Raw genomic sequence first — 72,089 nt, 5'->3', positions numbered from 1 at the left:
CCCTAATTAGATGAGTGACTATGGAGTCACAACCTTGGGCAAGTGACTAATAAGTCAACCTCTAAGGATCCGTTCCCCGTATAGATGGCTAATAAGTCCATCTCTAGGGTTCTGCTCCTTAAATAGATGGCTAATAAGTCCATCTCTGGGGATCCGCTCCCTAAGCCATATGAAATGTCGGTCACCTTAGCCTTTTGGCTTTGGCTCTAAGTAACTAGCCTTTGGACTAGACAAGCGCTTTTGTTTTCATCGAACTTAAGGTCGGTCAAGGATTTCATGCTTATGATGATAATGCTTATGTCAATTAGATCTAATCTTTTCGGCTTGCGGTAAACACGCGAATATCGTTCTTGACTCATAAGCCAATACTAGATGACCAGTGCTCAGTACTACTGCCGAACTTGAATAATGAGTCACAACTTCACAGTCAGTACTGACACCATTGCTGATTCTGACTAATAAGTCAGTATCATTCACAGATAAGCAAGATTGATAAGCATCTAATATGAAATCAATGTCCACATATAGAGCACTCAACATGCCTCATCAATAGCCATGCATGTCACATACTGGGTGCAGTTTTCTTACCTCTGGTTCGAGTGTGAAATATTAACAAAACGACCCTTGAGAACGATCGATCCTTTGATCCCTTAGCGGTCACCTAGTCATAATCAAATATGGAAATCCATCAATAAAATCAACAATAAAAGGTTCATGATCTAAACCTCACTCCCGGGACCTCAAATCGTACTCAAATGGTTAGTAGATTCGATTCCAAGCCTTAGGAATTGAAACCCCGAGCCAAAAACCCTCAAAAGTGCCCAAAATAGGACCCTGGAAAAATAGGGTAGCGCTACAGCGCTGCCCCCCTGGCGCCTAGGCACTACAAGCAGGGCTGACTTGCCCTGGATAGCGCCTTCCCTTAGGTGCTGTAGCGCTAGAACCAGGGTGATTCAGCCCTGGTTTTTCCCCTTCGAGTTCTCCAAATTCCAATCTTCAAAAATTGATTCCAAACCACAACCAAACTCACAAATGAACCCAAATACCTATTCTACAAGTCCTAGGCATCAAAACCCAATCAAACTTTGCTAAAAGCTCCCTTGAATTCTCAACTATCAACTTCAAAATTCTAGCTGAAAATCAAATGAAAAACAGAGTAAAAACCGGAGTTTCTATGGCTAGAATCTTACCTCAAGCTCAGAATCAAACCATCTTCAATGGTAGAACACAATCCTAGACCCTCAAGGCTTGATTCCCTAGCTTGAATCTTCAATTGGAGCTTCAAAATTCTGAAGGAAGAAGAAGGAGAAATTATGTGTAACGCCCTGGTTACCTGTAATGACCCAACTACTTTAGACCTTGGACCATTACTAACTTCTATACTAATCTTACGAAAACATACATTTGAAATAACATATCTTTATTTCATAACTGTAAGGTAAAGATTTAAAACTATGTAAAATTCATAAGTAGGACATTGGGATCCCATTGTTTGAAACAAAACATAACTTTGACATAATGAAAACTTAATTAAAACTTATTACAACCATTTGCGGAAAAATACATAGAAAACCATAATTAAAGAGACTTCATCCTTGAATCGAACTCTCGATCCATCGATTCCATCCCGCCTCAATACACATCCCCAAGCTTCCAAGAACCTTTCCCGCCACCAAAGCTATTTTCCTGCACATATAAACATAAAGGAGTGAGCCTAATGCCCAGCAAGGAAAAATCTAACACATAAATCATATACATAAAAATTCATAACATATATAATAAAACATATCCTAAACATATGTCACACATACTATAATGGCCATTATTACTTGGGGCTCGTAAACTAAACAAGTCATATGCCCATTAGATTTGCGGGGCTTGCTAGCTAAGCAAGTCATATGCCCATAAATTTATTGGGGCTTGTTAGTTATACAAGTCATATGCCCAAGTCTACAATCATACATATTATAGTATATAACATAACACATAATCATAAGATAACATTTATCATAACATAACATATAAAATCCTATCCTATTTTCCTTACCAAAAATACCGGGATATGTGAACAGGTTTGGGACCTTGGGACACTCCTAAAAACCATCAATGAAAGGGTGAGTATACTAAAGAAAAAGGGATGAAAATAATGAAAGAACTATTCCATTGAAAGATACTTACCAAGAACCTTATGTTCAAGATCTTAGATTTCCTAACCAAGAATAAAGAATAAAGTTAGGATGTTGAGTAGAAAACTATAAGAACTTAAGGAAAACAATACCAAAATGAACTAGAGTTTAGAATACCTTAAATGCTTCTATGACCGATCTATACCTTGAACCGAAATGTGCTATAAACCTTACTTCCCAAGTGTTTGGTAAGCTTATAATCCCCAACCCAAGTGATTAAGCACTCAAAAATAACCTAGCAGCTTGCAGCCTCTGAACTTAGCTTAATGAATGATTAAATGGCTGGGTACTAGGTCCTATTTATATTCAAGAATGAAAAGATCTTCATTTAACTTGAATAAAATAATGGCTTTTTAAGTGAAAAATATTTGAATTATCATTCAGCAGAGGCTGAAGACTCGGTCAGAAAGATGCTGGATTTATCAAGAGGTTAAAGATTAAAATGAGAACGTTTTCAAAAACATTCAAAAATATAACAAAGGAGCCGTATATCGCCCCTAGTAGGCGATATATCGCCTGGGCCAGCATGCCCGAGGCTTGTCGAGGTGATCGTGCGAAGTTTCGTGTTTTTCGTATCCCTGTACTGCGATATATCGCCCCCTATAGCTGCGATATATTGGCATACGCTGAATATTTAAACACGAAATTATACATTCTCAACCTAATTTGAATTGAGTAAACAGCTTTGACTAAGTCCTCTAACGATTTCAAAGCTACTGACAGACCCTAGGATATTCAAATATTGATCTTAATAAACTTATTCTTCAAAAATACTTAATTATCATTAAACATACACATGACAAGTGCTACTATCTTATTGGGTCTATCTAAACCTTATTATATAATAAATATCACCATCAATATCAGTCATATTAATCAAACCTTAGGTTAAAATTAATATTCTTAAACTATAGGTTAAACTTAGAAAATCTATAAGTGTTACTACGAGTGTCCAATCAAATCCCGGTCTGAACCAAAATCCACAGTCATAAAAATACTACAATTACTACTATTACTACTACTATCTAACTAGCTAAGTAAAGTTCTTGGACTCTACATTACCCCAAGACCGTTACGGTGAACGTTGAACCGTGAATTTAACACGCTAATCGAGTTCTTTGGTTAAAAACATGCTTCTAGGTGTTATTAATAGGTTAAGGTGGAAAACCAATCAAAAGGAAATGATATGTTTTATTTAAAACATAAAACTGTTCATGGGCCCATAAAAACGTTTACAAGTTATTTACAATGCAAAATTTTCATTAAAGTTTGAAATTTACAACCTGCCGATCTAAGCGGCAAAAATAGGGTAAACCCCCTAGTTCCCCTGAGAACTCTTTGGCCGTGGTGGTCAAGCGGCCGCATATGTACACATCACCACCAAAGCTCTCCAATCAAGGCTGGGCGAGCTTTTCTTTCCCTTTACCTGCACCACATAGCACCCATGAGCCAAAGCCTAGCAGGAAAACACAATAATGCAAGTATATAATATCAAATGATGATCATGATAATCATACAGAGCTTATAGCCCTGAACAGATGAGTGAATGTCACTTTGTGGTTACATTAACCATGAAGGAGCTTATAGCTCTAATCAGGTGAGTGATTTAACACTTGAGGTTCTGGGAAACCATAATGAGTGACTGACAAGCAAGTCACTAGCTTAAACAGATGAGTGGCTGATGGTTAAGTCACTACGGGGCTCGACACCCATAGCCATGTCACTAAACAGTCACCGGGGCTCGCTGGCCCTGACTCTAAATGACTAGCCTTTGGCTAGACAAGCACTTATAGTATTCATCGAACTTGAGGTCGGTCCGGCATTAATGCTCATTCGAGTCATTCAATGCAGATGTCGATTAGATCTAATATTTATTGGCTTGCATTAACACGCTAAAGCAGTTCTTGACTTATGAGTCAATCCCACGTGACCAGTGCTCAGTGCCACTGCCGAACTTGACTAATGAGTCACAGCTTCACAGTTGATACTGGCACAATTTCCAATTCTAACTATTCAGTCAGTGCCATACACAAGTGAGCAAGATTTGCTAAGCATTCAATATTCAACCCATGTCCACATTTAAACATTCAACATGCCTCATGAATAACCATGCATGTCACATATGGGTGCAGTTTTCTTACCTCTGGTTCGAGCGAGAATTAGTATAAGAACGACCTTTGAGAACGATCTGTCTTTTAGTGTAGAGTCCAAAGAACTTTACTTAGCTAAGTTAGATAGTAGTATAATAATAATAATAATAGTATTATCTTTATGACTGTGGATTTTTGGTTCAGACCGGGATTTATTTGGGCACTCATAGTAGTACTTGTAGATTTTCTAAGTTTAACCTATAGTTTAGGAATATTAATTTTAACCTAAGGTTTGATTAATATGACTGATATTGAGGATGATATTTATTATACTATAAGGTTTAGATGAGAACCAATTAGATAATAGCACATGTTATGTATAAGTTTATTAATGATTAAGTATTTTGAGGATTTAATTTATTAAGGTTAAAATTTGAATACTCTAAGGTCAGTCAGCAACTTTGAAAAAGTTAGAGGGCTTAGTCAAGGCTGTTTACTCAATTCAAATTAAGCTAAAAATGTGTAATTTCTTGTTTAAATATTCAGCGTATGTCGATATATCGCAGCTATAGGGGGCGATATATCGCAGTACGAAGATACGGAAAACACGAAACGTTGCACGATTGCCTCGGGCATAATGGCCCAGGCGATATATCGCCTATAGGGGGCGATATATCGCCCCTCTCAGCATATTTTGAAAGTTTTTAAAAACATTCTCCATTCAAACCTTCAACCTCTTGATAAGTCCAGCACCTTTCTAAACGAGTCTTCAGCCTCTGCTGAACGATAATTCAAATTATTTTCACTTAAAAGCCATTATTTTTATTCAAGTTAAATGAAGATCTTTTCATTCCTAAACTCTATAAATAGGACCTAGTACCCAGCCATTTATTCATCTATTACTCTAAGTTCAGAGGCTGCAAGTTGCTAGGTGAGTGTGAGAGTGTAAACACTTGGGTTGGGAATTATAAGCTTGATCATTATAAGCTTATCAAACACTTGGGGAAGTAAGGTTTATTCACATTTCGATTCAAGGTTTAGATTGGTCATATAATTCTTCAAGGTATTTCCAAACTTTAGTCCATTTCTGTATTATGTTCTTTAAAAAATTCTCATAGTCTTCTACTCATTCTAACCTTATTCTTATTCTTGGTTAGGAAATCCAAGTTCTTAAGCACAAGGTTTTTGGTAAGTATATTATGATAGTATAGTTCCTTCTTCACTTTCATCCCTTTTCTTCAATATACTTACCATATTATAAATGGTTTTTAGGAGTGTTCCAAGGTCCCAAATCAGTCCTCATATCCCGGTTATTTTGGTAAGGAAAATAGGATAGGATTTATGTGCTATATGATTTTATATGTTATCTTATGAATATGTGTTATGAAAAATGCTATGTTAAGTATGTTTGTAGACTTGGGCATATGACCTATACAACTAACAAGCCCCAAATAGATTATGGGCATATGACTTGCTTAGCTAGCAAGACCCCACTAATCTAATGGACATATGACTTGTTTAGTTTATGGGACCCCAAGTAATAATGGCCATTATAGTATGTATGTGACATAAGTGTTATAGTATGTTTTTATGTTGCATTATGAATTTTTATGTATATGGCTATATGTTAGATTTTCCTTGCTGGGCATTAGGCTCATTCCTTTTATGTTTATATGTGCAGGAAAATAGCTATAGTGGCAGGAAAGGTTCATGGATGCTTGGGGAATGTGTATTGAGGCGGAATGGATTCAAGGAGTCGAGAGTTTCGGTTTCGAGGATATAGTCTTTATTTATGGTTTATGTGTATTTTTCCGCACCTATTTATGTAATCTCATTTCATTACAATTAAGTTATGTTTTTTTTTTAAAACAATGGGATCCCATATCCTGCTTTGAGTTTATGTAAGTTTAACATTGGTAATACAAGTTTTTTTAATAAAGCATGATTATTTCACTTGTAAGTATTATTAGGGATTAGTGTCTATGTTTAAGTTTTCATTAATGGTCCATAAGTCTAGAGTAGTTGGGTCATTACATTTAGTTCCTTAGTGGTTACTTGGTCATAACCAATTATGGGATTCCATCAATAAAATGAATAATAAAATGTTCCCGGACCAAGACCCAGCCTCCGGGACATCGAATCCCACTAAACCGGGTAGTAGGATCGATCCCGAGGCCTAAGGTATGAATCCCTAAGTCAAAAACACACTTTTGGCCAAAATGGCCCTCAAGCGCCGCGACCTTTCCCTAAGCGCCCCGACCCTTAGCCAAAAAACAGAGGCAACCTGCCTCAAGCGCCACGACCCTTAGGCCCTTTCAACACCACCTTCTTCTTCAACAAGCTTGGGTCGCGACGCTCTAGAACAGAGTTGCGACCCCACCCAAATCTCAGCCAAAAACCTCTATTTTTCCCCTTCGAACATATTTCAAAACCTTATAAAAACTCTCCCAATATCACCAAGCAATCCCACAAACTGCTTCCACAACTTATCCACTATACAAGTATCAAAACCTAAGCCTTACACCAATCAAAACCTCATAAAATTCCCCATTTTAATGATCAAATTCCAAACCTTAAAACCAGCACAAAAACAGGGCAAGGTACTAGAAAATGGAACTAAAACCTTACCTCAAGCTTAGGTTGAATCCTCTTCAATGGGTGAACACTAGTTTAAGAGCTCAAGCTTCAATCTCCTGGCTTCAATCCCCAAATTTGTTTCAAAATTCAAAGGAAGAAGAAGAGGAAGATGAAGATCGTGAGGGTGGTAACCAAACTCTATTTTGGTTTTATTTTCTACAGCCTTCAGCCCATATACCAATCCTAGGGGTAAAAATACTAAGACTCCCATGGGCAAAATTGTCCTTTTCCACCTATCTCGTTAATCATAATTAACGCTCTCCAATTCCTGATATCCTCAAATACCAATAATTCACAACCTGTTACCCTTTAATTCTCGGTAACGATCTAATCACCAAAATACCCCGAGCCCCGAGCTTAAGCTTGTTATGACCAAACTGATAGCTTATATTCAAAGATCGTCTCATGCCGAATAGCTCGAACAAATCCCCATTATAATGTGGCCCCAACAATTAATCACCAGCATACTCCAAAATATACAAATATGCCCTCAACTGGCCAAATTACCAAAATGCCCTTACAATCAAATGTGGACCCACATGCACGCATTTAACATCATATTATAATATAATTCGCATAGATATGCATATAATCATTTAATGGCACAATAAAACAATTATGGCCATCCCGACCTACTAATCCAGCCATTAAACCACGTTAGGGATTTTGAGGTGTTACATGATGATCAGGAGAAGAAGAAGTAGCGTGCTCTGTTTTTCTTAAGCTTTCTACAAATTTCTTAATTCACATATATCCTTGGTCAAAAGACCAAAATACCCCTAGGTCATTTAATTTCCTCTTAAGGCTACCAAGGGTGAAACCGTCATTTCCCGCCTATCTCGTTAATTATAATTAACGTCCTCCAATTCCCGTTATTCCCAATATTCTCAAATGCTAATAAATCATATCCCATTACCCTTTAATTCCCGGTAATGCACTAATCATCAAACTACCCCGAGACTTACCCGAGCCCTAAAATTAACCCCGTTATGACCAAACCGCTAACTAGTATTCAAGGATCCTCTCATGCCGAATAGCTCGAACAAATCCACATAATAATGTAGCCTCATCAATAATCACCAACATGCATTCAAATATACAAATATGCCCTCAATGGGCCAAATTACCAAAATGCCCTTATAATGAAAAGTGGACTCACATGCATGCATTTATCATCATATAATAATATAATTCACATAATCATGCATATAATTATTTAATGACATAATAAATCAATTATGGCCCTCCCGACCTTCTAATCCAACCATTAAACCTCATTAGGGATTTGGGGGCATTACATGCAAGCTACGCTGCAGAGACAGGAAGAAGAGATTTTTCAGTTGGAATAGCAGCAGGTTCCGGCAGGGAACTCTGTATCAGTGGCACCACCTGTTGCTACAGTGCCGGCTGTATAGCAGCAGTCTGAGATAGAGAACCATTGAGAGTTGTTATATGAACAATTCAAGAAGCAGCACCTTCTGGTTTTAAGGGTAGCACAAACCCACTCAAGGAAGAGTAGTGGTGTAACGCCCCACGTCACTATGGCTGCTTCCTGGAATGACGACTGGCCCTACAAACCAACACGAGTCTTTCCAGCGTGCTTTGTCCTCACTCGCACGCTTCCTGGGAAAACTTACCAGGAGGTCACCTATCTCAAGATTACTCTAGGTCAAGCACGCTTAACTTTGGAGTTCTCAAGTCATGGGCTACCGAAAAGAAGATGCATCTTGTTGATATAGGTAGTACCCATCATTCTATTTAAGCCCCCTTCAACTGTATAGTCCCATACCTACACATTCGTAGAATCATCACACTTGACCTTCCCCAGGCGGTGTGGGATTGCACAGTTTACCCGGTCTTTCCCTTTACGGATCACGGGATTCTGGCTGTCACAAGTGGATGAGTATAATTACATCCATCCTAGACTTTATGAGGATGGTGGGCAACAAGATAGTGGCTTGGGCCACGTATATGTTTTGGGAGGATGCTCGAACTTGGTGGGAGGTAGTATCCCCGACTAGGAACATTAATACCTTGGATTGGGAAGAGTTTAGAACTCAGTTCAATGAAAAGTATTATAATGAGGCAGTTAGAGCTGCAAAAGCAAAAGAGTTTAGTAAATGGTTGCAAGGCAATATGGCAGTAACAAAGTACGTACTGAGGTTTGATAGATTAGCCAAGTTTAATGCAGACTTAGTGCCCACCGATGGGACAAGGAAGGAAAAATTCCTTCAGGGGCTATGGTCTATGATAGCTCGAGATGTCAAAATTACAACAATACCTGGAGTGTCGATATATGCTCAGGTAGTAAAAAGAGCCCTAACCGCAAAGGGCACTGAGAACAAGATCTGACGCGAAAGTGTGGCCAGAAGGGATACCGGGAGAATGAGATCCCCTTTTACAGGATCTGGTAGGGACGGAGGCCTTAGTGACCAGGAAAGGAAGACCCCGAATACTGTTTTAGCTTCCGGCCCTGAGAGGAGGCCACGGGGTGTACGGATTGGCCGCCAGAGTGGAAACAGGAACTGGAGGAGGACATATCCAGAGTGCGCCAGATGTAGAAGACGTTGTCTTGGGGAAATTGGTAGTATCCATGAGACAGATTAGATCACTGTCAGTGGTAGTAAATGACAGAGAATTGTCAGCTGACCTAGTAGATTTGGTTATGACCGACTTTGATATGATTTCTGGGTATGGATTGGTTAAGAGAAGTATGGGGCAACCATAGATTGAAAGAAAAGTGTTGACCCTGATTTTGGCCAACTGACACGGAGTCAAATACGCTTGACGTGGACAAATGTATTGAAATGAATGTGATGACGAAAACAATAAGAACACAAGAATTTATAGTGGTTCGACCCCAGAATCTGGTAATGACCTACGTCCACTTGAATTGTTATTGATATGAGATTCAAAGGGGTGATCAAAGAACTAGAGTTCAATGAGTTTCACTAACCTTTCAAGAAGAAAATACAAATATTCTAGTGTAATCTCTCTAATCTCGAATAATTTTCTAGCCAAAAGGAAAAAGCCCCCCTCCCTTGAGCTTTCTTCTTCTATTTATAAGCTCAGGGAAGATTTACATTAATTTGTTACAGATATTCTTTCCTAAATAATCGAATACTCAGGAAATCATGGGAGATAATTTCGGATTCAATCATAACTACCTAAGATTTCCTCTGTGTATAGCGTTCGTACGACCAGGCTGGTCGTATGAAGAAGTCGATCGCGTGACAATAGATGTCTTCCTGGTCGATAGTCGAGCACGGATTCTGCCAGATGTCAGCCACGTGTATTTAATGTCTGCCATGTCATCCATGTCTGATTGTTGGGATAACAAAAAGGATGGTAACCTTTGAGCCTGAAGGTGAGGACCCCTTTGTAATTGTTGGCATTGTGCATAGATCCCAAGTACCTATGCTTTCAACATTGACGGCTAGAGACATATTGCGAGGGGGTTGCATAAGACTCCTGGCCAGTGTGGTGGATACCACTCAAGTCGTGCCATTGGGACCAAAAGAGACTAGGTTAGTCTGTGAATTCCTAGAGGTGTTTCTAGAGGAATTACCAAGGTTGCCACCACACAGAGAGACAAAATTTGTTATTGAACTGGCACCTGGAATAGAGCCAATGTTTAGGGCACCTTATAGTATGGCCTTAATAGAGTTGAAAGAACTGAAGATACAATTACAGGAGTTGCTAGACTTGGGTTTTATTAGACCCAATTTCTCGCCATAGGGTGCGCCAAATTCTATTTGTGATGATAGAGGATGGGTCTCCGAGGATGTACATAGACTACTGATTAGTGCTAAAAAATGTCAATTTATTAGTTTTAAAGTGTAAAGTAGATTAAGTTTTAATTAATATTTTTATGAATTTATTGTAATATATTTTATAATTGAAAATAATAATTTTAATTTAATTTGTGTTTTATTTTGTAGGAATTAATTGATATTTTTGGCACTTGGAAACAAAGAAAAAAAGAAGGAATCAAAACTAAAAAAAAAGAGTTGAAATTGTGGCATTTTTTAAGAGAATTGGGCCAAGAATTCGGCCCAAAGCCCAGGCCGCCTAGTTTCTCCCTTCCCCCCTGCCTACTAAGTGGCGCACCCTGGTTGCGCCACGGGTCCGCAAGCCCAGCAGCCTGGAACTCTCCTCGACCCGCACGTGGAACCCATCGGCCTGCCCAGCGACCCGCGCCTGGCCTCCTTTTCCCCTGTTGACAGCCACAACACATGGCACTTTTCTATAGGCCACGACTTGGTCAAAGTTCCAGCTGCCCACAATCATCCATCAACTCATTTTCTTGTGCATATTGGACCTTGAACCTTTCATTTTGAGCTTTAAAGATCACATTTTGTGGTGTTTTTGAAAAATGGCAAAATGACCATTCACTAAAATAGCTAGATTAATATTAATAATAAGATTTGATTTTTCAAAATCATATTTTATTATTAATATTTTAGATTTATTTTGTAAACCCCATTTGGAATTTATTTTCTTTTAGTCATTTTCTTCTTCTATGAATAATGATTTTTCTTTCACATTTGGTATGTAATTTTTAGAGTAAAGAAACTATAGCAAAATTTCTACTCACTTTCTTTTCATACTTTCTTCTTAGAATTTTGAGAATCATGAGCATAATAACCTAATCTTCCTAGGAAGGTTAGGGATGATTCCATATGCTAATAGTGTTATTTTGCTACTTTGATTTACTATGTTCTTAATATAATGCATTTGAGTTATTTATGTTCTTTCATCCTCATCTTTATTTTTTTATCTTTATTTACTTGTGCTAATAGTATATAGGAATAGTCATGCTCTTTCTATGTACTTCTAATTAGTAAAAGTAATATTGATTCATAATTTTATGTCCAATTTTCTATTGCATTATTGCCCTTGGGTATTTTGTCATTTTTAGATTTTTCATAAGATTAACATTGTGCTCCTAAAGTAAAGAATTTAATAATTCAAATGGACTTTTGTTAGAAAAGAATATAAACCTTAATGTTAGATTTTCCAAGTAAATGTTGGAATGTGAACTATTTACTTGTGTGTTTTTGTAAATCAAGTAACTAAGTAACCAAACAAGCATATGGATGATTCTTGAAACCATTCTACTTCTCAACTCTTGATTACACCTTATTTTTATTTCGTTTGTCTCATTTTATCATTTTATCAAAAAGACAACATCAAAAATCTCAAATATATTTTCATTTCCATTTGTACTTATTTCATGTTATTAACTTTTTGTGTTATTGTTCTACTGATCTTTTGGTTTTAGGTTACCTCTTTGTGGATCAACTACCCGATTTTACTACAACTACCGCTTAGTGGTTGTCACATTTTGGATGTTAAACAAATTTTGGTGCCGTTGCTAAGGAGGTAGTTTTCAAAAAATTTAGTGAAATCTTTACCAAAATGTTAGTAACTTTATTTGTATTTTTGTTTATATGAATATTGTGTTAGTATAGTGTTCTTTCATTTGTGTGTTGTATTCTTTTTATTTACTACTTTTTAGTTAATTTGAATATTATTAAAAAAAATTAGTTATATATATACTTAGTTAATTCCATGAGTAGCTGGCTGTTAGAAGCCTGGTCGTATGTTAATCTGCGATGAGAGGGCGGATCCAACTCAACAGGCAACATGGCTTCATACCCGTATGCCAAGGAAAACGGGGAATGACCTGTTGCTGTTCTATGGGAAGTTCTGTAGGACCAAAGGACTTCAGGCAACTGTTCTGGCCATGCTCTCTTAGCTTCTTCAAGCCTTTTCTTCAGTGTATCCTTCAGCGTTTTGTTGACCGCCTCGACTTGTCCATTTTCTTGGGGATGAGCGACTAAAGAAAAGCTTTTAATAATGTTGTGACATTTGCAGAAATCTGTGAATAGATCACTGTCGAATTGGGTGCCGTTATCTGAGACTATCTTTTTTGGCAATCCATAGCGACAGATGATGTTTTTGACCACGAAGTCAAGCACTTTCTTCGTCGTTATGGTCGCGAGTGGCTCAGCTTCGGCCCATTTGGTGAAGTAGTTGACAGCAACCACTGCGTACTTTACACTACCTTTCCCCATACGCAAAGATCCGATTAGATCTATTCACCAAAACGCAAATGGCCATGGACTCTGCATCTGTTTAAACTCATTGGGAGCTGCTCGTGGGATCTTAGAAAACCTTTGACACTTGTCACATTTTCGCACGAACTCCATGGAGTCTTCACTCATTGTTGGCCAGAAATATCCTTGCCTTAGGATCTTTTTCAACAGGCTTTGACCCCCAGCCTGGTCCCCGCAAAAACCTTTGTGCACCTCCTTCATCAACTATTTGGCTTTCTCCTTTGTAATACACTTGAGAAGTGGCAGTGAGTATCCCTTTCGGTACAGAATTCCGTTGACCAGGATATACCTAGCAGCCATAAACAAGTAAGCAATGCCACCAAACATATATCACATATCCAATATTCAAATACAAGGCATTCAACATGCTTACTTAACAATTTCTAGTACCATTAGGATCATGCATAAACACAGAGGCTCAAGCTCTGAACATTCTCATATTCAATAATCATAGCATGCCTTAACCACATGTTTCTCGTGCATCATATGCATCATATTTAACCACTTGACATGCCTCAACAATAATCATGCATGCCACATTTAATAATCCAACATGCATCAAGAACAACCATGCATGTCATACATATACATAGGGTGCAGTTTTCTTACCTCCGGTTCGAGCGAGAATTAGAACAAGAACGACCCTTGAGAACGATTGATCCTTTATCCTTTAGCGGTCACCTAATAAATTATATTCTCAATATTCTCAATATTCTCAAACACCAATAAATTATATCCCATTACCCTTTAATTCGTGGTAATGCTCTAATCATTAAACTCACCCCGAGCCCCGAACTTAATCCCGTTATGACTAGACCGAACACTTGCATTTCATGATCGTCTCATGCCGAAAGACTCGAACAAATCCACCTTATAATGTGGCTATATTAATTAATCACAAACATGCACCAAAATACACAATTATGCCCACAACGAGCCAAATTAACAAAATGCCCTTATAATTATAAATACTCCCATATGCATGCATTCATCATCATATTATAATATAAGTCACATAAACATGCATATGATCATTAAGTGACATAATAAATCAATTATGGTCCTCCCGGCCTCCTAATCAAGGTCATAAACCTTATTAGGAAATTCGAGGCATTACAATTATCCCCTCCTTACAGAAATTTCGTCCTCGAAATTTATCTATACAGCCCGGAATAAGAATTTCACCAAATTGACTCCAATTCTCCAGGTCGCTTCCTCAACCTCACTGTTTCTATAACATTACCTTAACTCGAGGTACACTCTGTTCCTCAAAACCTTATTACCTCTATTACAATCTGAACTGGTTATTCCTTACCGGAATACTTAGCCTTAACCCTTAGATTCTTATTACTCAACTCATGAGTTCCTTTAACCCATGTCCCTTGCATGGCAACACATAACACACTGCATTCAATTTACAGTGCCAAAAATAATGCTGATCCAAAGTCAACCTAACCAGTCTTATCTAGGGCTCAACTGCCAAGATAATCTAGGGCTTAGCTTGCCCTTAACTCCTCACCCCTTTCCATGGTGATACTTTTAAGAAGATACATTCTTCTACCTGGAATTCCACATTCCTATTTTTTAATTCAGTAAAACTTTGCCATTTATTCTGAGAAGCGAGCATCCAAGCTTCAATTTCTGGTCATCTCAATAGTCCCCTGAACCACCTCAAGATTCAGATATATACTAACTCATTCATCTTATAAGATGTTCTTCCAATAATAATTGGATAACCCTCTCTCTCTGATTTACCATCAGTCTGAGAGTAATAAACTGTACTGAATTCCATCTATACACTCATTGCCTTCTTAATCCTTCCAGAACTTGGAAGTCGCAATAGAATCTTCATCTGATACGATAGACCTTGAGTTCTCAAGAAGGCGCTCTATCCCTCTCACAAAGAGATTTGAATATTGATCAGCTGTACTATTTATCCTTGCTGACAAAAATAAACTCACTTGGACTACTGGTCCACAATGACTCAATGTCAACTCATACTGGCCCACTAACCTGGGCAATCCCACCGCGAAACCCATCGCGTTGCCATCTTATTTCCATTATAAAATACTCAGAGGCTACCATGGCCTCACCGATTTCTGATACTCTGATCTGACCTGCTATCAGGCTAAAAAAAACTTACCACGCATTCCATTACATCCCTCTCCATCCCAGGCCGCCACAACGAAGCTTTCATATCCTGTTACATTGACAGGATGCCTGAATGAAGAGAATAGGAGAATAACACAAGATTCATCCAGAATCTCCCAATTAATTCCAATGTCCATCGGATCCCAAATCCGATCCTTATACCTGAATAAATTTATACCTGACACTGTACAACTCTTAGCTAAACCAGCTAAGAATTTCCATTCAATCTCTCTTATCTGTAGTTCACTTAGTCATCTTTCCATGTTATCCTTTCCGAATTTATAATCTCAAACATAACACTGGCCACCTGGCCCACCAGAAACTCTACTCTAGTTCTGGTCAGAGATCTTTAACCAACATATTGCTTAGGCAATTACTTTTCTCTGTCACTGAGATGTCATATTGACCCACAAACTGATTCAGATCTGTAAGAAGACTCAAAACTCTTTCCCAAGGCACCTGTAATATTCTTACCACCCTAAGGACACTTCTGCCCCTAAGGCATTCTTCAATCTTGGCAAATCTCTGAAGAGAAAATACCACAATACCATCGTCCAAGATGATCACAAATTCCATTCAAATAAACCTTTGAATGCTCTGTTCATCTGACTTATAAACACTTGGCATTAAACCAATTCTCAAGACATATTCATCACACTCAGTGCTCTTATCTGATACAAACACAATCTTTTATATAATTTCCTCTCTGATCTCTAACTGGTCCTAACCAGATCCAAGATCGACCTTAGAGAATTCCATCTTACATAATAACTGAACCTTTAATTCTTACAACTCAGCTGAGCCATTCAAAATAGTGCTTACATCTGATTCCATCCCTGGCACTAATCCAATCACCATTCTAGTCCCCCTTTCATATAAAAGAAAACCATGGCAAACCACCTGGAAACACATTCAGAACTTACAGAATAATCCAGTCTGTCATGATCTCACTGGCACGATCTAAGTGGTATCCACCACACTAGCTGAGAGTTCCATGCACCTCCCTGCAACAAAACTCTAGCTCTTACTACAGATGTCATAAGCATACAGAACCATGCACCATGCCAACTATCACAAGGCTTTCCACTCTCAAGCCCAAGAGTTACTATACTTTCCTTGCCATTTAAGATTGCTCTATAATTACTTAACCAATCCATACCCTGGATCAAACCAAAGCCAGTCATAACTAGCTTTATCAAAATCACTGATGATTCATTTCCATAACCCAACTCGTCTCTTAAGTTGCCAATACCATATTGCGTTCCCATCACAACATAACCATGTGATCATCATATCATCCTTATGCTTTTATATATGTAACAAACAAAAGGACAACATGGCACCAAAACCAATCAGCATAACATAGAAATCAGAACTAGAAAACTGACCTGCCACCCCCGAGGAACTAGTCTCGGTCTCAAACCCTGACTGCCCTAGAATAAACACTCGAGTTGGAATCGAGCTGTCTATCCTCTTTTTCTCAAGTTCTCTTAGCCTTGGGCAATCCTTTTTTAAATGCCCAACTATGCCACAAGCAAAACATGACCTTGCTCAGCATTCTCCCAAATGACGCCTCTTGCACCGCGTGCATATTGGACGGGTCTTCCAGCTTTCATTCTTACTTGCTCCAATAAGTGGAGATACCACTATCTGAGCTCCGTGCTCCCTGGCAATCTTCTTCTCATCTTTTATGCTCTCAACAGCAAGAGCCTTCTCTACCACCTGAGCATAGGTAGATACCTCATGCACTGGGGCAACTCTAATGCCCTGAGCTATTTCAGGATTCAATCCCTGAACAAACTTTTCCTTCCGAGCTATATCTGTGGGTACCATATCAAAGGCAAACTTGGCCAACCCATCAAATTTATTAACATACTCGGCTACCGTTGCCTTACCCTGAACAAGATTCAGAAACTCATTCATCTTAGCGGTCTTAGCTGCATCACAGTAATACTTCTCATTAAACAGCTGCCTAAACTATTTCCAATCCATCACAGCTGTATCTCGTGTTTGGGATACTACCTCCCACCATGTCCGGGCATCACCCTGCAATACATATGTCGCACAGATCACCCTATCGTGACCTACCAGCCCCATACTGTCAAGAATGGAACTGATCATGCCCATCCATTGCTCAGCTCCGAATGGATCTAGGCCTCCCTCGAAGACTGGAGGGTAATATTCCTGGAATCTTCCGTAGAGAAATTCCCACCTACTCTCAACCCTAGGCTGAGCCAAAACTGGTGCCACTCCTGGCACAACAAAGGAAGAGGTGCTCCCCAACAGATTCTGTTGTTGCTTCAAACACCTAATCTCTTCCTCATGCCTCTGCAATCTTAATTGCAAATCTGCAAGCATCTGCTGAAAATTCATAGGTGCAGATGAAGAACTAATACCCTGGATGTAACTCCCAACCTCATTATAACCCCCACCAGGCCTCATTATCTACCTTGAATATAAACTTGCTGATTGAATCTGCAGTCAATAACTTAACCCATTAATCATGATGAGCATATCAAAAGCTTTCCCCCACGGAATAAATCTTACCACCCCACAATCACAAACCAATTGCAATGCTAAGAACATGCCCATAACATTCATACATCGATCATAATCCCTGCTCCTCAAATATTCATACCATGCCTCCAACTCCAACATGCAAATATCACAATTATATACTCACAGAGCAGGTAATCACATAATCACATCCACATATATATTCACGGAGCATATAATCATATAGTCAAGAGCCCAGCTCTATCAGAATATCATGCTCCCTAATGCAATGTGCAGGTAAAGCATTTACATTCTATTTAAGCAGCTAAGCACATAACTACAGAAATAGTTACCATTCCATGAGTGGAGCTATCTTCAGTAACGAGTGTACATGCCCAGCTTGTCTTCAGGAACCATAAACCTTGGCTCACTCTGATACCAAGTTGTAACGCCCTAAACTCCAAGGACCGTTACGGTGTGCCTTGTAAATAGTGGTAAACTCGCTAATCGAGTCATTTGGCCAAAATCATGAAACTAAGTATGATTAGTGGTTTAGGGATTAAAATTTTTGGTTAAGATGTAACGTTTCATTAGAACATTTAATATATACATTGGAATCCCAAAAAATATATAATTTAAAAGGTCTATTACAAGAAAATATTTACAACCAGCCGATCTAGGCGGCAAAACAGGGTTTAACCCTAGTTCCTCTTCAAACCTCGGCCGTGGTGGTCGAGCAGCTGCATATGTACACCTCATCACCTAAGCTCTCCAACTCAAAGATGGTCCAGCTTTCTTTTTCCTTTACCTGCACCACATAGCACCCGTGAGCCGAAGCCCAGCAAGAAAACTTAATATGCTCATGAACAGTAATAACATGTCATCAAGTCATAAGGCACACGCCTAGCAGATATAACCCTATTCCAGCAGGCAATTGAGTTCACGTAATGTTGAGTATAACACAACAACCAATGATCATAATAATCATCCAGGAACTTCAGTCCACACAAATAGGTGACAGTCGCAAAAGTCACTAAGTTGGGTCTAGCTCCCTTTAGCCTTGTGACGATAGGGTCTCCGGGGCTTAATAGATAAGTGAACTTTTATTAGTTCGAGCAGGATAGGTGCATGGTGACTAGTCACCAGCATAACCTTCCTCATGACCATAGAGTCATAACCCTGGAACATCGCTCCCTAGCCATGTGACGAGCAGTCACCGGGGCCTTAAGCCCTGGCTCTAGTAACTAGTCTTAGACCAGACAAGCGCTTATAAGTTCATCGACCTTAGGGTCGGTCCAGCATTAATGCCTTAGAGCCATTCAATGCTGATATCGATTAGATCTAATCTTCATTTGGCTCGGCGTTCATGACGCTATGCCATTTCTGACTCTTAGGTCAGTATCCCTGACTAGTCAGTGCCATATACAAGTAAGCAATGCCACCAAACATATATCACATATCCAGTATTCGAATACAAGGCATTCCACATGCTTACTTAACAATTACTAGTACCATTAGGATCATGCATAAACACAGAGGCTCAAGCTTTGAACATCTCATATTCAATAATCATAGCATGCCCTAACCACATGTTTCTCGTGCATCATATGCATCATATTTAACCACTTGACATGCCTCAACAATAATCATGCATGCCACATTTAATAATCCAACATGCATCAAGAACAACCATGCATGTCATACATATACACAAGGTGCAGTTTTCTTACCTCCGGTTCGAGCGAGAATTAGAACAAGAACGACCCTTGAGAACGATCGATCCTTTATCCTTTAGTGGCCACCTAGTCATAACCAAATACAATCTCCGATTAATGAAAATCAACCAAGATAGGGTCTTGACCTAAACCCCACTCTCGGGACCTCGAAACATGCCCACACGGTGAGTAGATTCGATCCCGGGCTTTTAGGATTGAAACCCCGAGCCAAAAACCTTTAAAAACACTCAAAACAGGGTTCTGAAGAAACAGGGTCGCGCTACAGCGCCACCCTCCTAGCACCCCAGCGCTATACTCAGAACCAAACCGCCCTAGCCTCCTCTACAGGTAGCGCTATAGCGCCCTACACTGGGCGTTGTAGCACTACCTTCAGCCAGCAAAATCCCAAAAATCTCCTCCTTCGATTCTCCCATTTCCAATCCAAATCAAAAGCTTCCAAACATCAAATTCAGTCCCAAATGAACCCAAATACCATCCTCACATGTCCCAAACATCACAACCCCAAGAACCCTAGCTAAAACTCCAACCAATTCCCAACTTTCCAACCCAAAAACCAACTGGAACTTAACTTGGAAAACAGAGCAAAAGCAAGAGTTCTAATGGCTAAAAACTCACCTCAATCTCAGCAACATACCCTCTTCAATGGTGGAGCATAACCCTAGCTTATCCCAGCTTGGTTCCTTGGCTTGATTCCTATAAAAAAAGCTTGAAAATTCAGAGAGAAATGATGTACGGGAGAAGGTAATTTTGGTGCTCTGTTTTGAGAAGGTTTCTACAGCTTTCTAAGCTTAAATGGCTAAAACAAATCCTTTAGGGTGAAAAGACCTAAATTCCCTTAGGTCTAAAATTAACCTTAACAGCCACCAAGGGTAAAACCGGTATTTCCCATCTATCTCGTTAGTCATAATTAACGCTCTCCAATTCCCGCTATTCTCACAAACACCAATAAATTATATCCCATTACCCTTTAATTCGTGGTAATGCTCTAATCATTAAACTCACCCCGAGACTCACCCCGAGCCCCGAACTTAATCCCGTTATGACTAGACCGAACACTTGCATTTCATGATCGTCTCATGCCGAAAGACTCGAACAAATCCACCTTATAATGTGGCTATATTAATTAATCACAAACATGCACCAAAATACACAATTATGCCCACAACGAGCCAAATTAACAAAATGCCCTTATAATTATAAATACTCCCATATGCATGCATTCATCATCATATTATAATATAATTCACATAAACATGCATATGATCATTAAGTGACATAATAAATCAATTATGGCCCTCCCGGCCTCCTAATCAAGGTCCTAAACCTTATTAGGAAATTCGGGGAATTACAGCTGTGACGCCATTATCTCAGCGACACTCTCTTGATTGGCCCTCAGAGCGGCCAATCCATCTTACAAGACCCCCAGTGTTGTCTTCAGGACCTCAAAGTCTTCTTCCTCCTCATCAAACTCCAAATGAGGTTCGTCTTCAGCCATGTTTGGTGGAGGAGGCTGGGATGGAGCGGCAGCAGCCTGTCCAATTTTCTTGGTAGTCTTTGCCATTAGTTTTTCTCGGATTCAAGCCTCTCAATGAAAGCACCAGAATGTTGACCCTACTTTTGTTCAACGACACGGAGTCTAGGAAACGACAAGAAAATGATATAGAGCTTGAAAATAATCTAATGGAAAGATAAATAACACAGGGATTTATAGTGGTTCGGCCCCAATGATTGGTAATAACCTACATCCACTTGATACTATTATTGATATTGAATTCCCAAGGTGTGATCAAAGAACAAGGGTTCCTGAGTTTCACAGACCTTAGAGGAAGAAAACAATACAGTGATGGATAATAGTAATATAATTTTCTAAGCATAAAAGATCGTTCGATCCCCTTCCTTGAGCTATCTCTTGTATATTTATAGGCTCAGGAAGAGTTACATGAATTAGGAAATAATATATATCATTAATGATCGGATCTGCAGGTCATAATGAAGAGATATTCTCAGATATCATGACAACTGTACAGATTTTTTCATAAATGAACGAACATATGACCAGGCTGGTCGTACACAAAATTTGATCTCGTCGTGCAGAAATAATGCTAGTAGATAGGCGAGCCGTATCTCTGCTACGTGTCCGCCACGTGTCAAATATTCTTGCCACGTCATCAACAACTGCTTTATGGATAAACAGTCTTCATTAGAATTTAGTTATTCCTTGAAAAAAAACATAAAATTGCCTATAATTGTTCTTAAAATTTCAATCATAAAACGCTTAGTATTGAGGATAATTGTGTAATATTAAAAATATGGTAAAAACTGATATTGTTCTGTCTAGAAAGATTGATTGTTAAATAAGATTTGTAATAGCGTTACCCCCCACACTTACCTGAGAACATCGGGGAGTTCTGTCTAGGCAATCGTCATTTTTCCTTGAACGGTACGAAGAGCTTGTTGAACAATCCCATCGACCCTAAAAAATTTATAGTAGGCACCCATGAGCAGACACCCATGACCTGTCGAGAATAGACTATTAGTGTTTAGATTTCACACTCGTTCTTTGTTAACTTTTTCTTGGTCATTTTTTAATCAATTACTTTTTAATATATATATCTTCTATATAATAAGTGTGTAGCTAACGGAAATTCTTGGTTTTAACAGTTTTTTATTTTTTTCGTTAACTTTAACAGAATAATCTTATATTAACGGTAGATTGTAAACATGACTCAAACTTAGATAAAAATAAATAAATAAACAAATTAAAATAAAATATTTTTTTAGATATTTTACAATAATAATTATTTAAAAATAATAAAACGTTGCATTTTATAACTTAAATAAAATTTAATTAAACTTAAACTTCACGTATTAGAATAATATCATATCAAAAAATAGAGAAATTGGTGAAAATAGCCTCTTTTTTTAAGTGGTTTTGCACTCTGGCCTACTTTTGATAATTTTTTGCAAAATGGCCTCTGTCTAAAATTCGACCAGTTGTCTAAATTTTTTGACCAGCTGTCTAAATTTTTCGACCACCTATCTAAATTTTCAACTAGCTGTCTAAATTATGAGAGATCATTTTGCAAATAATTATTAAAACTAGGCTAGAATGCAAAATGACTTTAAAAAATATGTCATTTTGCCAAGAATTAAATATATAATATAATCTACTATCAACTAGCAACAAACCTAAATTTAAAATCCACATATAATATTAATATGATATTAAATATATAATATATAATCTCTTGTTATCATTGCCAAATTCAAAAACTAGAACAAACATAAACTTAAACATAAAATAATTAATTAATTAAAATATGATATTTTTAATATATTTTATGATAATTTAAATAATTAAATCATATTTATTTAAAAATAATAATGACATATACGTATTATTTTTTTATCTTATAAATTTATGTGATAGTTTATTTTTTTATCAAGTGATTCTAACTCTTTTTCTTCATCAAATTCATCAAAAGACATTGCGAGATACATTAGAAGCTAAAAATAGTTTATGTATGTATATTATTGTCTACACTATCTTTTTCTATTCTTATTTTATTTCTGTTATTAATTTCTTTTTAAATATTATTGTATTTTGTATATATATATCATGTAGTCATGTAAATATATATATGTCAACGTTGTGTTTAGATATTATATATGTAGAGATTATTAATATAAATATTTATATATGCTGTAGAACTCTAATTCATTTTATTATATATATTTAAAAAATAAATAAAGTAATTTTTATTAAAATTATAAATAATATTTATAATTTTAAAATTAAACAAATTGCACACGTTAGTTATAACTAGTATTTATATATATATTATATTATTACGTAGTGCAGTGATTTTATTACCATTCAACCAAGAATATGGAAATAATAGTACTGTTCATTTGTTTTTCACTTCTTATTATATATATATTTTTTTATTTTTTTTGGGGATTTAGCTGATATTATTTAGAGCATGTGGTTAATAATAGGTCTGGTCTTGTCAATCTCTTTCGTTCCATCAACTTCGGCCAAGTACAGACATGATGATGAATCATGAATGCAATGCAATTCCAACTCATTATTTTTTAAATATATATATATTTAAAAATTTCCAATCAAATTTTATTTTATCCAACTTGTTTTTTAATATAAATATTTCACCTCTAACTTATAACACTTTCCAAAAAAAATTTATTTATTTACTAAATATTTTCTTATTGTATTTTATTTTTATTAATATTTTTTAGTTGTATTTATTTTCTATTTAAAATATTAATGTAATGCTAATATCATCATCAACATAAAAAAATTATAATAATATCACAATTAAATAATTAAAATTTAAATATTATAAACAAGTTTTCAAGAAATTTAAGATTTTCCTTTCTCCTTCACTAGGGTGTAGCCCGGGGACTTTTTCCTTGCTCATTTCTCTTCCGACCAATTCGTGACGGGGCTTTAGGTGGCTCTAACCAAGATGGTTGCAATTCTTTGTTGGTGCAGGTCAATGCTTTTGTCCCTTCACTGTGATTTCAAAGTTTTGATTCTCTCAGCCTTCCCTTGTAGTGGTTCACAAGTTTGGGATGGTGAGGGTAGGGTAGTGGTGGCAGGAGGTCGATAGATCGGTGTTGGTGCTCCTGTTTTGGATCCTTCTTGTTGGGATCTTAGGTTTGAGAACCAATGGTGGGTGCACGGTGTGGACCTGTCTTTGGCGGTCGGGAAGGGTTGGGTTTCGACTGCTTGTCTTAGACAAGGTGGGGCTTTGGGGTGGGTCGGATACTGAGAGGCTGAGATTGGGAAGTGGGGCTTTTGCTAGCTGTTTTTTTATGGCTATCGGGTTTATTTTTATGTTTTGCATATTTATTTTATGTGTGTTTGGTTTGTTTAATTCTACAGTCAAGAACCTTACTGATGAGGTTCGTGACTTTCATGACTGTATATCTATGTTGGAACTTCAATTATATCTGAATCTCGATGAACGAGAGAATATGCACTTAGTTTATGATTGTTCATTATCTACATCAATCTTCATTGGAACTAATAGATCATTGCTAATTTTTAATAATTAATATTAGAATTGATATGGCATTTCTTCATTCGAAACGAGGTCTTATTTAATTCACATTCGTTGGATGCTATATTATTAACGCTTATTAGCTAAATTTAGTTAAATTTTCATTATGAATTTTCATTCTTTTAAAAATTGTAACAATTTATTATTGATATTACTCATTTTAAGATGTTATATCAATTTGACTTTATTAATGAAAACTATCTATTTTCCACTAAAAAAAATTTAACACAAAAATATGATATAAATGTAACCAAAAGTTAAAAAAAATTCCAAATAGCTAGCTATTCATGGCTCTCCAATCCTAGCACTCTAATGGAAATGATCTTATAGTCTTTCGAATATGCCATAACTAAAAATCCTTCATGCTATACCTTCAATCTATTACATCAAAATAAAACAACTTTAATACTAATTTAGTGGAACTTTCACATCACATCACATCATTTCTATTTTTATTTTTAATGTATCACATCAAATTCTAAACAAAAAAGAATATTTTTTTTTCTTTTAATGATTCTCTGCACTTAATCTATTTAATGAGTAGAATACATATATATTAATTACTATATTATTTTTATAATTCATATAATTAGTTAATTAAAAATAATTCATAAAGAATATTATGCTTGATAATTTTTTATCAAGAATAAATAAATATTATATTTGATGTATAAAATAAAAGTACAAAAAATGTTCATGTAATTAACATAATAATAATAAAGTAATGATAACAAAATTAAATAATTACATTTTTTATGAAATCACTAAATGAATAGTATTGCTTCAAATATTAGTAGTAGATTTTGGAAAAAAGAAAAAGTTTTAAACTTCATTAGACATGACCTAATAATATAGAAAAATATTTAGGGTATATTTTAAGTGACTTAATAATAAATATCATATTATTAAGTAATTAGTTTTTTTTACTTACCGATCAATAAAAAAATACTAAGTAATCCGTGTTGTTACTCCTCCTCGACGAGCAACACTGTTCAATAATATGACTTTTATAAAATGCCAAATTGAAACCAAATCAAAGCACAGTAATTTTGTGGGGTAAGTTTGTTTAGACTTATCATTATTCTTGAGTATAGTATGGAATTTATCACGCATTAATGATAAACAAAGTAGCGGTAGGTATAACAAGTAATAATAATAATAATGATAAAGAGAAAAAAAAAAGTTTAAAAAGTTTGGCCTCATAATATATATTTTTTAAGCATAAAATGACAAAATATTTAATCCGAATGAGACTTCAGGTTTCTCTAAAACCATAACTTTTTCCATTACAGTTATGATTGTAAATTTAATTTAAATAATGAATAAACTTTAATCGTTCAACAACAAAGGAATCTTCTCCTCCATATTATAAAAACCATTATAGATATAAATATATATAAATTAAGGGGCTCGATCCCCACCTAAAGAAACGTGATGAAAATGAGTATAATAATAAGATAAAAGTATTGGCATGGCATTATTTTAGATCATATTTGAACTGTACATAGGAGTAGACCTATATAAGTTTTATATAATATATATATATATCATGCGTATGATTAAATAATTATGATTTTGGCTGTGAATGATTAAATCTAGTAAAAAATTTAACTTAATTAATTAGATAAAGAGACGTTAAGAATCCACGAGTAATTGAAAAACATTTTCATGCAGACCAAGAAGAAAAAGCTATGGAGATTTGATCAAAGAGTCTAACCTTTTTTTTGTTCTTCCATTTTTTTAATCCTTAAGTTTTAGTGGAACATATTCATTTTCTTTTACACTTAATGCTTATATAAGTTTGTATTATTATATGTTATCATTCTTCATATCCCAATGTCATTTATTGGTTATTTCAAAACATGTGCGATGCTAGTTGATGCCCATTCTTACAATATATAATTTTGGATCTGTCTTGTATAATTTTAATTTGGTTTTATGTAATTTTATTTTTATTTTTAAGACTTGAACCAGGCTTTTCTTCTAGCAATTTTTATGCAAGTACTGTAGAAAAAGACTTGGATGTTGAGAGAGCAAATTGCATGTATAAACATTTAAGGTATTATTGTTTCGTACTTTAAGCTTAATTTTATATAAGCTTCTAATAATTAACAATCATGTAATAAGTTCAATTATTTTTTATCGTGAGCGAAATCTAAATGAGTATATTATATAGAGTAACTAAATGATTTATAACTTTTTAAACTTTGTATTTTGTTCTATTATTTGTTTAGACCGCCCTGTGTTTTGACAAATTATTTTGTAAAACTTGTGTTTTGTAAAATAGGTTAAATAAAATATTAAACTCGATTTTGGTTAAAAAAAAATTGAACAAAAATTATAAATAATTCACCAACCTAACAATTTAGAATAAAAACAAATTCGTTCTGCTTAATAATTGTGGTGTTTTATTTATTTATTTTTTCATCAAAATTAGATTGAACGGTCTATTTAAATTATTTTACAAAACATAAAATCTAAAAATAAATTTATCACAACTAATGAGACAAAAAAACCCAAAAAAAGATATAAATCCATAAATATAAAATAGGAAGGAAAAATCAGACTCAACCAAAATTGGATGGTCAAATCAAAGTGCTTAGGGTAATGATAGGAATGGAGAGAAAAATATGGAAAAATCACTTGGGGCATGTTGATAGAGAAGGAAAGTGATAGTAACTGAATTATTTTTTTAATCCAAAGTAGAAAAAAGTAGCAATTATCTTCTTTTAAAAGGAAAAAAAAATTGACTCCAAGTCTATACAAGTCAAGTCTGAAACTGATCAGAGAGAGAGAGAGAGAATGAATGGTAGCCTTTCACAATGTCTTGACATAGAGATTTGCATTATTGGAGGGTCCCCACAATGGATATGGTTTCATCCAGAATGGGGGAGATGGATAGATAGAAAGATAGATATGTCATCAAACTCTGGATTGAAGCAATAAGCCATTCAATCCCAGAGAGCTAAACCCTACCCTGACCATACTGCCAGGTGCCAGATGTACAAAAAGTGTCAGAAACTCAACTCAGAACAATGATTCAACATGTGAAAAACGTTAACTCAACTCAACAGTTCCTCCTATATCCAAAGTTAGATTAAAGAGTAGAATACTAGAATCATCCTCACTTTTATTACAAACAACTCTCTGTTACTTTATTTATTAAGTTTTCAGGTCCATAAAAAAACTACATATTTGACTGGCCAACTCGAACTTGGACTCTATGCCATGAAGTGTTGAGTATGCCCCTTAAGTTCCAAATGTCCTCGACATTTTCTGGTTGGACATTTGCTGCTGAGTCCACCTGCTCATTTACCACAAAAGACAAGGGAGTTGTAATAACACAAATGATAATCCAAAAACAACAGCAATACTACAAAGTGTAGCAGTTGATAGAAAATGACTTCTTTTGTAATTGTTCTTTTAATGGATTTTAGTGTGTGTGCGTGTCAATCAATGCACGTGAGGTGACCAACAACAAGAGTACACCTCAATTGTCAAACACGTGGATAGTGTAGGAATCAGACAGCTCTATCTTAAATTCATTTTATCTAACATTTCTACAATGAGATGTTAATTTATTATCAGTTGTCAACAACTTTTTCATGTACTTTCTTCAACTTAATGAGAGAGAGAGAGAGAGTTGTCCGCCGAAAATTTCATTAAATATATATACTACATACACAAGTGAAGAAGCCAGAAAACGTAACATCAGGCTCCTAAAGATGATGCTTTTGTTAGTGTCAAGCACTAGCTTACAAATGTTAAGCATTAGGATGATGTGAAGAAAGAAACTAAGGGTAGGTAAAAGGCTTGGTTGATGCATGCACCTTATCCAGATGAGGATAAAACTGATGGGGGTTTCATTGTGTCACTGATCTTGACATCTTAAGATCTATAATATAATCTAAATAGCAGTTCATAAACATTGACACATACACAATATATAAAAAAAGATTGCATTAAGTTAGAGTTTCTCGAGTGATCACGTGTGGACACCTGTTTGAATTGTGGTTAAAAGTTTTCATTTTGCTAAAAGAAAAATAGAGAAAATGGTTGTGGCTGTGTGAGTGTAAGGTTGTAATAAAGACACTTTTGTGAAAGTGAAATGATATAAGCAATAATGGCCATGTCGGCCAAAAGCCCACCATCCCAGTTGATGGATTCAGACCAACTGTTTTTCACTATTTGTCATGATTTGAGTCGTGCACTTTAAATGACATTCCATATACTAAACCGTCATTCATGACGTACACTAAGATTTTTTTAATATTGATATGGGGTGTGTGCGTGTGTAGTCATAATAAGAGAAATATTTTTAGGATAACATATCAAATGATTATGCAATGCAATCTACCATACTTTAACTATGCCATTGAAAATGCATGTTCTAGAGAATTCAATTAGAAAAATAATATGTCACATACCGCTTTGGCAACAATCTCTGTATTGCTTTGGACATCAGCCGTGGCCTCAAAAAGCACCCAAGCCCATTTGTCACAGCTCTCATCATCTGAAACATAAGGGATCCCAGGCTTCTGGTATCTAGAGGCCTCTACCCAAGTTTTCCCACCATCAAAAGACACATCTACCCTTTCAATGCCACGACCACCTCCTGAGGCAGCATATCCACTCACTGTTACCTGAACCAACCAGAATATAGATAAACTATTAAGATGTCCACTTCCACCACCTGGTGCATAGTCAGCATCTTAAACTCTTTAAATTGGAGTTTGGTGTATAGATAAGAAGGAACATCTCTAACTTATCTCATACAAATATTTTACAACATTAAATATTCCAATGCAAGTGGTTGCTATACCATAAGTGGCTCATAATCCTCCAACAAGGACCTTCTTAATATAATAATGATAATGATACTGTCATGCTGAAATGAATATTTTTATATGTATAAAAGAATGAGTTAGAACCTGTAAAATTGGCTTAATACTAACCTTTCCAGGCTTTACTGCAGTAGCATCCTCTAAAGAACAAATTACACACTGTCAATCAGCAAAGTTATAAATCAGAAAAAGTATACATTTTAAAAAATAAATTTAACAGTACTTGAAAGATCCTAATCTAGTCTATGGATAAAATTGCATGATGACTAATTTGCTTTTCCTTTTTCTCCCACAATATGTTTCTACTAAAGCTCCTTAGATGCAAGTAAAGTCAAACCTGCACTTTCCTTTCACTCAATCAATATTTCGACTATAATTTTTGCCAGAACTTGAACAAAAACAAGATGTATTTGGATATTAGCACACATGTTATTTGTAAAAAAATCAAATGATCAAGAAGTACCACATGTCAATACCTGCACAGGGAAATCCATTTGTGGTCTCCTAGTATTCCAGTTAATGTTGTCCCAATTCACTGATGGCGGAAACATTTTGTAGTCTTTTTGCGTAAAGAAACCCTGTAGTGTTGAATGCAAATTGAATAACATAAGAATGTATGCCAACAAATAAAATAATAAAAAAAAATGAACCTTTAAGAAAGAGTATTGCTAAGGGGCTACAATGATGCCTAACACCTCTTAACATGGCATACCAATACAATTTAGTATCGGGTCCTACATATTTTAATTTAAAATAAAAATATATGAAACTCGATACTTAATTGCACCAATCAATACTAAGGTGGTGTTGGGCACCATAGTGCCCTATAGCAATGCTCTTTAAGATAAGAAAACATTTCCAAACCTGGCATTCTTCTGCAGTCACAGTTATAGAATCAAGCCATTTGACAGAGCGTGCACCAATAACACCAGGGACAACAACACGCAATGGATATCCATGATCCCTATTCAGAGGCTTTGGGATGATAAAAACTAATCAGATAACAACATGCTGAAAAATTGTGTTCCAAAAGAAAAACATGGATAAAATAATGCAGCCGATATATTTTCAAGTTGCACAGAAAACTTTAGCAGCTTAAAGAGGAGTGCAAATGTTTAATTACCAACGTTCTCAAAACTCACAGTTCCACCTATTCTAAACCTACGTTTAGTTACCAATATTCTCACAACACAAATTTCTTACGGTGGGAAAATGTTGGTTCTTATGATCTTTAGAACTAGTCTTTGTAATGTAAAAAAACAAAGTAGATAGGTTTCCCTTCTAAAGAAACAGCTGTGCATCCATGGTATGGGAGAGGGCATTTTGATCTATCTTTACAAGGCTCCACGTTTCTTAGAAAGTGAGCATGTCTGTGCTATGTTAACTAGCCTTGTCAATTTTTTCAAAGTGACAAAAAGGACGTGTGAGCTTTGAATATATTTAGTAGAAAAAAAATTCAGCATGTAATCGAGGATGCAAAAAGTAAAGTTTAGTGGTTCAAATTGATCAAACAATTTTACAATAGACAAGCATGCAATTTACTTCCAGCTGAGCACATTATAGTTACCTCTCCATTCATCTCATAAGCGAGTAAAACATCTGCCTCAGGATTTGTAGCCTGAATTAGTGGAATAGATGCTGTATAAGGGCCTCCATTTTCCTCCTATATTGATTGACAATTACAGAAAACGTCGTAAGAGGAAATCACATTCATAAAACATTAAGGGACATAGAGAAAAAGAATCAAACTGATTCTTAGAAGACCAAGGTTGTACCTTACACCTATCAACACTAACAAACTCAACATGTTTGCCCCCTGATTTACTAGAGCTTGACAACTTGGGTATTCCAACAAGTTCCAGAACATCAGCCAATCTGGCACCTCCCCAAACAGCTGACAGGGATTAAAAAATGAAAAGGAAAAAAAATTATCAGCTGAATGATCTTCTTGCTTCAGCAATTTTCATTAAAATATGATCGAGAATTCTTCAAGCAAGAGAGATCATTTGAAACTATAGAGAGATGTTATACATTTAACATTCTAGAATAATTATGTTTAAGGTACACCATAAAGTCATAGCAGGCACAATTACATCTCATCTTTGCTAAAGTTATTACCTAAGAACCAATTTTGTTATTTCTTTTTTAAATATACATTTATGAGGATTTAAACCTTGGACCACTAACTCACCCACCTACTTTGAGCAAACCTCAAAAGGCATGAAACTTATTTATTCACTTTTGATGTGTTGGCATCCCCAAAATATCTGATATAAAATCCATATTTTGACAAGCTTCCCATAACATGGGAAACATATAAAGAAACTTTAGAAGAATAAAGTGAAACACATAATACTATTGAGACAGGCAATTACATTTTGGAAAATCGATATGTATCCCTTAGTGATATTTGTTCACTCTAATATCACTCCTTTTGCAATATCGACAGGTATTAAACCATTCCAAAGCTTTAGCCTAGCTTTCCTTCACACCCAGAATTAATAACAACAACACATTGTAGAAAGTTAAAAAAGGATTCATAGTCAAGTAACTGACCGTTTCCTATAGCAGAGACACCCCAGCCAACTCCCTTCACCGCTCTAGTCTTGCTCATAGCTGTTCTTCTATTACCTGCACACTGGATAATCCATAACAGAGTTAACGGTCTAACTGCAGTTTAAAAACAATCTAAACTCAGCTAAGTGGCAAAACAAAAATAACATAACCAAAAACTAAATGTAAAGTAGAACAAAACCTGCAATGTAGCAGTGACATCATACTTGGGAAGCATTCTGGTACAAAGAATAGAGTGTAAAATATCATTGTGCTTTGCAAATTAGTAATTTCCATCAAGCCTAAACAAAGTACATAATAACAACAGAATTGCCAATTCAAACCTGATATCCTTCATAGACAAGTTTTTGGGGTTTTCTACCAAACCAGATACTGAAACAGAATATCTGCTTCTCCAAACATGATACCAAAATCAGGTAATATGAATTGGCATCAATCAATTTGAAAAATATTAAATAAAGAAGATTAAACCTTTCAATGTCATCAACAACAGGAATTGGGCCATGATTTCTCTTGTAGAACAAATCAACGGGAGTGACATAGGAGCGAAACAAAGCCGAACGAGGTGGCTCTGCATTGAAAGGCTCCTGTACCCAACAAAAAAAAAGTAAGCTTTTTGATAAGTTCCGTATCAAAATAACTTCCCTCTTTTTGGGTCTAAATCTAATTCACAGTTCATCTCACACCAAACATACCAATTTCACTTTCATCCAATTACCCAGAATCGCAGATAGTCATACACACACATACACATATTTATATACAAAGAGCAAAGCTTTTTCTAGTAGAAAAGGGAAAAGATTAACCTTGGAATTGATTTGGAGGCATGGATGTCGTGGTGGCTCTTTCGAATAATCGGAGGGACCTGTAACGCCGGGCATTTTTCGACCGCCCAAGCACTGGTCTGCGCAGAGAAAGAGAGAGAGTTGAGAGAGATGGTGGTGACGAAGGTGAAATGTAAGGAAGCGAATAAGAATAATAAAAAGACAAAACCAAATATCAAAATCTTTGATTACTACGTCCGACCGCAGTATTGTGACGAAAATAGTGGTTTTCAGTGGCGAGTGACTCTCTCACTTCGAGGTACAGAATCGGTCTCTGCGTCTATCTTTTTCTTTTACCTTAAAAAAAAATGTTGCACAAAAAGACAAACTTTTTTTTTTGGTTGGTTGTCAATTTATTGACATGAGAAGTGGTATTATAAAAAGAATACAACTTTCTTTGAAATATCGATTTAGAACAAGGAAAACTATGAAAAGTGGCTTTTTTATTTCAGTCTTTCTAAGTTTTGGTAGAAAGTTGTTTGTTATTTTCTATAAATTTGTACAAAATTGATCTTTTTTCTTCTTGGTGTGCTGCAGAGAAAAGACAAAAGGACGGCTTGTTTGATGGTGCTCTAACTCTTTCTTAATCAATTCTTAACAAACCAAAATCAACCTTGCAAAAATAGTAAAGATAAACACTTGAAAAAAAATTAAAATTCAGTGGCTTAAAACTTGCAAACGAGTGCGTACCCAGGTCGTGAAGCTTGGGTTGAATGTGGTTTTTGCATGTTTGTTACTATGTTTCAGTTAGTTTGGGCGATGCCCACTAATTGTTTGATGATTTGTTCCCAGTAGCATTTTGAAGATTTCTGGGAATAACCATAATTTGGGTTGATCGATCGAGCTCTTTCTTTCTTCTGTGTTGTCACCTGACAGTGGGACCGGTTTCGATGGCTTGAAGTTTGTTTGACTCTTGGGAGAAAGGAACACTGCTGTAGTTGGTATGAGTTATTTTTCCTTCTAAATACTCAAGTTATACCATGCTAATATGTTGCATTTAATTGCAATTAAAGTGTTGTGGGGTTCTTCTATTAAAAAAACTGTTATTGGGTTATGAAATAGCTTTATTGTGAAGTGCTTCTTTTGGTAGCAAATGATACATAATTTTATATGGGAAATTTGAGTTATAATGCAATAAGTGACACTACATTTAAAAAATACTCTATCCCTATAATGACTCTCGTTTTGGTGCTACTAATGACATTACTACCCAAAATACCCCTGGCATAATTTTCTCAAACTCTCTGTATTCTCTCCCAAATTCCCAAACCAAGCAAATTTTGAAATCGATAGGCCTCGATTGAATCCGTAGAACCCAACCTTCATCGTCTTCCACGACCACGAACAAGGGCTACAAAGGGTCGGAGTTGACGATCGGAGAAGGGAAAGGAGAAAACGTCGAGCAAGCCGACCAAACTTTTAGGAAACAACCCCAAAGAAAGCGAAGGTGAGGGATTTCGTTTTTAATCTGTAATATGTGTATGTGCCTGGTTTTTTTTGTTGATTTTGTTCATAGGATAGATCGGGGCTAGGGAATAAAGAAATCTGGGTTTTTTTCGATATTTTTCATGCAACTCGATAGAAATCGATAAGACTCGATAGTGCATGATAGGGACTGGATTTGACTGTGCCTCGATAGGCCTCAATGGAAGTTGATAGGAATCGATGAAATTTTAAGCTTATAGAAATTTTAGCATATATCTCGATAGGAATCGACAGGACTCGATGATACGGGGCTTTGGGATTTTTACGACCTACCTCGATAGGACTCGATGATACGGGGCTTTTGGGATGTTTAGGGTATATCTCGATAGGACTCGATACTACGAGACTTTGGGATATTTTAGGCCTTACCTCGATAGGCCTCGATAAGACTCGATAGTAACTCAATGATATTATTCTTTGTGATTTTTAGAACCTACCTCGATAGGCATCGATAGGACTCGATAGTAACTGCCTCGATAGTAACTGCCTCGATAGTGACCAAATTGTTTTACATTTTTAACTTTTTTTTTCCAAATGTCTGACCTTATTGTGCCGTTGGAGAAGCACTTTCCTGGTCGTGTCACTTATAGGGATAGTGCTTACTTGGATACCCTTATAGAGCAGTTTCAAAGGCATGGTCTTATTGAAAGGGCACAGGCATGCCTATTGGGACAGTTCTTTAAGGCGAAGCCGTTTAGTTTTTCTGGGGTTCTGCTACATCTGCTAATGTTGTGTAAGGTAGAAAGCAAGAAGCCTGAAGAGGGTCAGTTCTACTTGGGCAACACTCTATGTAGATTTGGTATTGCAGAGTTTGCCCTAGTTACCGGGCTAAATTTTGAGAAATCACCGTCCCCAGATGAGTTGAAAGAGCATCTTTCAAGTGATCGGATCATCCAGGAATATTTGAATGGTGATTCGAAGGTTAGTTTTGGTCAGTTGGAAGATGCATTGAAGGCCTCCACAAACCCAGAAGATGCATTTAAGCTGGGTTTGTGCTATTTGATAGAGGGGGTACTGAATGCCCTAGAGAAGACAACGATGATATGGGGAGATTCCCTGAGGATGGTTGAGGATATTGATTACTTTTTCAAGTATCCATGGGGGAAGTTGTCATTTAAGAAGGTTAGCAAAGGAGTTCAGAAGGACATGAAGAAGCAATTGAAACATTACGAGGAGAAGAAGAAATAGGGGTCAAGCAAAAAACAGAAGGAGGCGAAGTATAGTTTCAATTGCTATGCACCCGCGCTTCTTTACTGGGCTTTTGAGGCCATGCCTTCTCTCGGGAGTAAGTTCGGTGAGAACAGTGGGAATCAGATTCCGAGGATGCTTAGCTGGGGTACGAAGAGTAATATCACTATTTCGACAGCTCAGTTGGTTCCTATATTCGCCAACCGTCGAGTAAGTTCCATTTTATTTTGTTAAATGTCACAGATTAATTGATTAACGATTTATTTTATTAAAGTTTTCCTGACACATGTTATTCAACCATGCAGTTAGTTGTATTTCCCATGCTGAAGCCACGTCCCGGTGAGGTAGTCTACTACAATAGCCTCCCAGAAGTTGATTCCAGGTTATTCCCTGAGTTGGAATCAACTGTGGGGGAGACTAGGACTGCAGTGGAGGAAGTAATGGTACATGAGAAGGAGGCAGAGAAGCTGGCAAAAGTTGCAAAGGAAGCCTCCATTTTTTATGAGGATGTCCCGAGGGTTGAGGAGGGCACTTCACAGGCCTGTGCAGCTTCATCTAGTCAGGTTGCTGTAACGCCCCAACTCCAGGGACCGCTACAGTGCACATTGCAAACAGTGCTAAACTCGCTAATCGAGTCATTTGGCCATAAACGTGTAACTAAGTGTGATTAGCGGTTTAGGGGTTAAAAACTTTGGTTAAGATATAACGTTTCACTAGAACGTTTACTGTATACATTGGGATCCCAAAAATATAATTTCAGAGTTTATTACAAGAAAGTGTTTACAACAGGCCGTTCTAAGCGGCAAGACAGGGTTCAGCCCTAGTTCCACTTTCAAACCTCGCCCAAGTATTGGTCGAGCAGCTGCATATGTACACGTCATCACCTAAGCTCTCCAACTCAAGGATGGCCCAGCTTTCTTTTGCCTTTACCTGCACCACAAAGCACCCGTGAGCCGAAGCCCAGCAAGAAAACTCATATGCTCATAAGCAGCCATATCATGACTTCAAATCATATCTGGCATGCCTAGCATTCATAGCTCTATTCAGCATGTAAATGTATTCAAACAGATGCTGGGGTATCCAGGATAAGAAATCCTGGCCTTCTGATCGGAGGACTATCCAGTCAATCCTAATCAGATGAGTGACTACCAAACAAGTCACTAACCAAATGGAAGAGTGGCTGTTAGGTAAGCCACTAGCCTTCAAGCGCTTATAATATTCATCAAATGAGGGTCGCAACACTTGAGGTTCCGATAAACCACGCTGAGTGACCGACAAGCGAGTCACTAATTCAAATGGAAGGGTGACTGTTGGGTAAGCCTCTAGCCTTCAATAGGTTCTGGTAACCATACTGAGTGACTGCCATGCAAGTCACTAATTCAAATGGAAGGGTGGCTGTTGGGTAAGCCTCTAACCTTCAATAGGTTCTGGTAAACCATACTGAGTGACTGACAAGCACGTCACTAATTCAAATGGAAAGGTGGCTGTTGGGTAAGCCTCTAACCTTCAATAGGTTCTGGTAAACCATACTGAGTGATTGACAAGCACGTCACTAATTCAAGTGGGAGAGTGGCTGCTGAGTAAGCCACTAGCCTCCAAGCGCTTATTTCATTCATCGACCCTCGGGGTCGGTCTGGCATTAATGCTCTTTGAGTCATTCAATGCTGATAGTCAAATAGACCTCATCATTGATGGCTTGCGTGATACACGCTAAGACCATTCTGACTAATTAGTCAGTACCATGCACAGGTAAGCAATGCTATCAATGTGGATCATATGCCAACTATCCCAGAATAGGGCATTCAGCATGCTTGCTAAACAGTTCTAGCATAATTATGATTATGCACAAATGCAGAGACTCAAGCTCTGATTAATCTCATCCTCATCATTCATGGCATGCCCTAATCACATGTTTCTCGTGCATCACATGCATCACATTTAATCATCCAGCATGCCTCAACAATAATCATATGAAAATGGGCAAGATTGCCAAGCATTCATTATGCTATTAATGTTTACATTTAAACATTCAACATGCATCAATCATAACCATGCATGTCACATATGGGGTGCAGTTTTCTTACCTCTGGTTCGAGCAAGAACGAACAAAAGAACAACCCTGAGAACGATCGACTTTTTGGTCCTTTAGCGGTTACCTAATCACAACCAATTATAACCTCCATTAATGAGAATCCACAATAATAGGGTCTTAACCTAGGCACCACCCTCGGGACCTCGAAACATGCCCACACGGTGAGTAGAATCGATCCCGGGCCTTAAGGATTGAAACCCCAAGTCAAAAACCCTTAAAAACACTCAAAACGGGGTTTGGAAGGAACAGGGTAGCGCTACAGCGCTCAACCCCTAGCGCCACAGCGCTAAACTCAGAACCGCCCAAGTGCCAGAAACCCTCCTGAGGAGCGCTATAGCGCCCTAGGGTGGGCGCTGTAGCGCTACCTCCAGCCCAGAACACCCCTGAACCGTCCTTCTTCATCTCCTTCGATTCTAACTCGATTCACAAGCTTCCAAAGCCTATTCTTGATGCCAAATGAACCCAAAAACCATCCCAACACATCCCAAACATCACAAGCATGGGAACCCTAGCCAAAACTCCCAACAAAACCATGAATTCACCCTAAACATTTCAGCTGCAAAACAAAACCAAAACAGAGCAAACCAGAGAAACTATGGTTAGAAACTTACCCAAAGCTCGGCTTATGATGGCCTTCACTAGTGGAACACACTCCCAAACTCCCAAGGCTTGCTTCCCAAGCTAGAATCCTCAAAGTTGGCTCAAAAACCACAAAGAACAGTGAGAGAAAGGAGGTACGGGAGAACTCTAAAACATACTCTGTTTTTCCATCACCTTTTTCAGCTAAATAAGGTTATATCTATCCTAGGGGTGAAATGACCATTTTACCCCTAGGTCAATTAATGGTTTCTAAAGACTCCCAAGGGTATTTTTGGTACTTTCCTCCTAACTCGTTAATCATAATTAACGCTCTCCAATTCCCGTTATTCTCAATAATCTCAAACACCAATAATTCACATCCCGTTACCCTTTATCTCTCGGTAACGCTCTTACCATCAAAAACACCCCGAGACTCAAACCAAGTCCCGACACTTAAACTTGTTTTGACTAAGCCGCTAATTAATAATCTACGATCGTCTCATGTCGAGCAGCTCGAACAAACCCACATCATAATGTGGTCTCAACATATATCATCGGCATGCATACAATTAACATTATATTATAATATAATTCTCATAAACATACATAAACACGTTTAATGGCATAATTAAACAATTATGGCCCTCCCGGCCTACTAATCCAGCCGTTAACCATAATAGGGAATCCGGGGCATTACAGTTGCCCAGCCTGATTATGAGCAATTGATGCAGAGGCTCAAGAGGGTTGAGGAGGGCCAGGCAACCTTACTACAGAATCAGACCACGATCATGGCTTAGTTGGTGCAGCTGCTTTCACTGGTCTCAGGTCGATCCACCGACGTAAAATCAAATACAGAGTCTGATATCTTGCCTGCAGACTACGAGCGCGGTGATCAACCCTCCACTCCACAGGCCCAGACATCTGTAGTTTCCAGTGATGCTGACAGTCCCAGTGTACGAGTATTGCAGCCCAAGGAGGCAGCTGGCCTTGAAGTTGTCAGGAAGAAACGCAGGCCCAAGCGTTTTGATGACTTCACTGACCCAACAAAGAAGATTAGACTAGATAAACAGGGGCTAGTTGCTGAACCACTGAGGAAGTGTGACCCACAGCAGGAGAAGAGCTTCCATAAGTGGATCATCGAGAAGATCGACAATAAGAGAGACCGAAACGTCTATACTGGGACGCACGGTGTGGCATGGTTCTTACAGTTGCACACAGTCCAAACTTGGCTTTGGGATTCGGTATGTAAATTACATTCATGTTTTCAATTCAATCTTAAAATATATTGATGGTACTAACGAATTTTCATGTTTTTTCAGCATATTGATGCCGCTTTGTACATGCTACGCCGTCGACGCCACTTTTACCATGCTGCATTTCGGCAGGATGCTGCGATCATGAACACCACCTTCCCCCAGGTATGCCTAGGTCGTTGGAATCATTCAGAGAGACCGGCACTAAGTATACATGGGACGACGATGTGTTGAGAATGTTGAAGGGCGATGATAATCAATTCCTTGTATCATGGAAAAATGTGAGTGAAGTTTATTTGCCTTGCACGTCGAGAAAGCTGCACATTGGATCGCTATTGAAGTCTCCATTCCAACGTGGTGCATCAACATTTATGATTCCAACCATAGCGTGCTCAGTCCCACTCTGATGGAGGAAGCGATCAAGCCTTGGTGCTTATTGTTGCCTTCGTTGTTATGGTGTTCTGACATGTTTGACGACCATGAGGACCTCCAGGTATATCCTGAGCAGAATGCAAAGCCTTTTTCATATTGTCGTATTCCTCCGGAGGAGTGTCCTCAGACTAAGACAATGTATTCCCCTATTTAATTAGTGTATTTTGAAATATGAAAATGAAAGTTATTTTTATTTTCTATTGACACAAAATCGATTATATGCAGTGGGGATTGTGGTATGTTTGCCATCAAACATATCGAGCATCTGGTTGCCAGGCTACCACTCGATACCGTTATTGATGAGAACATCCAGCATTTCAGGACCAAGTGGTGTGTGGACCTATTTTATCAGAATTTGTCCCCGTGATGCTCTTTACATTTTTGTCTTACACATCTTGTATAGTATAACATATAGTTAGTTTTGTATATTATTTTTTATCAAACAATAATTTTTGAAAAAGTTATTAAATAAAAAAGTACTAAATTCACATAATATGTCTGCATCAACAAAACACAATGGGTCAAACCAAATCTACCTCGATAGCTAAATAATAATAAATGCATATATTCATATCAAAACTAACAAAGTATCAAAATCAATTGAATAATTACATAACACAAATTTTTAAATCCTAGCCTTACATGACTTCCTATTGTGCCCACTACCACCACATATGCTACACTTACGTGGCTTGACGATCTTTTCCCCACGTGAAGCATAGCGGTTTGTCTTTCGCCTACCCACTTTCTGCTTCCTGGGTCTTCCTACAGGGGTTTTCTCAACGGGGACGCCGAAAATTGTATCTCTCATGTGATCAGGGATTACCCATTCATCCTCATTCCCAACAGGGTAAATAGGATCTTTATAAGTTTCCCTCAATGCCTCCATTCTATAGTAAGGGGAACACAATGAGTAAATGTTTATGCTTCTTTTTCTGGCTGCAGCAAAAGCATGTACACAGGGTATCCCAATGGTTTGGAACATGCCACAAGAGCATGATTTTTTTGCCAAGTTCACCTCACCATCACCATTACCATCGACCACTTCGAAATTCGTGATGACCAAGGACTTGGACATCCAGGAAAATTGTTTTATCACCTATTTGCTTCAAATCATTTTCCATCTCAGGTGATAACACAATTGTTGCTTTTGCAGCTCTTTCATGTCTATCTGCAAACCAAGACTGAATAGTAAATCTTATGAATTCAAGAAAAGTGGCGACTGGAAAGCTCCTTGCCTCCTTGGTTTTATTGTTAAAGCTTTCTGCATAGCTACTCGTCATAATATTGTATCGGTTACCAGGAAAATAAGCGCTACTCCACCTTTCAAAGCCAATTCCCTCTAGATATTGAGCAATGGGCGGATCAATTACCTTAATCTTTTCATACAAATGTGATGGTAACATGCACCATGATAGGCATCTAGGAACACAAGCTCCAAAGCATGATTAATGCTTTTATGCTTGTCCGATACAAAAGCAAGGTTCTCAACGTCCCCTATGGCTTCCTTCAATTTTCTCATAAAATAAGTCCAAGAGTTATGGTTCTCACTGTCCACCAATGCAAACGCAATTGGAAACAACTGGTTGTTTGCATCCAACGCAACAGCACAGAGCATGTGGCCACCATACTTATTCTTCAAGAATGTGCCATCCACACAAATTACAGGACGACAGTACTGGAAACCACACCTAGAAACACCGAGGGAAAAGAAGCAATACAAGAAACGACCATCTTCTGCTACAAAATCAGTAATTGTACCTGAGTTCTTATGCTCCAACTGACACAGGTATCCAGGTAACTTGGAGTATGATTCCTTAGGTGTCCCTCTGATATACATAAAAGCATTTTCTCTGCATCTCCACGCCTTCTCATAGCTCATTTCGACCCCAAAATGGTGTTTCATGTCCTCCCTTATGTCGTTTGCCATGTAGCGAGTACCATTGGTAGCAAATTTCCTCTTGATTAGGTGCCCAACAACCCACGGTGATGCTTGACGGTGGTCCTTATCTCGAATTTCTTGTGAGCAAGTGTGTACTTCGTTGTATACAGTAATCTCGAACATTTCAGATCGCATTTTTTTCTTACCCTTCAATCTCCAACCACAATCAAGATCCTTGCAGGTAATGTACCACACACCTGTCCCAGATTTCTTCACCATAAACTCAAAATTATTCTCCATCGCAAATATGGATGCTTTGGTTTTCAATTCAAGCTTGTTCTGAAAGAACTTCCCAAGGTGCAATTCTCCTGAAGCTTTGCTGGTTGAGGAATGATGTTGATGTGAGGCATCTATATCCTCTTTGGTGAACATGGGAGCACTCCATGTTCTACGATCTTCACCTAAGTCCAATGGAGAACTCCATTTAAAACTATCATCGGTTCTACTTGGACATGGACGACTACTGCTGGTCCCAGATGTTTGCCAATCTTCTATTATGCGCTCCTCATCTACCATAACATCTGAACTCTGTGTTGGAAAATCTGCCCTAACATCTGGCCCACCAAGATCTGTTGCATCAGCAACAGGATCGTCATTGACATAAGGATCGTAGCCATAGGGATTGTACTCCGCCGTGTCATGCACATGTGGCAGATCTCTAACCGGGATATCATCATGGACTATGACGTCTGGATTTTTCTCCGGAATACATGTTCCAACGTCACCTTGAGTTCCTTTGAGACCATGACATAAAGGAGAAATGTTCTCTTCAAATCGAACTTCTTTATTAACGCTGGCAAAAGCCGATGCATTTCTTACACCTCCATTCTTAATCAATGTCACACATAGAAGAATGCGCTTCTCTATAGATTTCGATGCTAACCCAATGAATGCACGCACATGCTTATCATTTTTTATAACGGCAGGTTTGATGGATTGTGATAGGCATGTGTATGGAACCTCAATTTTTAAGTCATGCACACATTTATCCATTTCAAGCTCATCGTACAAAATGTCAAGCAGTTGCTCATACGTCACACCCTTCTCCACGGGCAGAACTTGATTTTCAGCATCTCTGAAAATCCAATCCCTATTTTCGAGTTCCCAAACACCATTGAATGCAATAAATACGGAAACAGTCAAATCTGCAACAAAACAACAAAAAAAAGGTCAAAAAGTTAAACTACAACATAAAACATAAAATATCGATTTCTATCGATATATGTCGAGTCTTATCAAGGTCACACATATCGAGTTTTATCGAGTACAATCGAGGACTATCGAGGCAAACAATCCAATAAAATTCTTATACACCTATCGAGTTTTATCGAATACAATCGAGTTATTAAATCCAATTAAACTCTTATAAACCTATCGAGTTTTATCGAGTACAATCGAGGACCATCGAGGTATTAACATCCTAACACTATTGAGGCACGTCGAGGTCCATCGAACCAGCATGCAAGCAACACATCGAGACTTATCGAGTTTCATCGAAACTCATCGAGGCAGGAAAAAAATCCTGAAAAAAACGCACGAAGTATCCAAAATTCATTCCAACAGTGAAAAATTGCAATAAAACATGAAGGCATTCACAGATCTGTTCGAAATAAGATAAGTAATGTAACCAGACAAGTTTCCTCACTACTTATAACAAATATATACTTACCCATACGATTTTTTTTCCTAGATCCGAAATCCAAAATGAAGTTTCTTGACTTGAAAAGACTCACAACTTGCCCCTAGATCCAAAATGCAAATTAATGGTGGCATGTTTTTTTTGTGTGTACAAGAGTTTGAGAGATTGAGAGGGAAAACATAAGAGATAAAGAGTGAAAACTATAAGAAAAAGATAGGGAAAATTATGTCAGAGTATTTTGGGTAGTAACGTCATTAGTAAGACCAAAATAAGAATTATATAAAAGTAAGGTATTTTTTAAACGTAGTCTCATTTATTGCATTAAAACTCAAATTTCAACTCTTATATTTCAATAAGGATACATTTATCAGTCAAATAAAATAATAATGATGCAGAATCAGAATTCCTGTTGCCGCGAGTGTGGACCATCTCTAAATGATTTAGTTCCTGAAAGAAATAATGGGAGAGGTACTGATTTGGAGTTGAAATGGGAAGGTACCAAAATGAGCTGGAGGAATACGTGTGTATAAAATTAAGCTTTCAACTTTTAAACACTATTATAGCACATGGTATTCGGTATCAGAGATCGAAATCATTATACATAGCAGACAAAATAGTGACCAAGTTAAATGAAATTTTGATTAAAATTATAAAGGGAAAAAGAATGAGTTATGTCAGAAGTGTATCAAACGATGTGTAAATATACTATAAAAATGTACTACAATGAATATATATTTATATAAAACATTGCCTTTATAATATAATACAAATTTATTTTGTAGTGATTTATGTAATTTCCCTACCCATGTGCTTCTCTAGTGTCAACCCCATTTGGAACGGTTGACCACCTTCTGTGTCCTAATAAAATATGAACAGAAAAGTCTTGACCAAAACTCAGGCCACTGGTAAGAAGTTTTAGGTGGGTTTTTCTTCCTTCTGAAGTTTCTAGCTGGAAAAATGCTACCCCAAGTCTTCGTTCTGTCTCTTCTGTTATTGACGTTAGCATCTGCAGGTAAACTCAGTTCCATATTTTCAGTCTCCAACAAGAACCATTTGCTAGATTGATTAACTGATATATTGACCACCTCTCTTTAAGTTTTTGCAACACTTAGTAGTAGTAGTAGTAGTAGTAACATATTATGTTTTCATTTCCAGATCTTCTGCAGAATCCGGACTTTGAATTTCCACCATCAAACCTCCCAAAAGATTCAAAATCCCCATTTGTTTTACTCAACAAAAACAACACAATTCCCGGATGGACATTTGAAGGCACAGTCCTGTATGTCACAGCTGATGAAACCTTTTCATTACCGCATAATGGACATGCTGTGCAACTGGGGGAAGATGGCATAATCAACCAGACATTCCTTGCTAGCGCAGACTACTTGCGCTATGTGCTTACATTCACAATTGCGCCGGCTCAGACTCAGAATTGTTCGGATAGTGCTGAGACAGTAATCTCAGCACCAGATAGTCAAGGGGTCTTTTCTTTGAAGCAGCCTTATGGGAAGGAAACTTGGGAAAGCTATGGTCATTACTTGGGAAGCTGGGGTGATGGAGAGTCCATCAACCTTGTGATTCAGAGGCAAGCTGAGGATTCCAATTCCAGCTCCATCTGCTGGCCAGTGATTGATGAGCTTCTTATTAAGAGCATGCCAAAACTAGTTCAAGGAAATGGTATGCTTTCTCTTTCTCCATCTATAATTTTCATTTAGAAGGTATGTGACATACAATAGCTAAAATTTTCTGAAGATTTGTTTGAAAGCTTGCTAAGGAGGGTAAAACTAATTTTTAACCACAATTGTATTTTCGGCTCTAGCTTTTAACTTGCAGCCTAGTATCTCATTCTTAACATAAATGAAATAGTTTTGTTTTGAATTCCACATCACGCAAACTGACAAACTCATTGACATTATAGTAGTTATTTCAATTTTGGACTTGGACTTGCAGGAAATTTACTACTAAATGGAGGATTTGAACATGGTCCAGAATTTCTCAACAACTCTACTGAGGGAATATTGATTGAATCAGCACCTAGTCTGATCCAATCCCCATTGCAAGAGTGGTCTGTGTTAGGAACTGTAAACTATGTAGATTCCAAGCACTTTTTTGTCCCGCAAGGCAATGCTGCAATCGAGATTGTTTCAATCGGTATACAAACAGCAGCAAGCCTTAAAGAGGGATCGAGTTATAATTTGGAATTTATTCTAGGAGATGCTAACAACTCGTGTGTGAAAGATTTCCTAGTGTCTGCCCAAGCAGGGTCAACAGTTCAAAATTTTACTCTTCTCAGCAGTGGCACAGGCTCAGCCAAGAATTTCTCAATGAAGTTCAAGGCAGATTCAAGTGTGACAACAATCAGTTTTATGAGTTACGCTGCAAGCCAAACAAAAAATGGTATTCTTTGTGGTCCTGTGGTTGATGATGTAGTTTTGCGTGTTTCGCTCGGGATGAAACCAGATATCCAATGGATTGTTCTGGTTTTTCTGTATTTGGTAGCCTTTCTAACGTTTCATTGAAGTTGACAAAATGGAATTTTTGTAGCTCATTATGCCAGAGCAATATGTGGGAATACAAGTTTTGCTCCTTTGAGGAGTTGGATTTTGCAGGGTTGGTTATGTATAATGGATATTTGTTTAATTATTGGGATAAACTACCATCCACCATTTCAGATTCAGCCTTCTCATTCATCAACGTTGAACATGTTATCCTTCAATTAGATAATTTATTAAAAAAATATATTCCAAAGCAAGTGAAAGTTGTTTGAGTTTGAGAGAAAAGATTGACATAATAATATAGATATGTAGAACACAGTACATGACAAGGACAATGCTTATTTTGCTAAACATACATTGTTCATCATGTTTCTTATTCTTTAAATCTTTAGCTTCTGAGAAATTGAGGATAGTTTGCCATACATTTCAATTTGATTTGTACTGGAAGTCCCTGCTTTTGGTGCTAAATAATCTGCAGGATCCTTTTGTAAAGCTGTGATGGGGTTTGGCTCCAAATGTGGAACAGCCTGCATATCGATATCAGGTTGCAGTGTTAACATGGCTACTGGAACCTGGTTAGGCTAATCTCATCTCAACTATAACCATCCGAAGACTCGTAGATGATTGAGCTGAAAATACTTTTGGCAGAGGTCTTCCTGAACTGGAAGTAGTGAAAGGAGGCCATATTTGCAATGCTGAAGTCTAACTTAGAAGAATGAAACAGAACAAAAGGACAAAAACACAATGCAAAGAAGAAGATGGAAACCGTGGTCGCTTTAGCTATCTGTCCCCAGATTGATCCACTGGATTGATGAGTGAATATACCAGCAGCCAAAATCATACCAGCAGAAGAGCATGATCATTTAAAGAATGTGAATCTATGAACATATAGGACTCCACACAAGGCTTAAGAGATGGAAATGTTATTAAAGCCCACAAAAGCTATGTTGTAAGTCTTGTATCCTTCATAATCTGTAATCAATATCTTACTGTTTGTTTGTTTGTTTTTACGTCTGTTCTCTTGTGGAATAAAACATGTTATGATTGAACAATATTACATTTACAATTTGGCATTGGATTGTAAGTTGTTTGCACCCTCTGTCAAAGAGACAGAACAAGTCAGTGGCAGGGAAATAAATGAACAGAGACCACACCAACCTCAATTAGAATTTTTCTCACACTAGCAGATTAAGAAAATCTGATGCTTTTAGAAAAATTTTGTCCATATATCTAAAGTTTATTTTATTTTCTGATGTGGATGCAAACACTCCACACAACAATAGTGAATCTGTATAAAAATACTAAGAAAAGATCTCATATGTTCGTGTGTGTCATCTAGGACTTGAGCAACAGTCCCAATTCTATAAAAATCGTATACATCTGAGTCTTCCTTTCTTTTTCTAACACTCAAAAGTATAAGATGAGTCCTAAAAGAATATACATACGTGTCTCCTAAGAACTATATTTGTACAAGACTTGACATGATAATTCCACATGGAATATGGCAGCTGGAAAGGTTTTAACAGCAGCCAATAATTTTGAACAAATCTTCTATTATCTCTGGCAGTCTTTGGAATAGTTTCAAACTGCAACAGAAAATACAAAAAATGTTAGTTTGTAAACAAAAGTATTGATGCAGTTATAAAAAATTTAACAAGTGTAACAACTAATCATTAAAATCATGATGTTTGCATTCTATTTCTTTTATAAAATAAGCAACCTACTAGTAACATGATTTCTGTAAAAATGAACAAAAAAGATGTTTAATAAGGGAGAAGAAATACTTTCAATAAGATGTTATGTATTTTCACTCTATCTCCATTCCCCAGTGAACTGTCTACACAGCACTGGTTTGTGCTGCTCGTCTAAGAAGATATTTATAATCATGACCTCTGGACCATTCATCAATCTCACGAGCACGTAAAACAGGCAACGGATGAGAAAGCTGTCTCGTTTGAGCATTTCTAAACATCATAGATTACTTAGTTTAGAGCAAGCATTTAAGAATTTAAATAACCAAAACCTTTTCAATATGTTAATATTGTTAAATTTACCTTATGTACCAACCAATCGGGCTTGATGAAGCTTTTTCATAAGACCGAGCTTGCTCCAAAAATGCATCAACATTTAGTTGGTCAGCCATAGATGGACAGCCCCCAGCTAACTTCATCAGCACAGAGATGACCACCTCTTGTAGGAGAATTATAACCAATAATTAGATGATCACAGTATGAATAATAAAAGGAATCTACCATTTTGGTATCATGTGATTTGACTTATAAAAGTTATAATCTTTTATTATCGATAATACTCATATGATCCCATATATTTTACAAAACAGAACAAAAATGCAGTACTTTAGACTCGAATCTTGTCAAATATATTTTTAAGTCATTGCGCTTAAGAGAAGATTGTCATGAGTAATCTTGAATGCATGGATGTACGCGAATGAGGCATGAAGAGTAAATGTACATTTAAATAATAAAAAAACATTAAGTTAAAGTAAAACATGTAGTTTACTGAGATGATATACCTTTGAATCTTGAGCAACAAGAAGAGCTGCACGATCACAAGTTAACTCAGCTGCTCGAAGCCAACGGAATAACTGTTCTTCTAAACTCTGAGCTATCAACCCACCAAGCCCTGTGAACGAAATAGTTTAGAACCCCATAACATCTTGTGCATCATGCAACTTCAGAGGATTAGTGGAGAGATTACTACGATCAAGTTAACTTTTCAGGCCAAGAATCGAATGGGAAAAAGAAATGTCGACATACTTTTCTCTAAAACCTGCCTTGTTTAACTTAAAATCTACAGGAAAATTACCAGTGATGCTTAGCTTGAAGGCTCCAAGTCATCTAATGTTTTTGGTCAAATAGCAATTCATAACACAAAAATAGTGAACCTACCAGGTAAAGAATAAGCTCCAAGGGTAAGAATATTTGCAAATGTAAGCCACACACCATGGTCGCACTTCAAATGACCCAGCTCATGAGCCAAAACAGCCTGTTTTATAAGAGTAATACATCTTCTTAGCCTTTCAGAAACACTCGAACAAGAAATTTTGGATAACAGTATAATGAACAGTGAATTTATAAACTAAAAACATAAGATTGTGAGTTGTAACCTGCAACTCCTTTCGTGTCAAAAGCTCCACAAGACTAGTATGAACCACAACAAAAGGCTTTTTACCACTTATGGCTAGAGTATATGCATTTGGTACAGGACTTTGACGAACATACAGATCAGGGGACTCGATGTTCAATATTTTCGCTGCTTCAATCATTAACTGGTGTAGTTCAGGTAGCTGATTCAAATGAAAAAAAAACCACAAAAATAAAAGAAAGAATAGTGTAAGATGATAATAATATTTAACAATTAAACACACACAAAGACCCAATATAGCCTTATTCCTTCTTACAATCAAATAACCTGATTCTCTGAAACAAGAACTGATGTTCCAATATTCTCCAAAAGCATCACTTGTTCTGAAACAGACCCTGCAACGCATATTATCAATCTGTTAATATGAGCAACAAATTTAATTAAATAATTATGAAAAAAATAAATACCCAATTCTTGGAATTACCTAGTAAAGCCTTTCCAAGTTCGTTCAACCCCGGAATCGCCCTCAAAATCAGTGTGTTCTGAGCAAAAACAGAAAGATAAATATGAAGAAAAAAGAAAGATTTTTTTTCTTTTTTTGATATATATTTATAGTTAAATAAACCTGTTTGTCAAGAGGGTGGCGGAAATCATCGGCGTCGAGATCGCGAAAGACAAGAGAGGCAGCTTTACAAACGAAGGTGGCAGTTCTGGTGGGATTCTTCTTCCTCAAACACGAGCCAAACCTCACTCTCTCAGAAACGAAGGAACTATTATAACTGAGAGTATTAAAATTCAGAGGGAGGGGTACGGACGCCATGGCAGAAAAATCTGAAGGTGTTGAGGAGAGAAGAGTGTGATGATATTTGTTTGTTGAGTAGTTTCGTATGTATCGTTCTTGTTTGTGTTGTGAGTCTTGTGACCACAAATAAAACGAGCACAAGGCGTTGTTGTTATGGTGACAGTTAAACGACATGTCGTTTTCGGTTGACCATAATAAGTAGTAGATTAGAAACGTACATGTATCTCATTGAGGTTCTATGACTCTATAGGACAACAAAAGAACACGTCATTCCATTCTATACTGAATTTTTGTCTTTTATTTATTTTTTAACAACTTTTGTCTTTTAGTTTTAATTATCAAAAGTTGTACTTATACTTAATGAAAAATTGTTGGGCACTAATTGTTTTACTAATTTATAAGCATTTTCGGTACATTAATAAGTTGTAATTCTATTTTTTTTATACTATAGTATATAATGTAGTTAATTTTTAATAAGTTTTCAAGAAATTTCGGATGTCAAAATCAATATTTAAACTAAGGGTGCACAGCGTGCAGTTTGTGCTGTTTTTTTATTTGGCAGTTTGAGAAAAATGCAACTCATAACTGTCCAACAAGTATGCGGTTTTGGCGGATTTTTTATGGGTGGATTTATGCGGTTTTATGGGCAGGTTGGGCTAATATAAATATCAAAATTATCAACTTATGATGTTTAAAAAAAAACAAAAAATTATAGACTATAAAGTTCAAACTTATATCATCTTTACTCATCAATATTATCATGAATAATAATTTTATAAAATATTATAGTATCTCAAACTTGAATCTAAAACTTTACAAAAAAAAATTATAATAATTATACAAATTATAAATGGTATTGAACTCATCAATCCATACATTAAGCATTTCAACATTTTGAGTTTTGTTATGAAAAATTTCACTAATATTAAATCATCAATATAAGTAACACTATTTCTTTTTTCATATATTTTTCACAAACAAGTTTTTCTATATAATTCCTAAGTTACCACTATTAATCTCATAGCAGTGAAAGCTTTCATTAAAAAAAGGTTAAATCTTTGGACTACATAAATATATATATGTATAAATATAAATATAAATAATACAACGATTCATATCCCACAATCTAATATCTTCATCAATCATATTAAAAGTGTCACAAATTTTATAATTTCTAATGAGCTCTTTAAGAGTTGTATTTTTAGATTTAGATTATTACTAAAAATGTATATATATAAATATATATATATCTATATAAAAAAAAATAAAGTAGCGGGTGCGGGTTGGACCCTCTTTATATTATTACGATCCGTACTCAACCCATCTTGTGGCGGATTGGGTTCAACCCAACCCAGTTTCGATGGGTTTTTTAATGGGCGGGTTCAAAGCCGGCGGATTTTGATGGGTTGGGCAGTTGGGACAGATTAGCGGTTTTTTTGTGTACCCCTAATTTAAACAACTTGTTGCATGCATGTTTGTTTTGATATTTATACACGCCTGTAATATGTTATTTAAATATAAATTTTGACATCCTAAATTATTCAATTTTTAGAAAAATTTGTGGGACGTCCCCTGCAACTATATTGTATACCATCGTGTAATAAATAGAGTTGTAACTTATCCATGTACCACAAATATAAAAAATACCTATAAACATTAATTAAAATCAATCACTACAATAGTGGTGCTCAGACTTAATTATTTCTAGTATCCAAAAAAATCCAATTTAGATAATAATTTACACCCAATTTTGTTGAAATAATACACGTGTTCATTTTACTAGTTAAGATTAGAGATTACAATACTTGTCACAATATGAAATTGCATGTTATATTAGGGAAACAAAATCATATTAGCTAGTGTTGTCAATATTTTCCACCTTGAATACGAGGCATTGTCAAGTGGGCATCATAGGCCCTCAAGAGAAGTCAAGGCCCAGCAAATACTGAGCTACCATGGGGCCCGAAGGCCCAAACCCATCTTAGGCTCAGCGACTGGAAAATAACTGTATAGTAAGGAGCTCGGACTTGAGACATAGGCACGAACTAACTTCATGGACTCACCAAATCTCAGCCCACCAGGGTTTAGACCATTGTGGTAAACGGTCCATTCTAAGGGATGGATCCCACTATGTGGGATCCAGATGAAGTATCTGGGTTCATCCTCTCGATCCAACTCGTTACCAAGATCTTTCCTTCAATCCGTCATCGCTAGCCGATGTCCGTCTTAGTAAAAGAATTTGGACCTCGGTAAACAACCCTAAGCCTGGGTAAACGAACCCGAATTTCGATAAATGGACCCGGACCATACGTCTGGGTAGAGCAAGACCAGTTCTCCATGCAGCTGATGTGTCCCCGAGAAATCCGGCAATTGGTCTCCCTAACTAACGTGCAGAAAGGGATACGCACGGAACGTATGATGTTCCTAAAGAATGGTACTGCCACTACTCTGACATATCATGTCCCCAGGATCCCCCTGATAGCCCACACAGATCAGTCCGTGCCAATGTACAAATGACAGCTGTAAGGCTCTACTACACTTAAGTTGGCCCAATGGGCCCAAATTAACAACTTTTAATCATGTTATTGTAGTGTCCCATAATATTTACTTAGCTAGCTAGATAGTAGTAGTAGTTAGTATTAGTTTGTATTAGCTAGATAGTAGTAGTAGTAGTTAGTATTAGTATTAGTTTGTATTAGTTAGTATTAGTTTGTAATATGTTAGATTCCGTGAATTTTGGTTCAAGCCAGGACTTAGTTGGACACTTATAGCAACAGTTATGGATTTTATAAGTTTAACCTGTAGTTTAAGAATATTAATTATAACATAAAGTTTGATTAATATTGTTGGTTCTAGAAATATATTTATTATAACCTAAGGTTTAGATAGAGTTAATAAGAACATGACACTTGTTATATGCATGTTTATTAAGGATTTAAGTATTTTGATTAATAGTTTAATTAAAAAAAAGATCTAGAAGCTCTAAAACCTTCCAGAAACTATTAGGATCATACTATGACTCAGTCAAAGTTGTTTATTCAATTCAAAATATGTTGAAAAAGTGCAAAAATGTGTTTGATATATCAACGTATGCCGATATATCGCAGCTATAGGGGCCGATATATCGCCTACGGAAGATATGGAAAACACGGCGACTTTGCACGAACGATTGAGCGGGGCTCGGGATTATGGGGGGAGGCAATATATCGGCTCCAACTTTCATTTTTGAAAAGTTTGTGACTTTAATTTTAAAAACAACCTTAACCATTTGGACCTGCATTTGAACAATTTTGACCGAGTTTTTGGTGTCTGTTGAGCGAAAATTCTAATCTTTTTCATTTTTTAATCATTTATTTATTCAAATTAAAAGGGGTTAGTTTCACTCATTGAATTCTATAAATAGGACCTAGTACTCAGCCATTTTCTTCATTCTTCAAGCAATCTTCAGAGCCTCCAAGTTGCTAGTGTTACTATAGAGAGAAACACTTGAGTTTTGGGTTAAAAGCTTTATCATTCCAAGCTTTTCTAAACACTTGGGAAGTGAGATATAGTGAGATTTCGGCGTTGAGGTTTAGATCAATTCATCATTCAAGGTATTCCTAATCTTAAGTTCAGTTCTCTCTATGGTTCTTTAGTTTTCTTTATTTTCTTTCTTTTCAAATCCTAACTCTTGTTATGATTCTTTGTTAGGTGTTTAAGTTTCTTGAAAACTTAAGGTTCTTGTTGTTTCTTCTTTGATGGTTTGGCTTTCTTTTCATCTCTTTTATTTAGAAACTCACCATTTTTACTGTTGGTTTTTAGGAGTATTCTAATTCCGTTCTTGTCTCCATATCTCGGTTGGTGGTAAGGAAAATATGATAGATTTTATGTGCTTATATGTTTATGTTATGTTATGTTATGTTTTATGCTATGTTATATATTTAAATATGTCTTGTAGTCATTTGGGGCTTATAGTTTCTTAGATAGCAAACCCCCAATATTTTTATGTCGCTTGGGGCTTATAGTTGCTTAGATAGCAAACCCCAAGAATTCTATCATTTTCATGGGTTAGAGTTATGATTTACCCTACCTCGATTAGTAGACAGAGGACCTAGATGGGTTATCATATACTACCATGTGATCTAACCTACCCCGATTAGTAGACAGAGGACCTAGATGGTTTATCACATGCCATGTTAATGAGTTAATGGCCATTAATATTGTAGTCCTATATGATATACGTTTTTTATAGTCATATGTTTTATAGTATATGTATATGATATAGTCTTATGTTTATGATTAATGTTATATGTTGTTAGTAGATTTTCCTTGCTGGGCGTTAGGCTCATTCCTTTATTTTTAATGTGATGCATGAAAATAAATATGGAAGGCGGAAAGATTCATGGCTGCTTGGCTTGTGTGTTAAGGATGAATGAATTGAATGGACTGCATGTCGATCGAGGATGACGTTATCTTTAAGTCTTTTAAATCATGTTTTAATGTAATTCCGCAATTAGTATTTTAAACAATTAAAGTTTATGTTTTATGTTTTATAAACAATGGGATCTCATATCATATCACAGTTTATTTTATATATTTTTTATTTTATTTTGTATTGATACAATATTTTGGGTTTTAAATACAGTTATGTTATTTTTTTTATGTATGTTTCCCAAAATAGTAGCTATGTCTAGTAGTTTTAATGGTCCAAAGTCTTAGAAATAGTTGGGTCATTATAGTTACACTCTTATATTATAGCTTCGTTAGAGAGCACTTATGATTATATCCTTATTAAGCCCGAATTAGTTCGGCCTAAGCTACATGACCACCTATAAATAGGGTCACTTGTGTACTGTAGCAGGGATCCCGATTTTCTCTTGTATGCAGAAACTCTGCTGAACTTGTAGAAAACCTCCATGGTTAAACTCTCTAAAACTCAATACTGTTGACTTGTGGATGAAGGCTCATTAACGCCACAACCACGTAAAAACTGTGATCTTGTTCATTTCTTTACTTTTTTTTCTAGCTCTTATTTCTTAATATATTTGTAGTTTCCAAAAAACTTGGTAAATAACTAGTATGAGGTAAGGTATGAGAATAATTTTTTAGAACTACCCACTTTTAAGGGTAGTTAACTAAAACTAGACACTAAAGATATTTAGTTGAACTTTACCAATTATTATCATGAGACTTCTCAAATTACTCTTATTTGACCACATGGTTCTAAGTGTTGTTGTAGTGTGTATTATATATGTCATATTATAGTTAAATTGGAAATGTATTCTAATTGTAGTTTGTTATGTATATGTGTGACAACTATATTTATAGGATTGTATTCAATTTATGAAAAATTATTATTTAAAATGTAAAAATCAAGACTTAAAATGTAAACCATAAATCTTAAAATGTAATCAACAATCATTTAAAATATTAACCTCAAGACATAAATTTTAAACCACGACCCTTTAAAAGTTTAACTTTGAGGCTTAAAATCTAAATCACAACTTTTCAAAATGTAAACCACAAAGCTTAAAATATAAATCATTTCTCTTTAAAATTTAAACCACAAACCTTAAAATTTAAATAACGACTTTTACAAATTTAAACAATAAGACTTAAAGTTAAACTACTAGGCTTAAAATCTAAACCACGGCCATGAAAATATAAATCATATTCATTTTTAATTTAAACAAGACTCTTTAAAATTTAAACCACAAAGCTTAAAATTTAAACCATAATGCTTAAAATTTAAATAATATCTCTTTAAAATTTAAACCACAACTCTTTAAAATTTAAATCACGAGACTTGAATTTAAACTACGACTCTTTAAAATTTAAACCACAAGACTTAAAAGGTAAATTAATAAGCTTAAAATCTAAACCACGATCATATAAAATATAAATCATGATCATTTAAAATCTAAACTACAGCTATTTAAAATTTAAACCACAACTCTTGAAAATTTAAACTGCAAGACTTAAAATTTAAACCACAAGGCTTAAAATTTTAAACCACAAGACTTAAAATTTAAACCACAACTTTTTAAAATTTAAACCACAATGCTTAAAAGTTAAATTACTAAGCTTAAAATCTAAATCACGATCGTATAAAATATAAATAATTATCATTTAAAATCTAAATCACGATTATTTAAAATTTCAATTACTAGTCTTTAAAATTTAAATCATAAGGCTTAAAATTTAAATTCTTTAAAATTTAAATTACAATACTTAAAATATAAATCACGACTCTTTAAAATTTAAACCATACTTTAAAATCTAAATCATGATCCTTTAAAATCTAAATCACGACTTCTTAAAATTTAAACTACTAGTGTTTAAAATTTAAACTACGAGGCTTAAAATTTAAATCACAACTTTTTAAAATTTAAACCACAAGACTTTTTCAACCACAAGACTTAAAAGTTATACTACTAGACTTAACAAAATAAAACGTATAAATTTTTAACTATTAATTTAACTATGCATTTATTATGTTTATTTGTTATTAAATATTATTCAAAACTATTAACTACCAATAAAAAAAAATTGAATACGATGGATGTGTTGGATTCTTGGCAACTCAATTGATACTAAAAGTGTTATCTAAAAGTGGACACGACTCTAATTTCTTATTTCAAAAAAGAAAGAAAAAAATCTAATTAATAACCCAATGAATGAAGGGGGCCTAATTAGTTTCAACGACATGGCGTTTGCTTATGAAAAAAAAGAATGTCGTTTCTTCCATACTACATGTCGTCGACGTGCTCTGCAATAAGCGACATATCGTTTTAGTCGTCAATCTGTTTCCTTCTCTGGAAAACTCTCCATCTCTCTCTGTACTTTTTCACTTTTGGAACGATTACTCACCTCTGACCTTCACCACTCCCGCCATTCGACTAAAACTAGGGATTCTTGCTAACGAAGCTACAGACAATACACCATGTAAGTACACATAAAGATATATGCAATCAGCTTTGTTTGTTTCCCAGGAAAATAAAAGATGGGTCTTGAAATTTTTCTTTTTCCCGGAAAATCTCAAACACCACTATAGAACGATTACTTTTCTATTATTTTCTTGAGCATTATATAACTAGGGCATATTTTTATTGACTCAAATTATGTCTTTAAGGAGGAAATCGGTGAATCGTCCTCCGACACCGGATGTAGTGGAAAATCAGGAAAAAGAACCCACGCTTCAAGAACTTCTTAACATAAAGGTGGGTTTTTCTTTCTTTTTTTCTAAATTATTATTATGATCAATTAATTAATTCCATTTTTTTTCTAAAGCTGTGGTGTTTCTTTACAACAGTTGATCGAGAGTGGTGAGAAGGAAAGGCTAATGGAGCTTCTTAGAGACAGGCTTATAGAATGTGGGTGGAAAGATGAAATGAAATCTCTTTGCAGGTCCTTTCAAGTTCTCAACTTTTCTTTTCTATTTTTAATCATTTGATCTGTGAGTTTTCAAAATTATTGAGGAATCAAAGTTATGTTTTTAAGTTAATCTTTTGGGTTTTAGGATCATTGCTTGAGGATTTTTCAATTAGTAAACAAGATTGTTAAAGCTAGGGAGTGGAGACTAGTAACTAGCTGAATCTGGGTGTAGATTTTTTTTTTCCTGTGTTTATTTATAAATTCCATTTGAGTTTGAAAATCTAGGTATATACTATATACATATACCTCTATGTATTTTTCTTTAGAAATATTGATTGGTTTGATGAAAAAGAGCTTCCTCAAAATAGAACACAAACTAGAATGTATTATGTAGTTGACTAACCTTTAATGGAATCTATTAAGTCTTTTAGTTTCTGCAAATTTATGTTTCTGATATATTGATCCAAATCATTCTAACAGAAGCTTGAGACAGAAATTGAGTAATTAAGATAGTTTGAGCAATGGATTATTTCAATACTATTTTACCAAATCCACCTTGAGGGTTGTTGGCTGAGACTACTTTGTGTTCAAATGCTTGTATGTGTGATGATAAAACTGCCAATTTTTGATGATTTGTAACGATCCATGTGTTTAATTCCACTACTTACAGTAATGACTAACATATTAAAAACAGCTTGTCTCTTTAACCTTTCGGTAAATGTACAATCACAGAAGTAGAAATCAATTGGTTTTCTCATCATCTTATCATTACGACCATAGTACAATCTTAATTACCTTTCCTTTTGACCGTAGGCAATTTATAAAGAAAAAAGGGAGGAATAATGTTACTTTGGACGACCTTGTACATGTCATTACCCCAAAGGGGAGAGGTGAGAAAAATTTCTAATCTTATTTTTGTTGGCCATGGTTTGTGTGAGCAAGCTCTTATGATTATTATTTTTAGAGCATTGTTAGGTGATAACTGTGATGTTGCGCACCACACACTAGTACAAGTAGACTCCGCAATAATTGTTCGAGTGCGGTGTGCCCTTTAGCATTATTCTTACTTTTATTATTATCACTTCTAGCGACTTGTTTGCTCATCATTTTTTTTATAAAAATGCTCTCATACATTGTTTATAACAAGTTAACTTAGTAGTCTTTTGGCCAAGCATGTCAACTTCTAATAGTCAAATTAGTTTCGATACTATATTTTCTCTATATGCAAGAACAATATGTAAATTTATTAGCATGATTGGCATATGTTTTGTTATGCAGCCTCCATTCCTGATTCTGTAAAGGCTGAGCTTTTGCAAAAGATTCGTACTTTTTTGGTGTCAGCAGCTGTTTGATGAAGCTTTTCATTGGATTGGCTTAGTTCGGTTCACTAGCACATGAGCTTGAGATCAAAATGTTTCATAAGATCATCACAAGATTAACTTTGTGTTATGAAGGAACTGAGAAATTCTGTGCTGTAATATATCTTTATTGACAAAAACGATTTTGTAATGAATTTATACATTGTTTGTCCGCACTTGAATTGTTGCTTGCTAGAGCCTAGAGCTAGAGTTATCTAATGGATTAACATCAAATGAAATCATTTCATTTTAAGTTATATCAGTTAACACTTGTGTTTATGGTTTATTGGGAAACCACATGTATCTAATCTATCAATTTTTAATTGTAAATTTAGTGATAAAATTATCTCTTAAGATTTTTTTTTTAATTATAAATTTAGTGTTAAAGATTCATCTCTTAAGAAACTTAAATGATATTTGAAGTCAGAGCACATTTTCCAAAACTACTATATGGTGGATTTGATCGGATGGGTATTTATTTTTTATTTTAAAAAAAATCATAGTAGTTAAAAAGTATTTTAAAAGTATTATTTTTAAAATACATGTGGGCCTCACATAAATTATTAAATTTATACCTTCTTAAAATTTGAATCAAATATAGAAAAATATTTAGATTCTCATTCTCACATTTACTTAACCTTATACTAAACATCTCCAAAATACATCTAATCCAATGTCCATATATTTTAATTTTTTATAATACATGATTTTATCAATATATTATGCAGTGAAAAAAGAGTTGAAATTAGTGGAAGAAATTAGTAATTGCTCAAAAAGGAAACATTAAGGTTGGTGATAACCATTGAGAAATTGCTTTAATTTGGCATAAATATTTATGTTAAAAGAAATTATATCAATCATTTTGATTTGTTTCAGAATATTAATGGTAATAATAAGATACTTGATGAGAATGAGAATGAGATGTTGTATCACAAACATTGTACAAATCTAATTGCTCTTATCATTTAAAAAAAAAGTGTGATATACATGAACTACTCCGTGTATAAAACGTGGTTATACTCAAATTAAATGTCTAAAAATAAAAGAAGTTAATTTCCAAATGTGTGAACTCATCAATATTTGCATATCTCTAATTTGTTAATGTTTATTGATGAATTTTATCCAAATTACAATTTTAAATTTGGGAATATAGAATAATATTATAATATAAAATTGTGTCTTTTTTGTTTTTTTTTTTAAATGCAATCCGAAAATATTGAGATTGTATTCAGTTCACATTTAAAAATAATAATAAAAAAAAGACACAATTTTATATTCTATTCTATATTCCCAAATTTATAATTGCACTATGGATAAGCTTCATATGTAAATACTATGTTTAAATAAATCATATCAATATATGTGATTTGTTTCCTTATTCGTAAAATAAAATTCAATTCTCTTACAGCTATGTATAAATTTATATATATACTGTTCATATCAATATGATGACTAGATTAAGCATTGTAATATCTCTCATTTAGTTCTTGCTTTGTTAAATTAATATCGTTCTCTCTTTTTCGCTTTCATCACGGTGAATCAAGTCTTGAGGTAATTCTTATATTCTCTTTTCTCATAAAAATACATTGCATATAACTTTGATAATATTGTATTCTATATTTTATATTCTACATCAGTGATCATCACCATCTTTTTCCTCGATTTCCATTCTTTTCTACCATGCTCATATAATTTTTTTTTATATATATATATTATATCATAATGTTTAAAGGGTATTTTTTGTTATTTTGCATAATGGGAAATTAAAGATGGGGCGTGGAAAGTTACCGTTGAAATTGATACCGAAGGAAAGAGCAAGGAGAATAACATTTACAAAGAGAAGAAGTGGTCTAATCAAGAAAGCTTATGAGTTAAGCACACTTTGTGATGTTAAAGTTTGCTTAATTGTGAATGACTACACCAACCAACCCTCGGAGCCCGTAGCCACATGGCCTAAGAATCCTCGTGAAGTTAGGGCTCTCATCAATGATTACATAACTGCCATGACTCTAAAACCAGCCTCCAAAAGGCTTCTAACCATGGCAGATTTCTTAAACGACCGTATCAAGAAAGTCAACGCAGAGACTGAGAAAGTGGGCCACACTCAAATCTTGACCACTACTACTACTGCAGCCACTACTAAGTGTAAGAGTATTGCCCTTGGTAATGGTAGTTATCAGGAAAAGCTCATCTTAGGAGAAAGTTACATTGCTGAGCTCTCTGGGAACCAACTTTCTGAGTTTGCTTCTGATTTGGATAACAAAATTGAACAAGTGAATGAGAGAATGAAGCAGTTGATTCATATCTACCATTATAATCATTTTGGTATGCAAGAGCCATTGAATGGTGGTAGTACTAGTTCTTATAATGTGCAGCCTGGCTTTGTTCAATATTATTCTCCTCATGATCCTTATCAGGCTATGGCAGCAGCTACTCAAATGTACCACCAGCACCAGCACCAGCACCAGCACCAGCACCAGCTTCAGTTTCCTTATTACAATGATTATAAAACTCAAGTACCACTGCAGCAGCTGCCTTGGAATCATGATCTGCCGAGCTCTTCTTCCTCAAAGGCTCTAGTTCCCTACAATCCCAGCTCCCAAACGGTGTCGTTTGATAATCATTATAACAATGGCTCCTTCACAAGGCTGTTGACCTCTAATGATTATGCAGCTGATGAGTACTATAGCTATAGTAATAATAATACTATGTTCAACAACAATAGTCCTCTTGCGTTGGAATCTGGAGGAGCACTGCACCAAAATGACCAGAATGGAATGATGTTGTCTCACACTCCCATGGCGCTGCAGAACCCACCTTATGTGAACCAGCCACTGCTGCCATTGATGCCCAGCTCGGCTGCCTCTGAATGGCATTACAATCTGGCTGACCCCATGATGGGGTTTCTCCATTCATGGTGAACAAATGCTTGCATGGTATAGTACTAGGAAATTTAATTGTCTTTTTTTTTTTTTTTGTCAGGTATGTTTAATTAGCTTTTACTTTGTTTTTTGCTTTTGGTTTGTCATATGCTAGTACTAAACTTTTGTTTAATTAGTTTTTATTTTCTTGGTTCATGGCATGGCCACTGTATTTATGTTAATATTTTTTATGGATTTGAAATTTCAACTTGCATCGATCATAGATTCATAGTTAAAGCATGTTATTGGGCTTAATTATATCTCCTTAAATGGTGAAGTTTAGGCCAAAATGTTCATCAAACCACATAAGTACATCATTTATAGCAGTAACGGCATCAAGCAAGAGAGTCAGATTTGCCAAACAAATAATAACATTCACAAAACAAAACCATCTTATTCAGATTACAAGCCATTAATAATGCAATCTACATCAATTTTTGTCAGACGAAGTATGGATAATCCCTTATTCAGTTCAAGATAAAATAACATCAGAGAAGTTTTTTTAGTTAATGGCATGATTGATTATCATTATAATATGATGACATGAGATAAGTTCAATAGCAATCCTCTTAGGAAGTGTTTGTTACGAGGTTTGAGTTTTGGGGAGTAGAGTTAGATGGAGTTTAGATTAGGGGAATGTGAAACTCAAGGGTTTAAAATGTTTAAGATTCACAAATCCCCAAGTCATTAAAAATAAATTTACCGAACATGGGTTAGATTTGACATTCCCATTTCCACCAAACCAAACCCCCATACCAAACACCCCCTTAGTGCTATCAACATATGCAAACCAGCCACTGCTGCTCAGTGCTCTGTTCAAACATGTGATAAGTTCAGTTGCTGTATTATCCGGCCATGGAGCCAATAATGAGTGATCATATATGAATACAACCACTTCAAGTTCAAGAGCACCAATGGTCTATAGGTTTAGCACTTTAGCTTGTTTATGCAGAGTGATCTGGGATGATAATTATATATTTAATCAACTTTTTTTCTATCTTAAACTTGTAGCAGCAAAGTGCAAAAGATATTCAACATGCATATATAGCAGTTAAAAGCTAGAAGTGTTTTGCATGTGAGCAAGAATCTGTTGTAGTTTTATAAGTGTCTTAATTATTGTTTTTTTTTTCCGGGAGTTATTAATGTATTTATTGGTATTGAAAGCATTTTGACTTTACTTCGAGTTATTTGCGGTAAAAGTATCAAAACTATTAACTTAAATATTAAATCAATATTTTTTGCGGTAATAATACTAAATCTTTTTTTATAATTGCACTTATTACTAAATCAACGTATTATTTTTTTAACGATATTAATATAAATTTTTTGTTAATAATTGCACTTAATTATCAAATCATTAGTAATAATATCAAATTTTGGTATTTATTTACAAAGTTTAGATTTGGTATTAGTGCCATAAAAAATGGTTTATATCTTGAGTTTTGTCCAATTAACTGGACTAGCCATGAGTTTGAGAACTTCCACTTCAGGGGAAGAGTGTACATATGTGGCCTGCTCGTCCGCTACGATCGAGGTTATTAGTGAGAACTAGGTTGGACTTAATTTTGCCACCTAGGTCAGCTTTTGTATACGTTTTGAGTTGTAACCGTTTTAAATTTTGTTCGGATCCCATGTATTGAGATTAACCACTTATAAATGACTCAGTAATTAGCCTAAATTGATCATTTGAATTTGCCTTTTAAGTTATTGGATTAATCATGTTTATCATAATCGCCAATTTCTTTTAAAAAAACAAATATATATATTTATAAATATATGAAAAAATACATTTTTTTTAAATGTTCACATTAATAAACAACTTTGCGTTGCGGTCCTAGTCACTACCGTCCCAGCCACTCGAACCATCACCAACTCTCGAGTTTGTAGTTCTTGCTTTCGTTTTATAAATAGGCAAGTGACATTGAACAAAACCAATACAGACAATATATACAAAAAGAGCACATATACCAAATTTATAAATTTAAATAGTAAAAATGTAAAAATTAAATGGAAAACGTAAAAAAGAAAAAAAAATCTCTCTGTTGAAAAAGAATTTTCTCTTTTTTAATAGTGGTTAATAAAAATATCACATTAGTGGATAGGTAATTCCTACAAATACACATGTAAATTACTTGACTGCGAAATTTGAGGTTAATTTTCTTTGTGCAAATCGAAAAATCTAAGAGTCTGATTGGTTCGTGATTGAAAAATAATAATTTTAAAAACTGTTATTCTGAAATGAAAATCTGAATACTGTGACTGAAAACATATTTCTGAATATATGATTGGTTCATAGTCTGTGAATTGTTTTTTAGTTTAAAAAATTGAATGTAATTGGTAGAAAATCTGAAAATATAACAATATCAGAATATGTGATTAGTTTAGGTAAATCTGAAAACTAATTTAATAATTGTAAAGAAATATTGCATGATATTAAATTTTAATCAAACTAAATTTATTTATATCATTTACATACAATAATATTTTATATATATATATATGTTATTCTTTTCAAATTTTTACTTTTAATTATCAATAATATCCTTATATATTTTAATATTTACATTATCTACACATTGAACTCTAAATATATATTTTTTTTGTATCTTTTTAATTTATAATCAAATATATTATTTTATAATTAATACATAATTATAAAATTACTTGAATTTAAGTACAAAAAAATGCTTAAATTTTAAAAAATTTAAGATTTATAATAAACACATATACACGTCCAAATAACATTTCTAATGAAATAGGTAACTGAAATATATTATTAAATATTTAAGTCAAATTTAATGCATTTTTTTTTAAAAAAAAGTCAAATTTTAAGTTTTTTGGATTTTAGGATTGGATAAAATGAAAACGTGATATTATCATTTTCAGTTTTTGGCCTAATTTTTGGATTCAAATTTGAAAATAATTTTTAAAATCACTGAACCAATCATGTATTTTTGTTGTGCCCACTAATTTTTTTGTTTCCAAATTCATAAAATAGGATCCTGATTGTATACGAATCAGGCCCTAATTTTTTTTTTTGTCACTAGTCTGAAAGGCTTGATTTAATTTGGTGTATAAACTGGATCTTTGATTTTTTTTTGGTTTGAAAATCTGAATATGGAAACTTTTTAGGTTGTGTTAAAGAAAATATCCCACGTAAAAAGTGTGTGAATATATTTAAAAATTTATAAGAGCACAGTTTACTCTATTCATTACTAATTGATTTTGAGATAGAATCCTATAATTTTTATCATACATATTATTCTATTTCTAGATCACTTTTCACATTCTAACAAGCTGTAACCTGGGCAAATGGGACTACCTAAACAAGCTTTGGCTTCTAATTGGGAGGGACTGGGAGCAGTCAATAGCTTTATCTTTTATTCGAACTCTAGTTTCTATTATATGTGAAATAAGTTGCATGTTATACTTGGTCAAGACTGCTATATACTTTGCCTAGTTAATTAAAAATTGTGTGTTTGGTGTTTTTTTTACTCGACAAGAATTATGAGTTTTCATTTTAAAATAAATTAGTGATTAATAGAATTATTTGTGTTCTTATTAATAGTTCAATATTAGATACTATATTCTAATATCCCCATCAAGATGATGGTGGCCATTTTTTGTTCACCAATGTTGAATTATCTTATCACAACCCTTCAAGATGGTGGCAATTTTTTGCTCACAAATCTTGAATTACCTGATCACGCGTGACTTGACTCACTTTTTAGATCAATGTGGATCGAATGGCCGCAAAGGAATTGGCTCATGATAACATGACAAAAATTACGAGGCTCCATCTAAAAACAAATTTGTAATTAGTGGAGTTACTCATGTTCTTATTAATGGTTAATTATTCTTATACTTATTCTATGTGGGACATCATACTCCAATATATTCCAACTACTTCATATTTCAAATCAAAACTTGATTATGATGGGTTGAAATTTTCTTTCGATATAAAAGTTTTATTATCTAATTTTCAAGAACATATTTTTCTTATGTAAGTCGTAATCTTAATGTTGGGAGGATATCACTCGTTCTATATGCACTCATTTGCCTTCTTAATCTAATAAAGTACATTATAAACAAACAAACAAATAAAGTTGATCACGACCCAATTTCTATAACATTTTTGTTGTATACGTGCAAACTAAGTTAGTGGGATAGTAATATATAACATAAAAAATATGTTGTTATCAAGCTGACAAAAAATCTTAGGTTTTAATTAGTAATTTAATGTGGAGAGAAAAAGGAAAAAGTAATAATATTTGAACATTTCAAACAAAATTTATTTTAATTTGAATAATAATTGCGAACACTTCTATAGTTTCCAATATAAAGATATCTTTTAATTTTTTATTTATTTATGGATTAAAGTGTTTGAGACCTCAAAAGATAAACTCTTGTTTTTACCGTAATGGAAAATCAAAATGCAATCCCTAAAATCAAGCCTAGAGTCATGTCATATCTCTTACATAAACGACACTTGGAAAAATCAATTAATAGCATTTATGTTATTACTAGTATTATTTTCAAATTTTAGTATTAGGTTTCCCATAATAAAATCAATTAGATGTTAATTTCTTAAAATGGAAAATCATTATTATAATTTGGCAAGTTGAGTTAATGTCTCATTATATCAAAAGAAATTATATCAATTTATTTGATTTGCTTCCTAAATAGTAAAAACAATATTCAACTCTCTTACATACTAATCCGACTTATATTTCTCTCTCTCTCTCTCTATATATATATATATATATATATATATATTGTTCATGCATATCAATATGGTGACTAGATTAAGCTTTCTAATATCCCTCAATTAGTTCTTTCTTTGTTAAATATTGTTCTCTTTTTGGCTTTCATCAAGTGTTGAGGTAATTCCTATATGCTCTTTTCTCTTACAAATATACATGTATATATATATATAACTTGACTATAATAATATTCTAAACTCTGTTCTATACTTTCTATTCTACATCAGTGATCATATCATAATGTTTAAAGGGTATTTTTTTGTTTTTTGCATAATGGGAAAACAAAGATGGGGCGGCGTGGAAAACTACCATTGAAATTGAAACCGAAGGAAAGAGCAAGGAGAATAACATTTGCAAAGAGAAGAAGTGGTCTAATCAAGAAGGCTTACGAGTTAAGCACACTTTGTGATGTTAAAGTTTGCTTAATCGTGAACGACTACACCAACCAACCCTCGGAGCCTGTAGCCACATGGCCTAAGAATCCTCGTGAAGTTAGGGCCCTCATCAATGATTACATAACTGCCATGACTCTAAAACCAGCCTCCAAAAGACTTCTTACCATGGCAGATTTCTTAAACGACCGTATCCAGAAAGTCAATGCAGAGACTGAGAAAGTGAGCCACACTCAAACCATGACCACCACTACTACTAAGTCTAAGAGCAGCTATCAGGAAAAGCTTGTCTTAGGAGAAAGTTACATTGCTGAGCTCTCTGGGACTGGGACTGGGAACCAGCTTTCTGAGTTTGTTTCTGATTTGGATAACAAAATTGAACAAGTGAATGAGAGAATGAAGCATTTGATTCATGTCTACCATTATAATCATTTTGGTATGCAAGAGCCATTGAATGGTAGTAGTAGTGGTAGTAGTAGTAGTACTAGTACTTATGATGTGCAACCTAGCTTTGCTCAATATTATTCTCCTCATGATCCTCATCAGGCCATGGCTGCAGCTACTCAAATGTACCAACAGCAGCAGCTTCAGTTTCCTTATTATAATGATAACAAACCCCAACCACTACTGCAGCAGCAGCAGCTGCCTTGGATTCATGATCAGCCAAGCTCTTCTTCCTCAAAGGCTCTAGTTCCTTTCAATCCCAGCTCCCAAACGGTGTCGTTTGATGATCATTATAACAATGGCTCCTTTACATGGCTGTTGACCTCTGATGATTATGCAGCTGATCAGTACTATAGCTCTAGTAGTACTAATGGTACTACTACTGCTCTTCTAGAAGGACAAGGTGATATGAACATTATGTTCAACAATAATATTCCTCTTATGTTGGAATCTGGAGAAGCACTGCACCAAAATGACCAGAATGGAATGATGTTGTCTAACAATCCTATGGTGCTGCCTTATGTGAACCAGTCATTATGTGGTAATAATATTTTGTTCAACAATAATCTGTTTTTAAGTTGATTATAATTAGGTGAAGTTTAGGCCAAAATGTTCATCAATCCACACAAGTACATCATCAGAAATGGCCACAAATGCTTCTTTTTTCATATTACTCTATAAAATTACCCACTTTTTTTTTCTTTACAAATACCTATATTTTATAGTAAAATTCTCAAATTGTCATTTTTGAATAGTATTATTTCAAACTCTCACACTTTTTTTTTTCTTTCCAAATTTATCAATTTCATATACTCTCATAGTCTCTTAATATCTTATTCATATAAATATAATTTATTTGTTCACACTTTTAAGTATAAAACTATAATGAAAAACTTGCTATATCAATCAATACTAATAGTTTTAAATATTATGCTAAGAAAGATTATAATTTTTTAAAATAACATTTAAATTATTAAAAAATAAATTTATTAATTACATTTTCGTTAAATAAAAAATTGTATTGTCTCTACATGATATAGGCTCATAGATATTTTACTCTTTACTTTTATTAAATTGTAAATTTGTTGTTTGCAATTTTATTAAAATAAATAGTAAATAGTAAACTTGTTATTTACAATTTTGTTGTAAGTAAATAAAAAATTGTTTTCTCCACAAGCATAGAATCTATGATAATGAAAACACTTGATTACAATTTCAAATTTAAACATAAATATATTTTTGAAATTCTATTCCAATGAATGTGATTAATTTTTAGTAAAAAACTCAAATAATAAACAAAAACATAACAACTTGTTATTACAATTTCAAATCAACCTAATTTGAAATTTAAATGTTTACACTTGAATTTTTAAGGAAATCGTAAACTACTATTCTTAATTTTTGTTTACATTTTAAATTACTTTTTTTTAAATGTAAAAAATATATTTTGTAATTTTTGTGTGTATGTTTTATCTTAAAATAAATATAAATTTTAAATCTTAATTAAATAAAAATTAATATATTTTTTTAATACATTTTTTTTTATGTTAAGACTATTTTAGTCAAATATTCTAAAAAAAAATGGTACAGATCTCATTTTTTGAAATAGAGAATAATTATGTAGTAAGGGTGAAAAAATGGTGCATCATTTATAGCACTAATGGCATCAAGCAAGAGCATCAGATTTTCCAAACAAATAATACATTCACAAAACAAAAGCAGCTTAGTCAGATTACAATCCATTAATAATGCAATTTATATCCTGGTGAACACATTTGTCTACTCTCCAATTTGTCAGACAAATTATGGATTATTGCTCTAAAAAAAATTGATTTGGTACTTAATTATAGTAAAAAAAAATTGATTTAGTATTTAAGTAAAGTTATCACGAAAGATTTGATATTTTCGCCGCAAATATCATTTTGTCAAATGTGTCATGGATTCGATATACTAGACAACTTGATTGGCATATTTCATTTTAGGAAATTGATTCTAGGTAGAGACACTGTCACGTGAGGCTGAGCTATTACACAACTTTCACTTTCACATATTCACTCTAAGCAGATTTTTCTTTTCCTACTTTCAAGAGAATTTATCATATTTTGTTACCTGGTTTCAATAAGATCTATGGCACACAACATTCCCAGTTTCCTTTCTCTTCACCAAAGTTGAACGTTTCAAAAGATCTCAGAGCAACACAACAAGTATCATTAATAGTCTTGAGGACCTTGCCAAGGCAAGAGCCTTCCAAATAATGTTAGCAAAATCAAAATGAGCTATAAATGAGAGCCAACACTTTAACGTGTAACATTTTATGACAATAGGATTATAGATAACCATTTCAAGACTTGGGGTTTTACAAACACATCAAAGCCCTTGACCTTCAAATTTTCAGAGGTCACAACATAGCTATATCTCATTTATCTCTATATATAACAATAATATTACATAAGAAAAGGAAAAAGAGGAGAAAAAATTGCATAAGTTATGGCAATTATCACAAGGACAGAAGACAGAATATGAAGATCTCAAGGCTTAAACAAATTTCAAAACTTTTGTCCTAAAAGTTATTTCCTCCCTCAGAAAAACACGTTGATAATACTCTCTAGAAATGCATCTAAGGATTTATAAGCCTTCTCTTATACTCAGCATAGTTCAAAGCATGTCATCACAAGTGTTCTAATCTATGTAGTGTATTTTTTTTCACATTACTCTTTATAAGCGAGCAAAATGATCTCTATTTATAGAGTTTTGATTCACCTTATGAATTTCAAACTCCAACATCCTTGCTTGTTACCAATAATTAGTTGAGTCTTTATATAATTAATGTGAAGATTGGGGTGACTAGAAGTGTTCCACATGTTCAAACAGTTGAAAACGCAAAATGAGATTTGGCTGTCAGCGTCCTAGGCCACGGCCCCGGGTTGCTGAGTAACCTCCCAATTTTGCTTTTTTGCCACAAAAAATGTCTCAATTCAATCATTTTTTATTTTGTAACTTCCATTCAATGGCAGTCAAAATCACGGCTCTAACAGCTATTAATATTGATCCAAGGCTGATATTAGAGAGAAGAGGCAGCAGCAGAGGAGTCGAACTACTAAAGAGAGAGAGGAAAAGAAAGGGTTCTTGAGAGAGGATATTTACTGTAACAAGAGTCTCCATTGTTAAGTCCTTGAGAGTATACTACTTCTGTAATATTGATCTTCCTTGTAGCTTTGTAACTCTGTAATGGTGTTTGATTTGATTGATAGTGGATTACTGGCCAAGCCGAGCTGGATGTAAGTTTGCTTATTGCATTCCGAACTAGGATAAAAATGCTCCCATTTTTTTATTGTATCTGTTTTATACTTTCGGTTCCTCTTGTTCTTGCAGCTAAGTTTTAATATATGTTCAGATTTGATGTTTGCTTACATTGATCACAACATCATATGATATGATACTATTGCTACTTACTGTGATTATTTTCTTAATATGGTATGGAACTTTTGCTTTTTTTATTTGTTCATGGCCACTTTATTTATTTCTATTACTCCATGGATTTGAAATCATAGATTAATAGTTAAAGCATGCTATTTGGCTTAATCATATTCAAACAAGAATCTGTTTTTGTCAGTTATTAGGTGAATTTTAGGCCGAATTGTTCATCAAATCGAAGCACATAAGTTGCCAAACAAATAGTAACATTAATTCACAAAACAGAAGCATCTTAGTCTGATTACCAGACCAGTTCCTTATATTTGTTGCTAGCCTGGTGAACACATTCCTCTACTCTCGCCAATTTTTGTTTGACAAATTATGGATAACCCTTTATTCATTTCAAGATAAAATAACATCAGAGAAGTTTTTCATCAATGGCAAGATTGATAATCATGATCAGCTTAGCTCTTCCAACACTCCAATTCCTTTGTTTTTTTCTTTTATATGATGACATGTGATAAGTTCAATAGCAATTCTCTTAGTGCTATCAACATATGCAGACCAGCCATTGCTGCTCAGTGCTCGGTTCAAGCATGTGATAAGCCAATGATCTTTCAGTCAAAAAATGGAAAAGCAAAGACACCCCAGAGGTTTAGCACTTTAGCTTGACTATGCAGATCAGTGATCTGGAGATGATCTTGACTTGGGATGATTAATTATGTTTACTTAGCTTTTTTGCTATCTGTACCTTGTAGCAGCAAAGTGCATGGAGCACTATATAGTAGTTAAAGCTAAGCTAGTAGTGTTTTGCATGTTATGGGCCCCAATGTTATGGAGCAGGAATCTGTTGGAGTTTTATAAGTGTATTAATGTATTTATTGTTTCTTTTTTGAGATAATTAATATATCTATCATTACTGAGAGCATTTTGGCAACACTGTATTTATCAAATGTGCATTTTGTCCTTTCATTTTAGGAAACTGATTCTAGGTAGTGCTGTGCTACAATCACTTGACTATTACAGAGCTTTCACTTTCACGTATTCAGCCAGGCAAAAATTCTTTTTCTTAGTTTCAAGAGAATCTATCTACTGCACACAACATTCCCAGCTCCCTTTCTCTTCACCAAATTTGACAGTACCAAAAGATCTCAAAGCAACACAAGAAGTGTCATTAATAGTATTGAGGGGGGGACCATGCAAGGCAAGAGCCTCAGATTTGCCAAATAAGGTTAGCAAAATCAAAATGAGCTATAAATGAGAGCCAACCCTTTCACTAGTAACATTTAAGAGGTCACAACATGGCTATCATTTCTCTCAGTACAAATTCTGCTTGTTCTTTTTTTTTCTTTCTTATTATCATATAATACTCTCGAGAGTTTAGACAAACATACACAAGTGGGTCTTAAGGAGACTACCAGGCTCACTTGCATTAAACCTAACTTAACAAGATTTCCTCTACCAGAATTCATCCCCAAAAGCTTGATATATTGTTGCCAGTGCTTAGTTTATGTTGCAGAGCCTGCTTGCTCGCATAGGTCCAATAGATCCATCCAGTGTCTGCAGAGTAATCGAAAGTTAAAAGCACTGTTGTCTTAAAAGGAGATTGTATAGCTTTCTTAGCAGATAACAAGCCATGGATAAAGTGAAGGATCACTATAGAATGTTGAATATCTATGTAACCTTCA

The 72,089-nt window shown here is 35.1% G+C and overlaps 6 protein-coding genes and 1 long non-coding RNA gene across 11 annotated transcripts; 5 read left to right on the top strand and 2 right to left on the bottom strand.

Moving 5' to 3' along the window:
- Positions 1–27,519: 27,519 nt before the first annotated feature.
- Positions 27,520–33,180, bottom strand: LOC133817080 (sulfite oxidase). 4 transcript variants are annotated; one of them, XM_062249469.1, is made up of 13 exons: positions 32,914–33,180; positions 32,727–32,824; positions 32,392–32,507; positions 32,244–32,306; positions 32,102–32,138; positions 31,903–31,984; positions 31,122–31,240; positions 30,914–31,009; positions 30,211–30,321; positions 29,823–29,924; positions 29,458–29,505; positions 28,930–29,145; positions 27,520–27,806 (listed from the first exon to the last, which is right to left on the bottom strand). In XM_062249469.1, the coding sequence occupies exons 2-13, from the start codon at positions 32,799–32,801 to the stop codon at positions 27,690–27,692; spliced, it is 1,182 nt and encodes a 393-aa protein (XP_062105453.1). In that variant the 5' UTR covers positions 32,802–32,824; positions 32,914–33,180; the 3' UTR covers positions 27,520–27,689. The 4 variants fall into 4 exon arrangements, with proteins under 4 accessions (XP_062105453.1, XP_062105452.1, XP_062105451.1 ...); XM_062249468.1 differs by having other exon boundaries at positions 32,937–33,180; XM_062249467.1 differs by having other exon boundaries at positions 32,940–33,180.
- A 5,612-nt stretch (positions 33,181–38,792) lies between these two features.
- LOC133815802 (uncharacterized) lies at positions 38,793–40,211 on the top strand. Its single transcript, XR_009884842.1, has 3 exons — positions 38,793–39,329; positions 39,408–39,911; positions 39,999–40,211. It is a non-coding gene; the product is annotated as an uncharacterized LOC133815802 (long non-coding RNA).
- Positions 40,212–44,042: 3,831 nt separating this feature from the next.
- LOC133817078 (BIIDXI-like protein At5g11420) lies at positions 44,043–46,025 on the top strand. The gene is made up of 3 exons (XM_062249463.1): positions 44,043–44,366; positions 44,510–45,031; positions 45,305–46,025. Exons 1-3 carry the CDS (start codon positions 44,312–44,314, stop codon positions 45,871–45,873), a joined length of 1,146 nt encoding a protein of 381 aa, XP_062105447.1. The 5' UTR covers positions 44,043–44,311; the 3' UTR covers positions 45,874–46,025.
- Positions 46,026–47,054: 1,029 nt separating this feature from the next.
- LOC133817079 (plastoglobule-localized metallopeptidase 48, chloroplastic) lies at positions 47,055–49,864 on the bottom strand. Of its 2 annotated transcripts, none has more exons than XM_062249465.1 (8): positions 49,580–49,864; positions 49,439–49,496; positions 49,282–49,349; positions 48,977–49,156; positions 48,759–48,855; positions 48,383–48,492; positions 47,904–48,037; positions 47,055–47,435 (listed from the first exon to the last, which is right to left on the bottom strand). In XM_062249465.1, exons 1-8 carry the CDS (start codon positions 49,772–49,774, stop codon positions 47,369–47,371), a joined length of 909 nt encoding a protein of 302 aa, XP_062105449.1. In that variant the 5' UTR covers positions 49,775–49,864; the 3' UTR covers positions 47,055–47,368. The 2 variants fall into 2 exon arrangements, 1 of the variants encoding a protein (XP_062105449.1); XR_009885497.1 differs by lacking the exon at positions 47,055–47,435 and adding an exon at positions 47,650–47,813 and having other exon boundaries at positions 47,904–48,039.
- A 6,662-nt stretch (positions 49,865–56,526) lies between these two features.
- Positions 56,527–58,724, top strand: LOC133817077 (transcription and mRNA export factor ENY2). The gene is made up of 5 exons (XM_062249462.1): positions 56,527–56,680; positions 56,868–56,955; positions 57,048–57,142; positions 57,923–57,999; positions 58,388–58,724. Coding segments are annotated over exons 1-5 (336 nt in total). The 5' UTR covers positions 56,527–56,678; the 3' UTR covers positions 58,462–58,724.
- A 1,512-nt stretch (positions 58,725–60,236) lies between these two features.
- LOC133815801 (floral homeotic protein PMADS 1-like) lies at positions 60,237–61,736 on the top strand. The gene has a single exon (XM_062248598.1). It carries the CDS (start codon positions 60,237–60,239, stop codon positions 61,386–61,388), a length of 1,152 nt encoding a protein of 383 aa, XP_062104582.1. The 3' UTR covers positions 61,389–61,736.
- A 4,702-nt stretch (positions 61,737–66,438) lies between these two features.
- LOC133813859 (MADS-box protein defh21-like) lies at positions 66,439–67,569 on the top strand. The gene has a single exon (XM_062246894.1). It carries the CDS (start codon positions 66,439–66,441, stop codon positions 67,567–67,569), a length of 1,131 nt encoding a protein of 376 aa, XP_062102878.1.
- The last annotated feature ends 4,520 nt before the right edge of the window (positions 67,570–72,089 follow it).

The sequence above is a fragment of the Humulus lupulus genome, chromosome 2 (genome assembly GCF_963169125.1).
Source record: "Humulus lupulus chromosome 2, drHumLupu1.1, whole genome shotgun sequence".
In the NCBI taxonomy this organism is placed as follows: domain Eukaryota; kingdom Viridiplantae; phylum Streptophyta; class Magnoliopsida; order Rosales; family Cannabaceae; genus Humulus; species Humulus lupulus.
Note: the sequence above shows the minus strand (reverse complement) of the source record. Positions and strands in the feature narration are given on the sequence as shown.

Coding starts and splice junctions, on each gene's coding strand:
- LOC133813859 (XM_062246894.1), top strand. CDS start 66,439: ATGGGGCGGCGTGGAAAACTACCATTGAAATTGAAACCGAAGGAAAGA.
- LOC133815801 (XM_062248598.1), top strand. CDS start 60,237: ATGGGGCGTGGAAAGTTACCGTTGAAATTGATACCGAAGGAAAGAGCA.
- LOC133817079 (XM_062249465.1), bottom strand. CDS start 49,774: ATGGCGTCCGTACCCCTCCCTCTGAATTTTAATACTCTCAGTTATAAT. Junction 49,497..49,579: donor GCCACCCTCTTGACAAACAG/GTTTATTTAACT, acceptor GTTTTTGCTCAG/AACACACTGATTTTGAGGGC. Junction 49,350..49,438: donor ACTTGGAAAGGCTTTACTAG/GTAATTCCAAGA, acceptor TATGCGTTGCAG/GGTCTGTTTCAGAACAAGTG.
- LOC133817080 (XM_062249469.1), bottom strand. CDS start 32,801: ATGCCCGGCGTTACAGGTCCCTCCGATTATTCGAAAGAGCCACCACGA. Junction 32,307..32,391: donor GTTGTTGATGACATTGAAAG/GTTTAATCTTCT, acceptor TTGGAGAAGCAG/ATATTCTGTTTCAGTATCTG. Junction 31,010..31,121: donor TTAGTGTTGATAGGTGTAAG/GTACAACCTTGG, acceptor CAATCAATATAG/GAGGAAAATGGAGGCCCTTA.
- LOC133817078 (XM_062249463.1), top strand. CDS start 44,312: ATGCTACCCCAAGTCTTCGTTCTGTCTCTTCTGTTATTGACGTTAGCA. Junction 44,367..44,509: donor ATTGACGTTAGCATCTGCAG/GTAAACTCAGTT, acceptor TTTCATTTCCAG/ATCTTCTGCAGAATCCGGAC. Junction 45,032..45,304: donor AAAACTAGTTCAAGGAAATG/GTATGCTTTCTC, acceptor TTGGACTTGCAG/GAAATTTACTACTAAATGGA.
- LOC133817077 (XM_062249462.1), top strand. Junction 56,956..57,047: donor AAGAACTTCTTAACATAAAG/GTGGGTTTTTCT, acceptor TCTTTACAACAG/TTGATCGAGAGTGGTGAGAA. Junction 57,143..57,922: donor GAAATGAAATCTCTTTGCAG/GTCCTTTCAAGT, acceptor TTTTGACCGTAG/GCAATTTATAAAGAAAAAAG.